A 72089-nucleotide genomic window follows, 5' to 3' on the forward strand; every position below is an offset into this window, starting at 1 on the left:
GTCACTATGGCGGTGTGTCCACTCACAGGATGAGTGGCGCTGCCCAATACTGTCACTATGGCGGTGTGTCCACTCACAGGATGAGTGGCGCTGCCCAATACTGTCACTATGGCGGTGTGTCCACTCACAGGATGAGTGGCGCTGCCCAATACTGTCACTATGGCGTTGTGTCCACTCACAGGATGAGTGGCGCTGCCCAATACTGTCACTAGGGCGTTGTGTCCACTCACAGGATGAGTGGCGCTGCCCAATACTGTCACTATGGCACTCACAGGATGAGTGGCATTATAGAAGAATCCTGTGTAGCATTCATATGTACACATTCCGGTCCTTTCACAAGTGTTTTCTTGCTCTACTTGATGGCGTAATTTTATTTTTTGTGTGTCTAGGTGACATGGACGATGGTGTCACGTCTCTGGGTGACAAGGACGATGGTGACACGTCGCTAAGTGACAGGAACGATGGTGACACGTCGCTAAGTGACAAGGACGATGGTGTCACGTCTCTAAGTGACAAGGACGATGGTGACACGTCTCTGGGTGACAAGGACGATGGTGACACGTCGCTAAGTGACAGGAACGATGGTGACACGTCGCTAAGTGACAAGGACGATGGTGACACGTCTGTAAGTGACAAGGACGATGGTGACACGTCGCTAAGTGACAAGGACGATGGTGACACGTCTGTAAGTGACAAGGACGATGGTGACACGTCTGTAAGTGACAGGAACGATGGTGACACGTCGCTAAGTGACAAGGACGATGGTGACACGTCGCTAAGTGACAAGGACGATGGTAACACGTCTCTGGGTGACAAGGACGCTGGTGACACGTCGCTAAGTGACAAGGACGATGGTGACACGTCTCTGGGTGACAAGGACGATGGTGACACGTCTGTAAGTGACAAGGACGCTGGTGACACGTCCCTGGGTGACAAGGACGATGGTGTCACGTCTCTGGGTGACAAGGACGATGGTGTCACGTCTGTAAGTGACAAGGACGATGGTGACACGTCGCTAAGTGACAAGGACGATGGTGTCACGTCTCTGGGTGACAAGGACGCCGGTGTCACGTCTCTGGGTGACAAGGACGCCGGTGTCACGTCTCTGGGTGACAAGGACGCTGGTGACACGTCGCTAAGTGACAAGGACGATGGTGACACGTCGCTAAGTGACAAGGACGATGGTGTCACGTCCCTGGGTGACAAGGACGATGGTGTCACGTCTCTGGGTGACAAGGACGATGGTGTCACGTCCCTGGGAGACAAGGACGCTGCCACCAACATGTCCCCAACACCGGAATGTGCTCAAGAACATATGAACGTAGCACCGACGGAGCAGACGTGTTCGCACCGACGGAGCAGACGTGTTCGCACCGTCGGACCCGCGGCTTTATGAGCCGCTGTTCCCAGGCTAGCGGCGAGCTTTCCACAGGACGGGGGAGGAGGGGACAAGGCAGCCGGCGGTGTTCCTGGCTAATTTACTTACACACGCCATGGCGGGTCCTCATTCCATGTGAATGTAAACAAGGGAACCCATTACCCCTTGAACAGCTGGCCGCGGGTGTCAGAACGCCGGCAAGACTCCTGAAGAATCTATATGACATCCTTTATGTACAATTCAGACTGAAACCAAGCAGTTCAGGCGCTGTTGTTAGGGCGCTCAGGGCCGCCAATCACAGCTCAGTATCGAGGCGACCCCCCCACCCCCCTCCCCAGGTCGAATTACTGACCCCTCCCCCCCCCCCCCAGGGAATCCCCACAAGCAGCTGGTTATCTTGAGGTTATCTTGAGATGATTTCGGGGCTTTCTAGTGTCCCCGCGGCCCGGTCCTCGACCAGGCCTCCACCCCTAGGAAGCAGCCTGTGACAGCTGACTAACTCCCAGGTACCTATTTACTGCTAGGTAACAGCTAGATAGATCTTTGGCACCTTTGTACTGCTAAGCAAGCAAAGGCAATTGACTATGTGCTGTACAGTCGTAATGGCCTGGCGCTTACTCCTGATAATTCACTCCCTCCTCTCAAAGGGTAGAGCGACGGTCTCGCTTCATGCAGGTCGGCGTTCAATCCCCCGACCGTCCACAAGTGGTTGGGGACCATTCCTTCCCTCCAGTCCCATCCCAAATCCTTATCCTGACCCCTTCTAGTCGTTACACACAAAAATCACAATAGCGTGATGCATCAACGAACAAATATGGGCTGCACCCCTGTTGTAGCTCCCTGTTGCTCTACACATCCCTGGTGCAGCCCCTGTTGCTCTACACATCCCTGGTGCAGCCCCTGTTGCTCTACACATCCCTGGTGTAGCCACTGTTGCTCTACACACCCCTGGTGTAGCTCCCTGTTGCTCTACACATCCCTGGTGCAGCCCCTGTTGCTCTACACATCCCTGGTGTAGCCTCTGTTGCTCTACACACCCCCTGGTGTAGCCTCTGTTGCTCTACACACCCCTGGTGTAGCTCTCTTTTGCTCTACACACCCCTGGTGTAGCTCCCTGTTGCTCTACACACCCCTGGTGTAGCCCCTATTGCTCTACACACCCCTGGTGTAGCCCCCTATTGCTCTACACACCCCTGATGTAGCCCCCTATTGCTCTACACACCCCTGGTGTAGCTCCCTGTTGCTCTACACACCCCTGGTGTAGCCTCTGTTGCTCTACACACCCCTGGTGTAGCTCCCTGTTGCTCTACACACCCCTGGTGTAGCCTCTGTTGCTCTACACACCCCTGGTGTAGCTCCCTGTTGCTCTACACACCCCTGGTGTAGCCTCTGTTGCTCTACACACCCCTGGTGTAGCTCCCTGTTGCTCTACCCACCCCTGGTGTAGCCTGAGCCTTCAAACTCTCCCGCCAAAGGGGCGTGTTGATGTGTTTTGTCTCAACAGGAGAGATGGCGCTCTAGAAGTTACCTCCGCGCATCTCTGGCCGCGCACGTCACCCTCTGATGGTTGTGGGGAGGTTGTGGGGAGGTTGTGGGGGTGGGGGGGAGTGGTGTGGGATAGAGGAAGGGGGGGTAATGGGTAGAGGGAGGTGGAAGAGGAGAGGGAATAGGGATGGAAGAGATGAGGAGGACAAGCAGAAACGTATGAGGTGTGAACCCAACGCCCCGTGGAGAGCAGGCAAGCGCGCGCCTGCTCACGCACGCAATCCGGACGAGGCCTGAGGTGGACCTCTCTCTCTCTCCCTCACCCCTCACTTCTCTCCCTCTCACCCCTCGAGACCTCCTTCCTGGGATAACTCCGGGATCCTTTTCCACTTCAGCTGCCCCCTTTCCCAGCAGTGTATGGGCTGGGAGTGCCTGCTGGGACCTCCCCCAGCAATGTGTGGGCTGGGAGTGCCTGCTGGGACCTCCCCCAGCAGTGTATGGGGCTGGGAGTGCCTGCTGGGACCTCCCCCAGCAATGTGTGGGCTGGGAGTGCCTGCTAGGACCTCCCCCAGCAGTGTATGGGGCTGGGAGTGCCTGCTAGGACCTCCCCCAGCAGTGTATGGGCTGGGAGTGCCTGCTGGGACCTCCCCCAGCAGTGTATGGGCTGGGAGTGCCTGCTGGGACCTCCCCCAGCAGTGTATGGGCTGGGAGTGCCTGCTAGGACCTCCCCCAGCAGTGTATGGGGCTGGGAGTGCCTGCTGGGACCTCCCCCAGCAGTGTATGGGCTGGGAGGGCCTGCTGGGACCTCCCCCAGCAATGTGTGGGCTGGGAGTGCCTGCTAGGACCTTCCCCAGCAGTGTATGGGGCTGGGAGTGCCTGCTGGGACCTCCCCCAGCAGTGTATGGGGCTGGGAGTGCCTGCTGGGACCTCCCCCAGCAGTGTATGGGCTGGGAGTGCCTGCTAGGACCTCCCCCAGCAATGTGTGGGCTGGGAGTGCCTGCTAGGACCTCCCCCAGCAGTGTATGGGGCTGGGAGTGCCTGCTGGGACCTCCCCCAGCAATGTGTGGGCTGGGAGTGCCTGCTAGGACCTCCCCCAGCAGTGTATGGGGCTGGGAGTGCCTGCTGGGACCTACCCCAGCAATGTGTGGGCTGGGAGTGCCTGCTAGGACCTCCCCCAGCAGTGTATGGGGCTGGGAGTGCCTGCTAGGACCTCCCCCAGCAGTATATGGGGCTGGGAGTGCCTGCTAGGACCTCCCCCAGCAGTGTATGGGGCTGGGAGTGCCTGCTGGGACCTCCCCCAGCAGTGTATGGGCTGGGAGGGCCTGCTGGGACCTCCCCCAGCAATGTGTGGGCTGGGAGTGCCTGCTAGGACCTTCCCCAGCAGTGTATGGGGCTGGGAGTGCCTGCTGGGACCTCCCCCAGCAGTGTATGGGGCTGGGAGTGCCTGCTGGGACCTCCCCCAGCAGTGTATGGGCTGGGAGTGCCTGCTAGGACCTCCCCCAGCAATGTGTGGGCTGGGAGTGCCTGCTAGGACCTCCCCCAGCAGTGTATGGGGCTGGGAGTGCCTGCTGGGACCTCCCCCAGCAATGTGTGGGCTGGGAGTGCCTGCTAGGACCTCCCCCAGCAGTGTATGGGGCTGGGAGTGCCTGCTAGGACCTCCCCCAGCAGTATATGGGGCTGGGAGTGCCTGCTGGGACCTCTCCCAGCAGTGTATGGGCTGGGAGTGCCTGCTGGGACCTTCCCCAGCAGTGTATATGCTGGGAGTGCCTGCTGGGACCTTCCCCCCCGGCAGGACGAGAGCTGAGAGGGCTTGGCACCCTTGGCACCACTTTTTCAGTTGTCCAAAGCAATCCTAAAAAATGGGTCTGGGGTCAGGTGCTGGGGTCTGAGGACAGGTGTTGTGGGGTCTGGGGTCAGGTACTGGGGTCTGGGGTCAGGTACTGGGGTCTGGGGTCAGGTACTGGGGTCTGGGGTCAGGTGTTGTGGGGTCTGGGGTCAGGTGCTGGGGTCTGGTGTCAGGTGTTGGGGGTGTGGGGAAAAATAAATGAGGCGGGGACTTACAATGAACGGAAGTTGGGATCGAACTCTGTCATGTGTTTTATGACTTGACACAGATTGTCACTCACGATGTGGACCACTGTGGATCACTGTGGACCACTGTGGATCACTGTGGACCACTGTGGATCACTGTGGATCACTGTGGATCACTGTGGATCACTGTGGACCGCTGTGGACCACTGTGGTACTGTGAACCACGACTGTGGCCAATTTGTACACGCCTAGTTGGGCCTGCAGGATCAAACTCGAGCTCTTGGGCCCAGCATTTCTAGCTGTCGGTTGTCTAATGAATGTCCCCCTGACCAATTTCCCAGTCATGTCTAACTTTAACCTCTACAACCTCCTCCTTTAGGTCATAACAATGTCCTATTATTCTGTCGCTAAATGAATACTTTCTAACATCTCTTTGACTCACCTGAGTCTCTGGATAACATCTCTTTGACTCACCTGAGTCTCTGGCTAACATCTCTTTGACTCACCTGAGTCTCTGGCTTCCGCCCCCTGCTCTTGTGTTCATTGTCAGCATTCCATCTTGATGTTGCTAGAAGGCCGGGCTGGGACGCAGTATGGAGCTAGGAGGCCGGGCTGGGACGCAGTATGGAGCTAGGAGGCCGGGCTGGGACGCAGTATGGAGCTAGGAGGCCTGGCTGGGACGCAGTATGGAGCTAGGAGGCCGGGCTGGGACGCAGTATGGAGCTAGGAGGCCTGGCTGGGACGCAGTATGGAGCTAGGAGGCCGGGCTGGGACCCAGGACATGACAGGGGAGGGGGCTAACCACAGCCCCCCCCCCTACACTAGGGGGGCAGGCGGGCGGACATGCCCAACCTTGTCCGAAACTCCTCACGATTTGACCCTAATGACCAACCAAAGCTGGAATTCAAGGTTTCAGACGAATATTTTCGATATTTCCATTTTCAAGACTGGAACAATTGGGCAAACGAGAAGTAATAATTAATCCATATTAAATATTAATTCGATTAATTAAGTAATTACAAACGACAAGATAAAATGAGAAGGAAGTCTAATTGACCTCTTCTGTCCCAAGGGGCAGCTTGTTCCAAGGGGCAGCTTGTTCCAAGGGGCAGCTTGTACCAAGAGGCAGCTTGTCCCAAGAGGCAGCTTGTTCCAAGGGGCAGCTTGTTCCAAGAGGCAGCTTGTCCCAAGAGGCAGCTTGTCCCAAGGGGCAGCTTGTCCCAAGGGGCAGCTTGTCCCAAGAGGCAGCTTGTTCCAAGGGGCAGCTTGTTCCAAGAGGCAGCTTGTTCCAAGAGGCAGCTTGTCCCAAGAGGCAGCTTGTCCCAAGGGGCAGCTTGTTCCAAGGGGCAGCTTGTCCCAAGGGGCAGCTTGTCCCAAGAGGCAGCTTGTCCCAAGGGGCAGCTTGTTCCAAGGGGCAGCTTGTTCCAAGGGGCAGCTTGTACCAAGGGGCAGCTTGTCCCAAGGGGCAGCTTGTCCCAAGGGGCAGCTTGTTCCAAGGGGCAGCTTGTTCCAAGGGGCAGCTTGTACCAAGGGACAGCTTGTCCCAAGGGGCAGCTTGTTCCAAGGGGCAGCTTGTTCCAAGGGGCAGCTTGTTCCAAGGGGCAGCTTGTTCCAAGGGGCAGCTTGTACCAAGGGGCAGCTTGTACCAAGGGGCAGCTTGTCCCAAGGGGCAGCTTGCTCCAAGGGGCAGCTTGTTCCAAGGGGCAGCTTGTACCAAGGGGCAGCTTGTTCCAAGGGGCAGCTTGTTCCAAGGGGCAGCTTGTTCCAAGGGGCAGCTTGTTCCAAGGGGCAGCTTGTTCCAAGGGGCAGCTTGTACCAAGGGGCAGCTTGAAAGAGTCTCTGGAAGCTGGTTCGAGGGAGGTAAATTTTACCTCCAGGGAAGATAAAATGGAGGTGGTGACATTCCACTGTGGGAGAGGAGAGAGTAGAGGCGTGGTGGGGAGGGAGAGAGAGAGAGGGACCTCCACTACGCCTCGGGCGAGCACAGCTTCTGGCTACTCACTTTCCACCTTCTTAGGCCTAATTATTCCCCGCACACACAGGAAAGGACGCTACACATCACGCGCAAGATATCTGTTATCCCCCTGTGCACCACTGGCGTAGTTACTGTGTTATCTTGAGGGGTGTGGACCCCCGCGTTGAGTGACTTCAGTAGAGAGATCCATAGAAGACTGGCGACCCCCTTGCCTGGGACCTCACACCTCCCTGGGCCACCAGGATAGCTCAGGATAGCGACCGTTATCCTGCCTCTCACTCACCAAGCCATGATCACCCTCCTCTGCCACTGTCGTACACTGCTGCATGTGTTATCGTATACGTGTGTCGTTGGGGGTCTTCTGTTACGGTCACCTAATGCGACTGTTCACCTAGCGAGTTGGTTATAATCTGTGAGGGTATCGACACGTAATCTGTGTTAGTGGGAGAGATGGTCAGGGTTATCTTGAGGTTATCTTGAGATGATTTCGGGGCTTTAGTGTCCCCGCGGCCCGGTCCTCGACCAGGCCTCCACCCCCAGGAAGCAGCCCGTGACAGCTGACTAACACCCAGGTACCTATTTTACTGCTAGGTAACAGGGGCATAGGGTGAAAGAAACTCTGCCCATTGTTTCTCGCCGCCGCCTGGGATCGAACCCAGGACCACAGGATCACAAATCCAGCGTGCTGTTCGCTCGGCCGACCGGCTCCCCCAAAGGGTGTATGTGGGACAGATAGACAGGGCATGTGGGAGAGACCTGGGCATCATAGCCGACCCTGTGGGTACTGAATCTAAATGTAAACAATATTCTTAAGAGCAAAAGTTTGCAATAAAGAAGAGATGAACGAGCAGATGTGCTGGCTGCTGAAGGCGCTGAAGGAGACCATATTGAATACTTCATACCCAAGACTCTACTACAAATTAGAGGTATTGTCAGGCAACATCACCGTGACAAGGTAACTGAGGAAAGGAGGATAGAAGCACAAACCAGTGAATCTATACGATGGTACAACATGGTTGCAGCTGGCAATCCCAATCGTTATGAGGAGGACGAGGGAGAGAATCAGTAATAGCGAGAATCCGTCTTGGATACAAATATCCATGGAGATACGGAATGGAAACAACAGTTGAGCAGCGGAGTTGCAGAATCTGTGGTGAGAGTGATGGACACCGCCTTGACCACTATCTACGTGAATGTGAACACCTGAGAGACATTAGAAGTCTGTGTAGAATAATAAACCCCACATTGTTTGAGTTAGGAAAACACTATTTGTCAAATATTGATACTGTTCTTAAAAGATTTCCCCATTTTGCACCCGCAAGATAACATAAGCTTTTAAGGGTTGATAGATGTTAATCTTCTTGTTTGAGGAGCTGTTCACTTGAGACAGTTAAGCAAGTCCCAGCTGTGTCTGGGTACAAGTGACAGAAAGAACAACCCAGCGGGTTTTCTTCCTATTGGGGAGTGTTGTACATGCTGCTATGGCGGTGTGTCCACTCACAAGATGAGTGGCGCTCGGGGCAAAATTTAAAAAAATTATGCAATAAAAAAAAGCCAAACGCCTTCAGTTCTTCCCCCCCCCCTCCACGTACGATAATTTCGGAGATCATACTACTTTTGTTTCACAGTCGACTTGAGAATGGTCCAGGACGGACCGAAACGTCGTCGTCCCTTCACCTTCTAGTGTGTGGTCTGGTCAACCAATTTGCCCACAGAAATAACACGTTACTATGGCAACTCTTGCACAAAAAAGGTATATATAATAATTCAAGAGAAGTTACATGTGGTGTCATAGAAGGAAGAGCCAGTGGGCAGCCTTGATATTTACAGCTGTTCACACACATGTCCAATACTCACACCTGTACAGGTGCTGAAGCTGCTCTTCCTCGTCTATCTTCCCTTCATATGCTGGTAAAGGTTGTACTCACCTAGTTGTGCTGGCGGGGGTTAAGTTCTGGCTCTTTGGTCCCGCCTCTCAACTGTCAATCAACTGGTGTACATGTTCCTGAGCATACTGTGCTCTATCATATCTACATTTGAAACTTTGTATGGAGGTGCTTCCGGGGCTTAGTGTCCCCGTGGCCCGGTCGTCGACCAGGCCTCCTGGTTGTTGATCAGTCCAGCAACCAGGAGGCCTGGTCGACGACCGGGCCGCGGGGACACTAAGCCCCGGAAGCACCTCAAGGTAACCTCAAGGAGTCAGCCTCCACCACATCACTGCCTAATGCATTCCACCTGTTAACTACTCTGACACTGAAAAAGTTGTTTCTAACGTCCCTGTGGCTCATGTGGGTACTCAGTCTCCACCTGTGTCCCCTTGTTCGTGTCCCACCCGTTGTATATTCATGGTCGTGTATAACACACATACAGGTGAAAAGGGGGAACAAAGGGGAACAAAGGGGAAACCCTTTAAATACCCTGACAAAGGGGGAAACATGGACCCAAATAGTCACAAATAGCAACTTTATAGCAAAGAATACAGATAAATCACACAACAGGGGGTATAATAGTTTGATGGAACAGCTCTCAGTATGGCGATCACAGTATGGTAGATAAGAGTCTCTCTTAACACCACTAACTACTCTCTCTCTCTTCCCTCTTCCACACTGTCCCTCGTTCAGTCATTAACAACACGAATGAGGCAGAGAGCCGAAACTAAGCCAACATTCGCCTACTAATTCTTACCATAAGCAGGCCTGGTCGAGGACCGGGCCGCGGGGACTCTAAGCCCCGGAAGCACCTCAAGGTAACCCTCAAAGTATGCATGTAGCTTGAGCCGGTGTGTCATAATGAAAGTCGTACGACAACTGGACAAACATACATGTTTGTCCAGCAGTAAATAGGTACCTGGGAGTTAGTCAGCTGTCACGGGCTACTTCCTGGGGTGTGTGTGTGTGTGTGTGTGGTGTGGAAAAAAAAAGAAAAAAGTAGTTAGTAAACAGTTGATTGACAGTTGAGAGGCGGGCCGAAAGAGCAAAGCTCAACCCCCGCAACCACAACTAGGTGAATACATAATCTATCATGGGAGATGGTTATAAGTTCGAGTACTAGAACAACTTAAATTCCAACATAGCACCTCATTTTGACGACATTATTAAGTGTTGCAATTAAAGTGCCTCCCGTGTGAAGGCTGTTCCTATGTAGTGTGGGTGGCAGCTAAGTGCAATGCTATGGGAGCAGGTGCAGTTGATGCCTCCAACTTGAATAGTTGCAATAGTGAGTACAAGAAATAACAAAAAAGTTAAGAGAGATTTATTTTCATTATTATTTTCTACCACAGACGTGGCCAGGCATTTACAATGCTAACCAGCATATATACATTTTCTTCTGTCCTCCATGGACAGGGTTAGACATGTGTTAAACATATAGTTCAAGGGTTTATTGAACAATCAACCACAGAAGGTTATTGTAGTGCTTTTAAAATGCTAAGCTAACCTACATACGTAAATACATAGATACACAGATTTACGTATGCCCTACATAAAGTGTTTGATGTGTCTTTTACATCGTGTCATTAATGTGCATTTACAAAGGTGAAATGTAATTCTGATCAGCTTCCATATATACTTTACACCCATACATACTCACATACATACATACATATATACACACACATGCAGTCACATACATACATATATACACACACATGCAGTCACATACATTTGTTAAGAAAGATGAAAGAACCAAGTGCCACCAGTTCTCAGGCTCCAAGAATCACTCCTCACTCCAGTAGAGGCATCAGAAGTGTTAAGGTAAGTAGTGGTAGGCAAGTACTTCACCAAGCTAATTACCTGAAACACTTTAGCATCTAAATTAGAACTGGAGGAAGTTGGGAAGAAGTTGGCATTATCCTCCAGGGGCTCTGCAACATGCTCAACACTGACAACATCAACTGGGACCTTAACACCGGCCACCAACGATGGGCTCAACCGGGCTCAATATTACCACAGAATTAATGATGTGAATATAAATGATGAACGTGAAATAAACCTGAATTATACAAGAGACGAAGATCACTAGTAAAATCTAATTTTTCAGGAAGTGCTCCCAGCAGGAAAGAGAGAGAGAGAGAGAGAGAGAGAGAGAGAGAGAGAGTTTGTTATCAAAAAGCGGGTTGTCTCCAGATAGGAATCAGATACTAGAATAAACCTTGCATTACAAAAAGCTATACACAAAGTCTGCTGGGCCCAAGTTAGAGATGAGAAAGTCCATACCACACACTGGAGAAGACATGGCACTGCGACAGGCAGCAATAACGCAAAAGGTCGAGGATAAGGTCAGACCAAGTCATAGACTAGACAATAGGGCTGGATAAGGTCAGCCTCGGACTAGGACCCGAGTGAGGTTCAGACAGAGGGGAGACCTACCGCCTGCAGGAACTTGTCCACGAAAAATAAGAGTTGGTCCACTTAGTCTCCTCCCCTCAGAGCCCCTGTCCCCTTCCGTCGTGGCTACGGGAGGAGTGAGAGGGGAAAGAGAGGGAAGAGTGAGAGGGAGAGAGAGAGAGTCACAGAGTGAAGAGGGTGAGAGGGAGGGGACATAGAGGAAGTAGATACTCTTACTCTCACTCAACCCCAGATATCACTCACCTATACCTGGCGCCTGGAAACACCTGTGAGGACTCTCCCCAGCACACACCTGCTGGCCTCCAGGGCACACACACACACCTGCTGGCCTCCAGGGCACACACACACACACACCTGCTGGCCTCCAGGGCACACACACACACACACCTGCTGGCCTCCAGGGCACACACACACACACCTGCTGGCCTCCAGGGCACACACACACACCTGCTGGCCTCCAGGGCACACACACACACACACACACACACACCTGTAACTGTGGTATTTATGATCTTAGGATTTGTCAGCTGAAATTTATCAAACATTACTCTCTGTTAGTACTTCTTTGACTTTGTTTGTTAATTTGAAATATTTGACTGTTTGCAAAACTGGCTGTTTACAAAACTGGTTGTTGGCTGTTTACAAAACTGGCTATTTAAACAAAACTGGCTGTTTACAAAACTGGCTATTTAAACAAAACTGGCTGTTTACAAAACTGGCTGTTTACAAAACTGGCTGTTTACAAAACTGGCTGTTTACAAAACTGGCTGTTTACAAAACTGGCTGGTTGTTTACAAAACTGGCTGGTTGCAAAACTGGCTGTTTACAAAACTGGCTGTTTGCAAAACTGGCTGTTTACAAAACTGGCTGTTTACAAAACTGGCTATTTAAACAAAACTGCCTGGCTGTTTACAAAACTGGCTCTCTCTGTCTCTCTCTCTGTCTGTCTCTCTCTCTCTCTCTCTCTCTGTCTCTCTCTGTCTCTCTCTCTCTCTCTCTCTCTCTCTCTCTCTCTCTCTCTCTCTCTCTCTCTCTCTCTCTCTCTGTCTCTGTCTCTGTCTCCCTGTCTCTCTCTCTGTCTCTCTCTGTCTCTGTCTCTCTGTCTCTCTCTCTCTGTCTGTCTGTCTGTCTATCTCTGTCTGTCTGTCTATGTCTGTCTCTCTGTCTCTTTCTCTCTGTCTCTCTCTCTCACTCTCTCTCTCTCTGTCTCTCTCTCTCTCTCTCTCTCTGTCTCTCTCTCTCTCTCTCTCTCTCTCTCTCTCTCTCTCTCTCTCTCTCTCTCTCTCTCTGTCTCTCTCTCTCTCTCTCTCTCTCTCTCTCTCTCTGTCTCTCTCTCTCTCTCTGTCTCTCTCTCTCTCTCTCTCTCTCTCTCTCTCTCTCTCTCTCTCTCTCTGTCTCTCTCTCTCTCTCTGTCTCTCTCTCTCTCTCTCTCTCTCTCTCTCTCTCTCTCTCTCTCTCTCTCTGTCTCTCTCTCTCTCTCTCTCTCTCTCTCTCTCTCTCTCTCTCTCTCTCTCTCTCTCTCTCTCTCTCTCTCTCTCTGTCTCTCTCTCTCTCTCTCTCTCCAACTAAGACAAGGGGCTCACTAATCAGAGACTCGAGAAGTCTTCACTACACATATTATATCATCGAGAGAATGTTCTCCCAAGACATCTCTCTCCTGCGTCAATGAATCTCAGCCCCGACAAGGAGCAGTTGCAAATGTTGCTTGTATCAACTGCCGGGTTTACTTACCAGGAAACGCGCACTTAAGGGGGTTACGCTTCGTCTTTAAGTAGGAGTAAAGTACAGAGTGCTAAGTAATCCTTGCCATTGAGAACACTTGAGTTTCCTCAACCATTTTGTTGGCCAAATACCTGAGGGTCGTTGGTGTTGAAGCGCGAGGCTGGGGGATGTGCTCCCAGTTGCGTTGCGACGGTCTAGTGTAGACTCTGTTGCATCAAGTGGCGGATTTACTCGTTCTTTTTTGTCTGCTGAGTTCAGCCGAGGTAAACACGCGGGTGGTTCCAATAATGTTTGTCGAGCGGAGGCTCGACACGTCTTTAAGGAGACTGTCTTGTTGCTTGTTCAAGTGTAAGAGGAGGGGTTGTTAGTGTGATGTGTCTGCCTCTACATTGTTTGCCTCTACACCCCCCTGCCTCTACACCCCCCTGCCTCTACACTGTCTCTACACTGCCTGCCTCTACACCTCTACACTGCCTGCCTCTACACCTCTACACTGTCTGCCTCTACACTGTCTGCCTCTACACTGTCTGCCTCTACACTGTCTCCCTCTATACTGTCTGCCTCTACACTGTCTGCCTCTATACTGTCTGCCGCTACACTGTCTGCCTCTACACTGTCTGCCTCTATACTGTCTGCCTCTACACTGCCTGCCTCTACACTGTCTCTACACTGCCTGCCTCTACACTGTCTCTACACTGCCTGCCTCTACACTGTCTCTACACTGCCTGCCTCTACACTGTCTGCCTCTATACTGTCTGCCTCTATACTGTCTGCCTCTACACTGTCTGCCTCTACACCCCCTGCTTCTACATTGAGGGAGGAGTGAGGGGGTGAGGGAGGGGTGAGGGAGGAGTGAGGGGTGAGGGAAGGGTGAGGGGGTGAGGGAGGAGTGAGGTGTGAGGGGGTGACGGGGGTGAGGGAGGAGTGAGGTGTGAGGGGGTGACGGGGGTGAGGGAGGAGTGAGGTGTGAGGAAGGAGTGAGGTGTGAGGGAGGAGTGAGGGGGTGAGGGAGGAGTGAGGGGTGAGGGAGGTGTGAGGGGGGGTGAGGGAGGAGTGAGGTGTGAGGGGGTGACGGGGTGAGGAAGGAGTGAGGTATAAGGGAGTTCTGTGAGGGTGAGGGAGTCATGAGGGTACAAGAACCCCAGTTTCCGGTGCATGAGGGCGAGATGGGGGAAGGGGAGGGGGAGGGGGGAGTATTCTTGGAACCATATCCTCACCCCCCACTATCCCCCCCATCCATCCATCCCCCTCACTCCCCCTCGTCCTCTGCCGCGTTCTGAAATAAGAGGGAATATGTGTGGTGGTGGATGGTGGTGGATGGTGGTGGATGGTGGTGGCTGGTGGTGGCTGGTGGTGGCTGGTGGGGGATGGTGGTGGCTGGTGGTGGCTGGTGGTGGCTGGTGGTGGCTGGTGGTGGATGGTGGGGGATGGTGGGGGATGGTGGGGGATGGTGGTGGATGGTGGTGGCTGGTGGTGGATGGTGGTGGCTGGTGGTGGCTGGTGGTGGATGGTGGTGGCTGGTGGTGGCTGGTGGTGGCTGGTGGTGGCTGGTGGTGGATGGTGGGAGATGGTGGGGGATGGTGGGGGATGGTGGTGGCTGGTGGTGGCTGCTGGTGGCTGGTGGTGGCTGGTGGTGGCTGGTGGTGGATGGTGGGGGATGGTGGGGGATGGTGGGGGATGGTGGTGGCTGGTGGTGGCTGCTGGTGGCTGGTGGTGGCTGGTGGTGGATGGTGGGGGATGGTGGGGGATGGTGGTGGATGGTGGTGGATGGTGGTGGCTGGTGGTGGATGGTGGTGGCTGGTGGTGGATGGTGGTGGATGGTGGTGGCTGGTGGTGGCTGGTGGTGGCTGGTGGTGGTGGCTGGTGGTGGCTGGTGGTGGCTGGTGGTGGATGGTGGTGGCTGGTGGTGGATGGTGGTGGCTGGTGGTGGCTGGTGGTAGATGGTGGTGGCTGGTGGTGGATGGTGGTGGATGGTGGTGGCTGGTGGTGGCTGGTGGTGGCTGGTGGTGGATGGTGGTGGCTGGTGGTGGATGGTGGTGGCTGGTGGTGGCTGGTGGTGGCTGGTGGTGGATGGTGGTGGCTGGTGGTGGATGGTGGTGGCTGGTGGTGGTGGATGGTGGTGGATGGTGGTGGCTGCTGGTGGCTGCTGGTGGTGGCTGCTGGTGGTGGCTGGTGGTGGCTGGTGGTGGATGGTGGTGGCTGGTGGTGGATGGTGGTGGCTGGTGGTGGCTGGTGGTGGCTGCTGGTGGTGGCTGGTGGTGGATGGTGGTGGCTGGTGGTGGATGGTGGTGGCTGGTGGTGGATGGTGGTGGCTGGTGGTGGCTGGTGGTGGCTGGTGGTGGATGGTGGTGACTGGTGGTGGCTGCTGGTGGTGGCTGGTGGTGGATGGTGGTGGCTGGTGGTGGCTGGTGGTAGATGGTGGTGGCTGGTGGTGGATGGTGGTGGCTGGTGGTGGATGGTGGTGGCTGGTGGTGGCTGGTGGTGGATGGTGGTGGCTGGTGGTGGCTGGTGGTGGATGGTGGTGGCTGGTGGTGGATGGTGGTGGATGGTGGTGGATGGTGGTGGATGGTGGTGGATGGTGGTGGATGGTGGTGGCTGGTGGTGGCTGGTGGTGGATGGTGGTGGATGGTGGTGGATGGTTAGAGGCCAGCTGGTACACACACGTACAACCCAGCGGGTTTTCTTCCTATTGGGGAGTGTTGAACATGCTGCTATGGCGGTGTGTCCACTCACAGGATGAGTGGCGCTGCCCAATACTGTCACTATGGCGGTGTGTTCACTCACAGGATGAGTGGCGCTGCCCAATACTGTCACTATGGCGGTGTGTCCACTCACAGGATGAGTGACGCTGCCCAATACTGTCACTATGGCGGTGTGTCCACTCACAAGATGAGTGGCGCTGCCCAATACTGTCACTATGGCGGTGTGTCCACTCACAGGATGAGTGGCGCTGCCCAATACTGTCACTATGGCGGTGTGTCCACTCACAGGATGAGTGACGCTGCCCAATACTGTCACTATGGCGGTGTGTTCACTCACAGGATGAGTGACGCTGCCCAATACTGTCACTATGGCGGTGTGTCCACTCACAGGATGAGTGGCGCTGCCCAATACTGTCACTATGGCGGTGTGTTCACTCACAGGATGAGTGACGCTGCCCAATACTGTCACTATGGCGGTGTGTCCACTCACAGGATGAGTGGCGCTGCCCAATACTGTCACTATGGCGGTGTGTCCACTCACAGGATGAGTGACGCTGCCCAATACTGTCACTATGGCAGTGTGTCCACTCACAGGATGAGTGACGCTGCCCAATACTGTCACTATGGCAGTGTGTTCACTCACAGGATGAGTGGCGCTGCCCAATACTGTCACTATGGCGGTGTGTCCACTCACAGGATGAGTGACGCTGCCCAATAAACTCGCCCCTCGGGGCAAAATTAAAAAAAAAAATAAGTTACATGTGTGGCCAACTGGTAGACACACCTGACAGGTGGCAGGTGTGTCACACCTCCCACTATTTTGTAAACTAACCTTGTTACATAATTGCTCACCAAACCTGGCAACCTTACGGGTTCACCATAGCCCGTGCTACATGGACATTTCCGGCGTTCAATCCCCCGACCGTCCACAAGTGGTTGGGCACCATTCCTTTCCCTCCGTCCCATCCCAAATCCTTATCCTGACCCCTTCCCAGTGCTATATAGCCGTAATGGCTTGGCGCTTTCACCCCCTGATTCTATTCTGCCCTTAGGAGATATTAACATTGGATTATTGTTTGTAAAAGTAGATTCTGTTATTTGTTTAAGTCACAGTGTTGGAGGTAAATTATATGGGATTATAATTGATGGGTAAACACTGTGCTAATTATAGATGATCGTGGACTCTAGGCCAGGTATAATTACCTATCACAGCAACGAAGAGGCATCACTGTTGCTATGACAACCTCTCCCTTAACCACCATTCTTAAGGTGAACTTCACTAGCATCAATCCCATTCCTTCATCTCAATCACCCAGATGATGATTTTTACTCCCCACAACCATCTCCCCCACCATTCCTCACCCCCCACAACCATCTCCCCCACCATTCCTCACCCCCACAACCATCTCCCCCACCATTCCTCACCCCCTACAACCATCTCCCCCACCATTCCTCACCCCCACAACCATCTCCCCACCATTCCTCACCCCCACAACCATCTTCCCCACCATTCCTCACCCCCCACAACCATCTTCCCCACCATTCCTCACCCCCCACAACCATCTCCCCCACCATTCCTCACCCCCCACAACCATCTCCCCCACCATTCCCAATAACAACATTTGGGTACAAGGATGTTGTCGATGTTTCAAATTGTTCCAAGCAGCACGGGCTATGGTGATCCCCCAGACGTACTCACCTGGCACAGGAGAGATGCGTGGGGGACAGGAAGATAGTGGTAGTGGTGATTTATAATCCCTAAACAACAGAAGGTCTGGTGAATAATATGATAAATGAAGTGAGACTTGATTGAAAATAATAGAAAAAAAGAGCCATAGCATTAAAAGGAGTAATACTTTGGGATTCAATCCCAGAGAAATAGTATGGATAAGTAAGAGCCCCACTGAAGGTCATGAGACATGGAGGACAAAACTAGTAGATACAGCAGATAAACACTTCTTGAAACAACATATTATAGAATCAACAAGAGTAATAGATGATCCAATAGAACTAGATGTGGTGTTTACCTAAAATAAATCAGATGTACTCACCAGGAGCCGGTCGGCCGAGCGGACAGCACGCGGGACTTGTGATCCTGTGGTCCTTGGTTCGATCCCAGGCGCCGGCGAGAAACAATGGGCAGAGTTTCTTTCACCCTATGCCCCTGTTACCTAGCAGTAAATTAGGTACCTGGGTGTTAGTCAGCTGTCACGGGCTGCTTCCTGTGGGTGGAGACCTGGTCGAGGACCGGGCCGCGGGGACACTAAAAGCCCCGAAATCATCTCAAGATAACCTCAAGATAACCTATAACCTAATTGTGCTTGCGGGGTTGAGCTCTGGCTCTTTGGTCCCGCCTCTCGACTGTAGATGTGGAGAAGATAGAGTGCTACAGAGCTATAAATCCCCACACAAGACGGAGGTGCAGGCAAAAGGTATCCACCACCTCCTTCAACACAAGAACAAAAAGTATCAAGCATAACACAGGACAGGAACAAAAAAACATGAACAAAGTTCAAAGAGCTAAGATCAGAGGAAAATAGAGATGACCTAAAGAGAGCCAGAAATGATTACGTTAGAGCCAGAAGAGAAGCTGATAGAGACAATTTAAAAACGACATAGTAGCAAAAGCTAAGGACCAACCCGAGCTCTTTTATAGCCACATAAAGATAAAATCAACAGATACTATGTGATAAGGCCAAATAGGTCTTCTTCAATGGCCCATTGAATTACACTATGTGTAATTGATTATGTGTATGTGTACACTAATTACACATATGTGTAATTGATTATGTGTATGTGTACACTAATTACACAATTACACTATGTGTAATTGATTATGTGTATGTGTACACTAATTACACAATTACACTATGTGTAATCGGCGACAGATTTCAAGGTGTACTTACCTGGTATGTGGAGTCAAATCTAAGTAATGATAGTTGCCGATTTGTCGTGTGACTGAACCAGTGACGTGCGATGAACCTGATGGGTCAAGATCTGATGGGTTGAAGCTTCCTTGTTCCTGACCACCCCGTGAGTGAGGGCGCGGAGGGTCACTCACTGTGAGGGGTCACTCACTGTGAGGGTCACTCACTGTGAGGGGTCACTCACTGTGAGGGGTCACTCACTGTGAGGGGTCACTCACTGTGAGGGGTCACTCACTGTGAGGGTCACTCACTGTGAGGGGTCACTCACTGTGAGGGGTCACTCACTGTGAGGGTCACTCACTGTGAGGGTCACTCACTGTGAGGGTCACTCACTGTGAGGGGTCACTCACTGTGAGGGGTCACTCACTGTGAGGGTCACTCACTAGTGGTCTTGTTGTGTCGAAGGTCAAACGCCCCACGCGAGCCTAGTTAACAGGCGGAATGCATTAGGCAGTGATGTGGTGGAGGCTGACTCCATACACAGTTTTTAAGTGTAGATATGATAGAGCCCAGTAGGCTCAGGAACCTGTACACCAGTTGATTGACAGTTGAGAGGCGGGACCAAAGAGCCAAAGCTCAACCCCCGCAAGCACAAATAGGTGAGTACAAATAGATGAGTGCACACACACACACACACACACACACACACACACACACACACCATACAGAATGACAGGTTTCACGTGTGGCAAGTGTGGAGGGGTGAAGCACTGACCTCAGCAGGTGTGGAGGGAGGATAGCGGGAGTGCAACAGTGACCTCAGCAGGTGTGGAGGATAGCGTGAGTGCACCAATGACCTCAGCAGGTGCTCGGGGCGTCTTGGGGAAACCATTGTTTTGCCTCGGGGTTATGAGAAGAGTCTTGTGGTGAGGAACCAGACCGGAATGTGGGGTGGAGGCCGCCCTTCTTCCCCTGGGGGGGAGGGGGGAGGGGGGAGGTAGGGGCGAGGGGTAGGGGGGAGGTAGGGGCTTGGGGTAGGGGGGGAGGAGCGACGGAGGAAATGAAGGGAGTTGTAGGGAGATGTTTTGGTTATGATAGCAGGCGGACTGTCCGCCTTGTTGACACGCTGTGTGAGTTATGATAGATCGAGGCTCTTGGGCCACCAGCTGTGGGAGTGGGGCGTCTCATCTTGGGCCACCAGCTGCGGGAGTGGGGCGTCTCATCTTGGGCCACCAGCTGCGGGAGCGGGGCGTCTCATCTTGGGCCACCAGCTGTGGGAGCAGGGCGTCTCATCTTGGACCACCAGCTGTGGGAGCGGGGCGTCTCATCTTGGGCCACCAGCTGTGGGAGTGGGGCGTCTCATCTTGGGCCACCAGCTGTGGGAGCAGGGCGTCTCATCTTGGACCACCAGCTGTGGGAGCGGGGCGTCTCATCTTGGGCCACCAGCTGTGGGAGTAGGGAGTCTCATCTTGGGCCACCAGCTGTGGGAGTGGGGCGTCTCATCTTGGGCCACCAGCTGTGGGAGTGGGGCGTCTCATCTTGGGCCACCAGCTGTGGGAGCAGGGCGTCTCATCTTGGGCCACCAGCTGTGGGAGCAGGGCGTCTCATCTTGGGCCACCAGCTGTGGGAGCAGGGCGTCTCATCTTGGGCCACCAGCTGTGGGAGCGGGGCGTCTCATCTTGGGCCACCAGCTGTGGGAGCAGGGCGTCTCATCTTGGACCACCAGCTGTGGGAGCGGGGCGTCTCATCTTGGGCCACCAGCTGTGGGAGTAGGGAGTCTCATCTTGGGCCACCAGCTGTGGGAGTGGGGCGTCTCATCTTGGGCCACCAGCTGTGGGAGTGGGGCGTCTCATCTTGGGCCACCAGCTGTGGGAGCAGGGCGTCTCATCTTGGGCCACCAGCTGTGGGAGCAGGGCGTCTCATCTTGGACCACCAGCTGTGGGAGCGGGGCGTCTCATCTTGGGCCACCAGCTGTGGGAGTGGGGCGTCTCATCTTGGGCCACCAGCTGTGGGAGCAGGGCGTCTCATCTTGGACCACCAGCTGTGGGAGCGGGGCGTCTCATCTTGGGCCACCAGCTGTGGGAGTAGGGAGTCTCATCTTGGGCCACCAGCTGTGGGAGTGGGGCGTCTCATCTTGGGCCACCAGCTGTGGGAGTGGGGCGTCTCATCTTGGGCCACCAGCTGTGGGAGCAGGGCGTCTCATCTTGGGCCACCAGCTGTGGGAGCAGGGCGTCTCATCTTGGGCCACCAGCTGTGGGAGCAGGGCGTCTCATCTTGGGCCACCAGCTGTGGGAGCGGGGCGTCTCATCTTGGGCCACCAGCTGCGGGAGTGGGAACAAACAGGTATGATAGCACACCAACCGGTGTGATAGCACACATATAAATATGCTCTCACTTGCCTCGCTATCCTCCGGAGCATAATAATTGTCTAGCAGTATTGATCAGTTCACACCTGAGCACATCCCAACACACCTCTCCAATCTCAACAACTAAAGGATGTTCTAATCCATCTAATCCACATCAAATCACACATCTAATCCACTGGCATTTTCAATCGCCTTTGAAACCACCGTGTTAGATAAATTGTAAATTTTTATACGTATATTCGGTTGATTGGGGGTATATCGATATATCTTCCAGTTCCAGGATATATTTCTTTGATCTTTCAATGTTTCCTGGAAGCTATGCAAGCAAAATTACAGGGATTATAGCGAATTATAAGGAATCATATATCAATGGCAATCAAACAAGGCGATTAGTAACCTCTTCAGAAATTACACTGTACTGATTAGATTAGACGGTACATGATTATAAATAAAATCATACAATCATTTATAATTCTATAATATTAATTATATTTAAAGAAGGCCCGGTCTCTGACCAAGCCTCCTGGATGATAGTCTGATCATTCAGGAGGCCAGGAGACAATCGACTTGAGAATGGTCCTGGACGGACCGAAACGTCGTCGTCCCTTCACCTTCTAGTGTGTGGTCTGGACAACATAGTCTGATTAACCACCATAAAAGCAAGTTATATGTAATATTTCGTACGGAAAATAACCTAAAGTGTTGGAAACAACTTGATTACATACGCCACAGCGAACCGAGCGATTTCCAAGTAGCACGGGCTATGGCGAGCCCGTAAGTACTTGTAAATAACCTTTTGGTTCGTTACAATGACATATCAGAACGAGGGCAGAAGGCGCTGGTGGGAGGGCAAACGCCTCCTCCTGTCATCTTCACTATCAGTCGAGGTAAATGTCAAGATATGCTAACGGGTTGAGAGGATGCTGAGCTTAGACCAGGGGGCAGCGCCCTCCGACAATGCTTGCCTTGTCACATTGTCATATTGAGGAAGAAAATGCGTTTCTCTCACCCCAGTCTGTGTAGCACGCAATGTCCAAGCACCATTCTTTTGTTTTGTGTATCTGGCAGTTGGTCTCGGCTTCTCTTGCTTGTAAGTGACAGTCAAATGAGAGTTCCAAGTCTTCTGGCTTGTATGTGACTGTCAAATGAGTGTTTCATGTCCTCTTGCTTGTATGTGACGGTCAAATGAGTGTTCCATGTACTCTTGCTTGTAAGTGACGGTCAAATGAGTGTTACATATCCTCTTGCTTGTATGTGACAGTCAAATGAGTGTTCCATGTCCTCTTGCTTGTAAGTGACGGTCAAATGAGTGTTTCATGTCCTCTTGCTTGTATGTGACAGTCAAATGAGTGTTACATATCCTCTTGCTTGTATGTGACAGTCAAATGAGTGTTCCATGTCCTCTTGCTTGTAAGTGACGGTCAAATGAGTGTTCCATGTCCTCTTGCTTGTAAGAGACGGTCAAATGAGTGTTTCATGTCCTCTTGCTTGTATGTGACGGTCAAATGAGTGTTTCATGTCCTCTTCGACGGTCAAATGAGTGTCAAATATCCTCTTGCATGTAAGTGACAGTTAAATGAGTGTCAAATGTCCTGTTAGTTACAAGTGGCAATTTTATGAGAGATTGCAAATCATGCAACTTAAATATAGCATTCATATGATTGTTACAGCTCCTCTAGCTTCCTGGAACACTATATAACTCTTGCGTTTTGTCCCACCGGTGTTGTGTATAAGTCTGTATGATACAGAGGATCATACACCGGTGTAGATATACACTCAACTCGTGTATTTACGTATGTACGAACCAGTTAACACAGCTCAAGACATATTCAGTTAGATAATACAACGTAATACAATGCAATACACGGGGGAATACATGTTAATACACGTGAAGAATGAAGTGTTGTCGTGGTCTTCCAGGTCTGTACAGCAGGGCCTCGTGGGAGTACCTGGAGTTTGGCTGAGACTCTGTGTTTCTTGAGTCCTGGTAAGGAAGGAAATGGAGGAAATGTCACTGGAGTTGTGAGACATAACTGAGACGTTGCTGGTGTGGAGGGGGCACACCTGAGGTAGACTTGGTCTTGGCAGGTGTGTCAAGAGAAACAGTCTACACATGTAGACCAAGAGAAACAGTCTACACATGTAGACCAGGACAGGAGAAACAGCCTACATGTGTAGACCAAGACAGGAGAAACAGTCTATACATGTAGACCAAGAGAAAAGAAACAGTCTACACATGTAAACCAAGACAGGAGAAACAGTCTACACATGTAAACCAGACAAGAGAAACAGTTCACACATGTAGACCAGGACAGGAGAAACAGTTCACACATGTAGACCAGGACAGGAGAAACAGCCTACATGTGTAGACCAAGACAGGAGATATAGTCTACACATGTAAACCAAGACAGGAGAAACAGTCTACACGTGTAAACCAAGACAGGAGAAACAGTCTACACGTGTAAACCAGGACAAAAAACAGTCTACATATGTAAACCAAGACAAGAGAAACAGTCTACACATGTAAACCAAGACAGGAGAAACAGTCTACATATGTAAACCAAGACAGGAGAAACAGTCTACACATGTAAACCAAGACAGGAGAAACAGTCTACACATATAAACCAGAATGTTCCAGACCACACATTAATATCGACAAATATCAGATACAAAGAATACTGACGTTACCCTAGTGGCCTGGCCGACGACCGGGCCGCATGGATGCTAAGCCCCGAAAACACCTCGAAGTCGAATCTTACCTTGCTCTAGGGCTCACCCCTAGCTGGTGTTCCACCCGGCTGTTGTGGTCAGCGTTGCTGTGTAAATCTACCCACGAAAACATTTCAGGTGTGTGGATTGAGAGTCCTAATGTTCAAGTAGGTTATTGTGGCTTGCTGTTTGCAGTGCGGGGGGTGTGGTGGTCTTGAAGGGGCTGAAGATATCAAGAGGATAGGCTGAACAGAACGTAATTGGGTGTAAGTAGGGCCTGTCCTGAATTGTCTTGAGTTTACATTGTCTTGAGTTTACATTGTCTTGAGTTTACATTGTCTTGAGTTTATATTGTCTTGAGTTTATATTGTCTTGAGTTTACATTGTCCTGAGTTTACATTGTCTTGAGTTTATATTGTCTTGAGTTTATATTGTCTTGAGTTTATATTGTCTTGAGTTTATATTGTCTTGAGTTTATATTGTCTTGAGTTTACATTGTCTTGAGTTTACATTGTCTTGAGTTTACATTGTCTTGAGTTTACATTGTCTTGAGTTTATATTGTCTTGTTTATATTGTCTTGAGTTTACATTGTCTTGAGTTTACATTGTCTTGAGTTTATATTGTCTTGAGTTTACATTGTCCTGAGTTTACATTGTCTTGAGTTTATATTGTCTTGAGTTTATATTGTCTTGAGTTTACATTGTCTTGAGTTTACATTGTCTTGAGTTTATATTGTCTTGAGTTTACATTGTCCTGAGTTTACATTGTCTTGAGTTTATATTGTCTTGAGTTTATATTGTCTTGAGTTTACATTGTCTTGAGTTTACATTGTCTTGAGTTTATATTGTCTTGAGTTTATATTGTCTTGAGTTTATATTGTCTTGAGTTTATATTGTCTTGAGTTTACATTGTCTTGAGTTTACATTGTCTTGAGTTTACATTGTCTTGAGTTTACATTGTCTTGAGTTTACATTGTCTTGAGTTTATATTGTCTTGAGTTTACATTGTCTTGAGTTTATATTGTCTTGAATTTACATATTGCTTGGCTTTGTCCCAAGGCAGCGTGAGTGGCCGCCCAGGTGAGTGGGGTAGTGCCAAGAGCTCTCAAAGGTGGCACAGGTGGCACAGGTGTGGGGACATTTAGTGCCAGGTAAGCATTAGAGTGACGCAGGCAGACCCAGGGACACCAGACTCGTGGAATAATGCCAGATATTAATTAAGACACTTAATACCCTCCGTCCACGACGACTCCACAGGGTCTGAGGGCGGTCCGTGACTAGTTAATCACCCAGCACAGAACCCCCCCAAGGTTCAGAAGTGAATGGCGAGTCTTCACGAGGCGTTTTGATTGGCTGCATATAAATTACGACGGTGTTTATGTACGCCAGAGGCCGCCAGAGGCCGCCAGAGGCCGCCAGAGGCCGCCAGAGGCCGCCAGAGGCCGCCAGAGGCCGCCAGAGGCCCCCAGAGACCGCCAGAGACCGCCAGAGACCGGCAGAGACAGCCAGAGGCCGGCAGAGACCGCCAGAGACGACCAGAGACGACCAGAGACCACTAGAGACCGCCAGAGACCGCCAGAGACCACCAGAGACCACTAGAGACCGCCAGAGACGACCAGAGACCACTAGAGACCGCCAGAGACCACTAGAGACCGCCAGAGACGACCAGAGACCACTAGAGACCGCCAGAGACCGCCAGAGACCACCAGAGACCACCAGAGACCGCCAGAGACAGCCAAAGGCCGCCAGAGGCTGCCAGAGGCCGCCAGAGGCCGCCAGATACAGCCAAAGGCCACCAGAGACCGCCAGAGGCCGCCAGAGGCCGCCAGAGACCGCCAGAGGCCGCCAGAGGCCGCCAGAGGCCGCCAGAGGCCGCCAGAGACCGCCAGAGGCCGCCAGAGGCCGCCAGAGGCCGCCAGAGGCCGCCAGAGGCTGCCAGAGGCCGCCAGAGACCGCCAGAGACCGCCAGAGGCCGCCAGAGGCCGCCAGAGGCCGCCAGAGACCGCCAGAGGCCGCCAGAGACCGCCAGAGGCCGCCAGAGGCCGCCAGAGGCCGCCAGAGGCCGCCAGAGGCCGCCAGAGACCGCCAGAGACCGCCAGATACAGCCAAAGGCCACCAGAGGTCGCCAAACGCTACCAATAGATTCGCCGCGAAAGAAGGAGACGACCAGAAGACGTCAGAAGACGCCACAACTATTATAAGACGTCAGAAGACGCCAAAACCCTCAAGACGCAAACACAGGATATCAGAAGACGTCAGATAGACGTCAAAAAAGAGGTTCATATACCTGATATCAAAATCTCCCAACCCTGGCAAGTACAAACATAACTACAGGATTATTTTTTTTTGTTTGCGCTGCTATCTTTTGTGCTGCTTGCACAGTAAAGTATTTAGTGCAATGTTATCTGACGTTTCTTGGCACTGCGCTTATCTCTTCAACGCGATATGGAGTCAGTCAAGGCAGCAGCAGGTCGTTCAAGGTTGGGAAGGGGGGGGGGGGTAAGCTGTTCCTCTCTCCCTCTGTAAGGAGAGGAAGAGCTTGAGTTATAGAGTTGGCTCCTTTGTAACTCAAGAATCCTAGCTACAATAGCAGCAGCATCATCTTCAACAGCAGTAATATTAGCAACAGGAACAGCAGCAGCAGCAGCAGCAGAAGATGCAGCAGCAGCAGCAGCACCAGATACAGCAGCAGCAGCAACAGCAGCAGCACCAGATGCAGCAGCAGCAGCAGCACCACCAGATGCAGCAGCAGCAGTAGCAGCACCACCAGATGCAGCAGCAGCAGCAGCAGCAGCACCAGATACAGCAGCAGCAGCAGCAGCAACACCACCAGATACAGCAGCAGCACCAGATACAGCAGCAGCACCAGATACAGCAGCAGCAGCAGCAGATGCAGCAGCAGCAGCAGCACCAGATACAGCAGCAGCAGCAGCAGCACCAGATGCAGCAGCAGCACCACCACCAGATGCAGCAGCAGCAGTAGCAGCACCACCAGATGCAGCAGCAGCAGCAGCAGCACCAGATACAGCAGCAGCAGCAGCAGCAACACCACCAGATACAGCAGCAGCAGTAGCAGCACCACCACCAGATGCAGCAGCAGCAGCAGCAGCACCAGATACAGCAGCAGCAGCACCACCACCAGATACAGCAGCAGCAGTAGCAGCACCACCACCAGATGCAGCAGCAGCAGCAGCAGCACCAGATACAGCAGCAGCAGCAGCAACACCAGATACAGCAGCAGCAGCAGCAGCACCACCAGATGCAGCAGCAGCAGCAGCACCAGATACAGCAGCAGCAGCAGCAGCAACACCAGATACAGCAGCAGCAACACCAGACACATCAGCAGCAGCACCAGATGCAGCAGCAGCAGCAGCAGCAGCAGCACCAGATACAGCAGCAGCAGCACCACCAGATACAGCAGCAGCAGCAGCAGCAACACCAGATACAGCAGCAGCAGCACCAGATACAGCAGCAGCAGCAGCAGCAACACCAGATACAGCAGCAGCAGCACCAGATACAGCAGCAGCAACACCAGACACAGCAGCACCAGATGCAGCAGCAAGGCGGCAGCGGCCTGGCAGTCATCACGCCAGAAGGTCAACGACTTCGTCATTTCCTGTCGAGATACAGAGTGATCAGGTGTGTGAGGCGAGAGAGAGAGAGAGAGAGAGAGAGAGAGAGAGAGAGAGAGAGAGAGACAGAGAGAGAGAGAGAGAGACAGAGAGAGAGAGGAGGGAGAGAGACAGAGAGAGAGAGGAGGGAGAGAGACAGAGAAGAGAGACAGGGAAGGGGACAAAAGGAGCAAGTAGAGATGGTGAAACATATACTGAAATAGGTTCAGTCCTAGTTAGTAGGTAGTTAAAAGTTCTAAGCCCTCCAATTCTGGCGTCAAGCGAGTCGTCTATAAACCCACAAGAACTGGGAGTGACAATATCGGGAAAATCCTTAATACGCTTACGGGCGCCAGACCTCTTCTGTCCTCAGCGTTACCGCCCGGGGCGCCAAGGCCACGCTGGTCACGGCGGTCATGAGGCTGTTCGACCCCTGACGAGTCACCACGCTCCTGACCCCTGCGATTCTTGACACAAATAGCTATCGTTCCGTTACTTTATCTACCCCAGTGAGGCTGTTCTCTAGCATCTTGAGCAGTGACACCTTGGATCACGCTGTCGTAAGTCAAGCCTGGCCTCGGGCCGGGCTTGGGGAGTAGAAGAACTCCCAGAACCCCATCAAGCAGGTATATGTGGGCCTGCGGGCCGCTCCAAGCAACAGCCTGGTGGATCAAGCTGTCATAAGTCAAGCCTGGCCTCGGGCCGGGCTTGGGGAGTAGAAGAACTCCCAGAACCCCATCAAGCAGGTATATGTGGGCCTGCGGGCCGCTCCAAGCAACAGCCTGGTGGACCAAACTCTCACAAGTCAAGCCTGGCCTCGGGCCAGGCTTGGGGGAGTAGAAGAACTCCCAGGACACCCATCAAGCAGATGTCAAGCAGTCGACTTTCAAAAGCAGTCAAGAGCTACAGGCGGCAAGAAAGTATTTGTCCTTATGAATGGATGCGCTGGTAAGCTGACAGGCCTGGCTGTCATCTTTGCCAAGCTTTGTAGCCGGATTTACAGATGGTGTAGGGTAATGTCTCCCATCCGGCCTCCGAGGGGGACCCGGAGCCGGGTTCACACTAGACGAGGGGAGTGTATCAACACACTCCTGGGCTGACAGTGATGAGGTCGATGGTAGACTACACAAATGCATTATAGCATCTGGTGTCACATTGGCATGCGTAGACCTTATCTTGAGGTTATCTTGAGATGATTTCGGGGCTTTAGTGTCCCCGAGGCCCGGTCCTCGACCAGGCCTCCACCCCCAGGAAGCAGCCCGTGACAGCTGTCTAACACCCAGGTACCTATTTTACTGCTAGGTAACAGGGGCATAGGGTGAAAGAAACTTTGCCCATTGTTTCTCGCCGGCGCCTGGGATCGAACCCTGGACCACAGGATCATAAGTCCAGCGTGCTGTCCGCTCGGCCGATCGGCTCCCTGGCAGCTACAGGACCTTAAGGTAAAGTGACGTACCCTTAGTCAAGTGCTGACTGCAGCTCATAAAAAGAGGCACGTCAATAAAGACGGATCTATTCTGATAAACGTCGTAGATTTAAGATGGATTCCGGTACATCAGGAAAGCCCCCGGAGCCCTAAGAGTGTGTGTGTTCATCCTTAAACAGTCCGCGAGACTGGTCCACTCTCTGGTAGTCTGGCTTAGGAGGAAACAGGCAGGTTCAGTTAGCAGGTAGAGGGCGTTCGCAGCTGAGTGTGTGTGCCGCACGATACACCTGACACCTTTACCGGCCTGGGTCGATGTTGCTGCAGTCAGCGGCTCCATCAGAGTAGCGGCCGGCCATCCTGTCCTGCAGGTCAGCGATGACTGCTGCAAATCCGAACTCATTTGCCTCAGAAAACTTTATGGGAACAGGAGGCCCTGTCCCCATACACTGGAGGGCCCTGTTTCCGTACGCTGTAGGGCTCTGTTCCCATACACTAGAGGGCCCTGTCCCCATACACTAGAGGGCCCTGTCCCCATACACTAGAGGGCCCTGTCCCCATACACTAGAGGGCCCTGTCCCCATACACTAGATGGCCCTGTCCCCATACACTAGAGGGCCCTGTTCCCATACAACTGAAGGGGCCCTATGCTCCAAGACATAAGGAGACATATTGTGTTCTTACCGACATCTTTACTTGTGTGAGGTGTGAGTTAAGGTGATCATGAGGAAGTTCTATGTCCTGTATGAGTATATATGTACCACGTGGCAGGGATATGAGGGCCAGGAGCAGAGATATGAGGACAAGTCTCTGTGAATGTAAGATGTAGGAACTAATCGTTTATTTCACCTTAAGTTTTATAAAGAATAGTAAACCATTAGACTACGATGAATGGTCTATCCATTCGCTGGGGGCTAGGGATACCCCCCCCCCTCCTCCCTGGCCCCCAGCGGCAGGGGGGGGGGGAGAAAGAGCCGAAGCTCAACCCCCGCAAGCACAACTAGATGAGTACAAAGAAGTTTAGCATTGAAAAGGTGCAAACTAGATGTAAGAGATATGTTAATCAAGGGAGGTGGAAGAGAGAGAGGTGAGGGAGAGTGGATACTGAGGGAGAGTGAGGGACACTGAAGGAGAGTGAGAGAGAGTGAGGGACACTGAGGGAGAGTGAGGGAGGACTTATCTGCACAGGAAAGATATCAAGTGACGGCTATCCATGTCGCCCCTCTTCAAACTCTGATCCTCTCCTCCCTCCACACCCTATGTATTCCCAATATACACCCCATACACTCTTCCATGGCGGTGTGTTCACTCACAGGATGAGTGGCGCTGCCCAATACTCGATACAAGCCTAACATGTGTATATATATATATATATATATATATATATATATATATATATATATATATATATATATATATATATATATATATATATATATATATATATATATATATGCAACAATGATCACAAAAACACTGATCCAAGTATGCAGAATAACCACATATGAAAAATAGAAATAGAAAATGCTAAACATTTTCTAATGTTTAGCATTTTCAATAGAAAATGCTAAACTAGCATTTTCTATTTTTCATATGTGGTTATTCTGCATATATATATATATATATATATATATATATATATATATATATATATATATATATATATATATATATATATATATATATATATATATATATATAATATACTGGCTGCTTGTCCCCCGACACAGAAATCACAATAGCGTGATGCATCAATGAACAAATCCACAAGGCCCATGACGAGGATTCGAACCTACGTGTATTTGGTTTGTGTCTCGGAGAGGCTACAGGATCCAAGTAAGTTCAGTTAAACTTCTGGTTTCAACTTTTTTTGACCATGTCGTAGCTCAGTCGATTAAGGCAGCGTCTGGGGTGCTCTCGGACGTAGGTTCGAATCCTCGTCACGGCCCTTGTGGATTTGTTTAGGAATGAGGAATGTCTCACCGCCAGATCTTGAGACACAGGTCATCTGGCCTCTATAAAGTAATGAGGAGCGTTGATTAAACAGTACTGTTGTCTAAACGGAACTTTGCGTGTATTCAACATTGTGTTTTAAATAGCCTTGATATTTTTCTTATTGAATACAATGATAATGATTGATATTATTTTTGTTTAGGGGGAACTAAATCAGTTGTATATGTACAATATTTTATGAATGTCATTTTTATTTGATTGTATTTGATTCAGAATTAGTAGTTAATGGGGGTTTAAAAAGATATCGTTGTTATATTAGTTTATTTGGGGTATTTATAGCCCAATACAAAAGCAAAATACAATTGGCTGTTTTGGGATGCTTTTTGCATGGCATTTCAACTAGATGTCATTTTAAAAGTACCGAATCACCTTCTGTGGTTGAGTGTTCAATAAACCCTTGAACTATATGTTTAACACATCTCTCACCCTGTCCATGGAGGACAGAAGAAAATGTATGTATGCTGGTTAGCATTTTAAATGTCTGGCCACGTCTGTGGTAGAAAAATATTAATAATAAAAAAAAAAAAACTTGGTGTCGCCCATTTGCAACATCAGATACTTGGTATCTGTCAAGGTATCTGTGAATACTGTGTATTTACCTAGTTGTGCTTGCGGGGGTTGAGCTCTGGCTCTGTCGGCCCGCCTCTCAACTGTCAATCAACTGTTACTAGCTACTATTTTTTTCTCCCACACCACACACCCCAGGAAGCAGCCCGTGACAGCTGACTAATTCCCAGATACCTATTTACTGCTAGGTAACAGGGACATTAAGGTTAAAGAAACGCTGCCCATTGTTTCTCGCCGGCGCCCGGGATCGAATCCGGGACCACAGGATCACGCGTCCAGTGTGCTGTCCGCTCAGCCACCGGCCCCTGGGATTCCACTGTACTCACCTATTTGTGCTTGCGGGGGTTGAGTTTTGGCTCTTTGGTCCCGTCTCTCAACTGTCAGTCAACTGGTGTACAGATTCCTGAGCCTACTGGGCTCTATCATATCTACACTTGAAACTGTGTATGGTGGTATCTATGCATACTGTCGCGTGGATTGAGAGCGAGATCTTATTTTCCGTGAGCCTCTCCCTTAGCGAAGCACTGTTAGGTAACCACCCTACCCGAGGAACTTAGATATAGCGAACATTTCCCACGCCACTTACTCCCACAAGTCATTTTTAACAATTTTGTGGTTCGCCTTTACCAAGCCTGTAATAATTGCGTCTGTTTACAAGTGTGTTAAAGTCTTTTGAGGAGATGAGTGGTCGGGCGTTCGCGCCTCGCTACACCTGTCATCCACACCTGCGACCACAGAGGACAGGCATGGAGGGGATAGGAAGGACAGGGATAGGAAGGAGAGGGATAGAAAGGGGGCCTCTTAGGGCAGCAAGCTTCTACCACAGTCCAGACGCTGGGTCGACCCCCAGTTAACAAAGGTATTCAAAAGACCTTTTCTCAAATATTAATCTATATAAAAGAGAATGTTCGTCTATCCATCTGTCTGAGACTGGAGAACAGACGCCTGTGGCTAGTCACACCAAACTTTGCTGGGTGACTGGTGGAGGTTTGGGGATAATCATAGGCAGGACAGGTTTCAAACCCATGTACACTCCCTTGGGTTTAATGGCGATTATATCTCGATCATTTTCATACTCCATCCTCATCCAGATAGCCTGAGGATAGGTCGGGGACGGCTGCAGCTTGAACGAGCATGAGGATTGGTTGCTCTCCAATCACTTGGGATCTTAACAGCTCATCATCACAAGTTTAGTCTAATTAAGAAGTACTAGAGAGGAAGACCTATTGAAGGAGTACTAGAGAGGAAGACCTATTGAAGGAGTACTAGAGAGGGAGACCTATTGAAGGAGTACTAGAGAGGGAGACGCTATTGGAGAAGTACTAGAGAGGAAGACCTATTGAAGGAGTACTAGAGAGGGAGACGTCTTGAAGGAGTACTAGAGAGGGAGAAACATAGTGACAGGGAGAACAAGAGGGAAGCTGAGAAAATACCAAGAAACAGAAGAGGCCAATAATAGAGAGATCTATTGAATGCCACTTGTAACCTTCTCTAGATATTCCTAATGCTACGACAATGGGTGATGTATGAGTGTATATGACAGTAAACAGTTTACCTTGGAACCTTCAAGCTCGCCAGGGGGGGCGTTGAAACCTGGAACCGTCTCGTAGAATGACCCACTGTGGTTCCAGCGCTTAGTGAGAACCACTAAACTGAACAAATGTAGTGAAATGATGTACTCCTTAACTGACCAGTTTGGGAGATGAATTCGTGCTGGTGTTGACTGAGCCACACCCTGACTCCACCTCGTAACGAGCCAAGACTGCTCTTGAGAATGTGTAGGCTTCCTGAGAATATGTAGGCCTCCTGAGAATATGTAAGCCTCCTGAGAATATGTAGGCCTCCTGAGAAGGTGTAGAACTCTGTGGTCTGCCGGCAGCAAACCTCTCACAGCCTGTTTTTGATTCTCATCTTGCAAGCGGTAGCGCAAAAAAGGATTACAGAGGGCACAAAAGGTCTTTATCAGACCTCAACGGAGATTATTACATTAACAATATGAAGCTTCTTCTGGCACCTAGTGTGTGTAGCCAGCGCCGGTGTCAAGCTTGCCTCTCTAACCCAAACAATGGCTCAGGGGTCTCCAGCTATAGACCCGAGCGAGGCCTCGCTAGACCCGAAATAAGCAGCCATCTAGCGGTGACCTTGGAGAGTATGACTCTTAGAAGGATGTTCCTCAAGTAATGGGATGTCTACGCCTCATGGGAGCGAAGAGTTCTTCAATTAAGGTGTCTATATACACTGAAGAACATCTCAAAGACTCTCACATACCTGGTGTCAGCCTCATAAATCCCTTATACTCCTTATACTGTTACAAGAAGTTCGCTAACAAATAACTCCTAATATCAAGAACGTAAATATTGTCATGTTCTTCTGTAGTTTGCTTTGTAAGGAAAACTTGATACAGTGCTTGGAGGTGTGTGTGATCAAGCAGACTCTGGCGCCTACGTCGAAGAGAGAGCAGCTGAATGTTATCCCAGAGCCACTTCAAGGAAGGACGGTTCAAGGATAGGCTCAAGGCCTATCCTTGGCCTCAAAAAGAGGCCAAGGATAGGCTTCTTCTCTCTGTATAATTGTAATTTCCCACGAGTCTCAGAGTACATTTGGAGGCTTGATGTTACCTGTTGTTACTGTCTGCACTCATTCATACTCTCTCCTCTCTCTCACCTCTCTCCCCCTCTCCCTCTCCATATCTCCCCTCTCCTCTCTCCCCCCCCCCACACTCCCCTCGCTGGTCACCAGGTGTAGCGAGGGGACCCACGTGTGTGTGTGTGTGCTCCAGGTAGCCGCTCACCTGCTGGCACTACCACCCGAGGGGCGCGCCACGCCAACACCAAAATACCCACGCCTCGCCCCTAAATATATGGCCTTATGTGGGGCTACCGGCGCTATTTATTGGGGGCGAGGGTGGGCGGCCCCCTGGCTGCTGAGGTGCGTAGGGGGGCGCTGTTCTTTGTTGTGTAGGGGCGCGTGTGTGTGTCCCTGGGGTAGTGTTAGGGTCGTCCCTATCACTGTGTACTGTTAGGGTCGTCCCTATCACTGTGTACTGTTAGGGTCGTCCCTATCACTGTGTACTGTTAGGGTCGCCCCTATCACTGTGTAGTGTTAGGGTCGCCCCTATCACTGTGTACTGTTAGGGTCGTCCCTATCACTGTGTACTGTTAGGGTCGTCCCTATCACTGTGTAGTGTTAGGGTCGCCCCTATCACTGTGTACTGTTAGGGTCGTCCCTATCACTGTGTACTGTTAGGGTCGTCCCTATCACTGTGTAGTGTTAGGGTCGTCCCTATCACTGTGTACTGTTAGGGTCGTCCCTATCACTGTGTACTGTTAGGGTACTGCTCATCACTGTCTACTGGTAGGGTACTGCCCATCACTGAGCTCTGCTCCTGCGGCACAGCTTTCATCTCTTGTCGTTACACTCTTGTGGCCTATTTATTTGCTTCCAAACTCCAGCTGAACACACTACGGGCTCGCCATAGCCCGTGCTATTTGGAACTTTTGTTCCCAGTAGCTGAATCTAAAACAACAACAACATCAAACTGAAACTCTGCCAGTTATTCTTGCTTGGATCTTGTGTGTTTTGACGCCTCTTGTTCAAGAGACTCTCAACTGTTCTCTGGCAACATAACAGAATATAGTTCACCCAGACATACTTGTCAATCATCTGTTATTTCATCAATATTAACGGAGCGTTTGTTTGGGGCGCTGGTCTATAGTTCAGGTCCTTCCGCCCCGACCACAGCTTGTATACTGCTGTCAAGTTTGCCAGAAATAACATCACATGAGACCATGAGGCATGGCAGGATGTGCAGAATACCCCCGTTGAAGAGCAGAGGTGCAACAGGTACTCTGAGAGAGAACTCTATCAACATCAGAGGCCCGAGACTGTTCAACACGCTTCCACTACACACAAGGGACATAACTGGCCGACCCCTCACAGTGTTCAAGAGAGAACATGATAAAACACCTCCATAGAATATGTGATCAACCAGGCTGTGATACATACGTCAGGCTGCGAGCAGCCGCGTCCAACAACCTGGTTAATCAGCCTAGCAACCAGGAGACCTAGTCGGGGACCGGGCCGTGGGGACGTTGATCCTCGGAACCATCGCAAGGTAACCGCAATGATCGCCTGTAGTATCCCATATTTTTAGAATTTTCTTTAAGAGAATCCTTGTGGGTTTCCTATGTAATCCAACAGTGTTTCAACAAGACCGCTTCTGTAACTGGCGAACAAGGGCAGCCCAGGTGAGACGAGAACTACAGGTAGCAGAGGACTGTAGAGTATTAGACTGGTTAAAGTGGTAAATGAGTATGAGTACCACAGTGGCTGACTGTTGAGAACTAGGGACAAGGGTCAGAACTGTATCACCCAGTTCTACAGTGACTGGGTGATACAGGCCCACACGACCACTACACCACCACATGTAAAAGCAGGGTACTTGGTGCTTAGACTTGGGAGTCTAAATATATCGACAGAGTGTGTGTGTGTAATGAAGACCACTCAGCCTCCGTAATATAAGGCGGCAAAATTATCCATCAAGTGCTTCCGGGTTTTGTTTCTACAGGGCACCATGTCCCATACTTGTGGTGGGCACTATGCCCCATACTTCTACTCACCAAGTTACCCTTCATTTATTGCCAGAACTTCGTAGAATATACATCTGTCGAGGTCCTCACACACACATCCTCATCTCAATATAAGTCTTCCCTTATCCATAGTGTATGTCCGTGTGTGTGTGTGTGTGTGTGTGTGTGTGTGTGTGTGTGTGTGTGTGTGTGTGTGTGTGTGTGTGTGTGTATGTCCGTGTGTGTGTGTCCTCCCTGACCATCCGGCACTCAGTGTTCATGACAGCTTTAACCTCCGTGTCATGCACTCTCAGAGTTGCTTGTCCCCCCTTCTCTTAATCCTCGAACAATTGGCACTTCCCTTTGTCTCTCGACGCCTGTCCTGCCTCCATGGGCAGGCTGCTGCAGGTCTCACTTAACACAACCCCTACACCAGCCTGTACTCCGGTAGGCTGACAGTTGAGAGGCGGGACCAAAGAGCCGAAGCTCAACCCCCCCGCACTATCAACAGCTTCTCCGCTCTTCGGGGAGACGTTCGAGGTTGTGAGGTGGCTCATAAACCCAGATGATAAAGTTCCCAAAAACTGTAAACTAGATTTTTTTTAAGTTAGAATCTGGTTAACTTGAGTTAGGTTGGGGCCTCAAAAGCAACTATTTTGGGTTACAATTTCGAGCAGAATAAATTTTTTGTTTGGGTTAACTATGGAATTAATTTTGGAGTTGGATTTTCAATGTTTTGTTTAGTAACTCACAGGATGAGTGGCGCTGCCCAATACTGTCACTATGGCGGTGTGTCCACTCACAGGATGAGTGGCGCTGCCCAATACTGTCACTATGGCGGTGTGTCCATTCACAGGATGAGTGGCGCTACCCAATACTGTCACTATGGCGGTGTGTCCACTCACAGGATGAGTGGCGCTGCCCAATACTGTCACTATGGCGGTGTGTCCATTCACAGGATGAGTGGCGCTGCCCAATACTGTCACTATGGCGGTGTGTCCATTCACAGGATGAGTGGCGCTGCCCAATACTGTCACTATGGCGGTGTGTCCACTCACAGGATGAGTGGCGCTGCCCAATACTGTCACTATGGCGGTGTGTCCATTCACAGGATGAGTGGCGCTGCCCAATTCTGTCACTATGGCGGTGTGTCCACTCACAGGATGAGTGGCGCTGCCCAATACTGTCACTATGGCGGTGTGTCCACTCACAGGATGAGTGGCGCTACCCAATACTGTCACTATGGCGGTGTGTCCACTCACAGGATGAGTGACGCTGCCCAATACTGTCACTATGGTGGTGTGTCCACTCACAGGATGAGTGACGCTGCCCAATACTGTCACTATGGCGGTGTGTCCACTCACAGGATGAGTGGCGCTACCCAATACTCTCACTATGGCGGTGTGTCCACTCACAGGATGAGTGACGCTGCCCAATACTGTCACTATGGTGGTGTGTCCACTCACAGGATGAGTGGTGCTGACCAATACTGTCACTATGGCGGTGTATCTTTTGTGTAGAGCTATGTATATTTGGAACAGTTAGGTTATGTATACTAGGTCCACTACCGCCCACGAGATATGGGTATTGGGGTCCAGTATACTACCCTCGGGATGGGTATTGGGTTCACTACCCCCTTCGGGATGGGGTATTGGGTCCACTACCGCCCTCGGGATGGGTATGCGGGTCCAATATCCCCTACGGGATGGGTATTGGGTCCACTACCGCCCTACAGGATGGGTACTGGATCCAGAACCCCCTACAGGATGGGTATTGGGCCCAATACCGCCCACGGGATGAGTATTGGGTCCACTACAGACCACAGAATAGATATGAAGTGCATCCAAAGTTAGACAATTTAAAACCATCCTCTCAAGCCCGTTTCAAAGACCACGGATGACGGAAAGCCCTTCTACAAATGAGGCTGTTGATCTAGGGAGATTACTAGGGGCCCTGGTGACTAGGGGGCCTGGTGACTAGGGGCCCTGGTGACTAGGGGCCCTGGTGACTAGGGGCCGTAGTGACATCGCCAGGGTCAAGGGGGAGCGACCAGGTCACCTCAGCTTTCGATCTATTCTCACTCGCCCTCGGGTCCTTGTTGACAAGGGCTAGAACCAATTATTGAGGACTATCCTTACCGCTTGCCCTGTGCACTCGGTATCCCTGCCGCTACCAGCTGGGTGGTACCCCTGCCAGGTCTACCCTGCCACTACCAGCTGGGTGGTACCCCTGCCAGGTCTACCCTGCCTCTACCAGCTGGGTGGTACCCCTGCCAGGTCTACCCTGCCACTACCAGCTGTGTGGTACCCCTGCCAGGTCTACCCTGCCTCTACCAGCTGGGTGGTACCCCTGCCAGGTCTACCCTGCCACTACCAGCTGGGTGGTACCCCTGCCAGGTCTACCCTGCCACTACCAGCTGGGTGGTACCCCTGCCAGGTCTACCCTGCCACTACCAGCTGTGTGGTACCCCTGCCACTACCAGCTTGGTGGTACCCCTGCCAGGTCATACCCTGCCACTCCACCAACACAACAAGAGCCCCCGCCAACAAGAGACCCCCGCCAACAAGAGCCCCCTGCCAACAAGAGACCCTGCCAACAAGAGCCCCCGCCAACAAGAGACCCCCGCCAACAAGAGCCCCCTGCCAACAAGAACCCCTGCCAACAAGAGTCCCTGCCAACAAGAGACCCCCGCCAACAAGAGCCCCCGCCAACAAGAGCCCCCGCCAACAAGAGCCCCCGCCAACAAGAGACCCCCGCCAACAAGAGTCCCCGCCAACAAGAGACCCCCGCCAACAAGAGTCCCCGCCAACAAGAGACCCCCGCCAACAAGAGCCCCCGCCAACAAGAGCCCCCGCCAACAAGAGACCCCGCCAACAAGACCCCCCCGCCAACAAGACCCCCCCGCCAACAAGAGTCCCCGCCAACAAGAGTCCCCGCCAACAAGAGTCCCCGCCAACAAGAGCCCCCTCCAACAAGAGCCCCCCGCCAACAAGAGCCCCCTCCAACAAGAGCCCCCCGCCAACAAGAGTCCCCGCCAACAAGAGTCCCCGCCAACAAGAGTCCCCGCCAACAAGAGCCCCCTCCAACAAGAGCCCCCCGCCAACAAGAGTCCCCCGCCAACAAGAGTCCCCCGCCAACAAGAGTCCCCCGCCAACAAGAGTCCCCCGCCAACAAGAGCCCCCCGCCAACAAGAGCCCCCCGCCAACAAGAGTCCCCCGCCAACAAGAGTCCCCCGCCAACAAGAGTCCCCCGCCAACAAGAGCCTTCTGGTATGAACTAGCTGATCGATAGATTACATCATGACGTCACCGATGACGTCACAGGGGCAGGCTTTCTGTGGGGGGGGGGGGGGGGGAGGGGGAGAGTCGCAATTAGCACTCTCCTAATTGTAATTAAATAGTTGTCCTTGCTGGGGTTGAGCTTCAGCTCTTTGCTTCCGCCTCTCATCCTTCAAATAAAGATAATAGATAACCTGAGTGGCAGAGACAGTGGACGAGAATGACAGCATTCATGGCTTTATCCTAGCCAAAACGGTTCCACAGCTACTTCAGGAGGATGACTGTGAATAAGTAGTCAGACTGAACGAGAGAGAGGAAGGACACACACAGAGAATGATAAAGAGATGTGTGAGGAACTTAACAAAGTCAAGGAAGTATTTAAGTTGGAACCTAAGGGAGCCAGCCGGTCGGCCGAGCGGACAGCACGCTGGACTTGTGATCCTGTGGTCCTGGGTTCGATCCTAGGCGCCGGCGAGAAACAATGGGCAGAGTTTCTTTCACCCTATGCCCGCCTGTTACCTAGCAGTAAAATAGGTACCTGGGTGTTAGTCAGCTGTCACGGGCTGCTTCCTGGGGGTGGAGGCCTGGTCGAGGACCGGGCCGCGGGGACACTAAAGCCCCGAAATCATCTCAAGATAACCTCAAGATAGCCACTTGTCCCCAAAATCGAATTGGAAGTTCCATAGAAAAGCCTCACTGAAATGACAGAGAAAACTGAAGAAAACAAATGAAAGGATATTGAAAGAAAGACCAACGAACAACAGAAAGAATAAAGAACTAAAGAAACATCTATATGAACTGTGTCTAGAATTAGAAAATAAAGCAACTGAAGCAACGTGTAGTGTTTTGCTATACTATTTAATTATTCTCTATATATTGGAGAACTACCTGACTGGTGGAAAAGGGTTACCATGAGACTGGTGCATAACAGACTAGTGGATCATGTAGAACAGTTCAACTCCAAACAGTAACGATGATTCCGAGTAACTGTGAAGCATGGTAACCATGAGAGAGTAGTTGTGATACACAGTAAGCATGGTAGAGTAACCTAACCTAACCTAACCGAGGAAACTGAACGCGACTCAGGTTATCTTGAGATGATTTCGGGGCTTAAGTGTCCCCGCGGCCCGGTCCTCGACCAGGCCTCCACCCCCCGGGAAGCAGCCCGTAACAGCTGACTAACTCCCAGGTACCTATTTACTGCTGAAAGAAAATGGAAGTTCAAATCCTTCATATTAAACACCATTTATGTACTGGCAATCAAACCCAGTAATTAAAAGCGGCGATGAGAGGGATTGGAAGGCTTATCCTGTGGCAAAGGAAGGATTAGATGCCATTAGCCCCGGGATCTACAGCTGAGGGAAGGATTAGAATCACTGGTTTTAGTGTTAGAATCGTTTGTAGATTGGTATTTGAGTTTCAGTAATGTTCACTCTGTGTATTAACGAATGAGAAAGACAAAGATTATATATATATATATATATATATATATATATATATATATATATATATATATATATATATATATATATATATATATATGTATATACATATCGAGTCACTTCTGGGGTGTGAGTTTTCATTCGCATATAGTCCTGGGGACCATTCAGGCTTGTTCGCATATATATATATATATATATATATATATATATATATATATATATATATATATATATGCGGAAAATCCACAGAGAAATATGAAATGAGGTGAACGTTTCGGCTCTGTTAAAGCCTTTGTCAACACCAGACTGACTAAGGAGAAGGGAGAAGGGGGAGGATATATAGGCCGACACCTGACCAACCCATCCCTAGGGTTGGTCAGGACACCTGACCAACCCATCCCTAGGGTTGGTCAGGACACCTGACCAACCCTAGGGATGGGTTGGTCAGGTGTCGGCCTATATATCCTCCCCCTTCTCCCTTCTCCTTAGTCAGTCTGGTGTTGACAAAGGCTTTAACAGAGCCGAAACGTTCACTTCATTTCATATTTCTCTGTGGATTTTCCGCATAAAATGATCAGTGTTTTGTGATCGTCAATTGCATATATATATATATATATATATATATATATATATATATATATATATATATATATATATATATATATATATATATATATACATATACATATATATATATACATATATATATATATATATATATAAAATATAACATAATACAGGATCTCGTAGATTTTTTTTTTTAATTTTGCCCCCGAGGGGGGAGTTTATTGGGCAGCGTCACTCATCCTGTGAGTGGACACACCACCATAGTGTCAGTATTGGGCAGCGTCACTCATCCTGTGAGTGGACACACCGCCATAGTGACAGTATTGGGCAGCGCCACTCATCCTGTGAGTGGACACACCGCCATAGTGACAGTATTGGGCAGCGTCACTCATCCTGTGAGTGGACACACCGCCATAGTGACAGTATTGGGCAGCGTCACTCATCCTGTGAGTGGACACACCGCCATAGTGACAGTATTGGGCAGCGTCACTCATCCTGTGAGTGGACACACCGCCATAGTGACAGTATTGGGCAGCGTCACTCATCCTGTGAGTGGACACACCACCATAGTGACAGTATTGGGCAGCACCACTCATCCTGTGAGTGGACACACCACCATAGTGACAGTATTGGGCAGCACCACTCATCCTGTGAGTGGACACACCGCCATAGTGACAGTATTGGGCAGCGTCACTCATCCTGTGAGTGGACACACCGCCATAGTGACAGTATTGGGCAGCGTCACTCATCCTGTGAGTGGACATACCACCATAGTGACAGTATTGGGCAGCACCACTCATCCTGTGAGTGGACACACCGCCATAGTGACAGTATTGGGCAGCGCCACTCATCCTGTGAGTGGACACACCACCATAGTGACAGTATTGGGCAGCACCACTCATCCTGTGAGTGGACACACCGCCATAGTGACAGTATTGGACAGCGCCACTCATCCTGTGAGTGGACACACCACCATAGTGACAGTATTGGGCAGCGCCACTCATCCTGTGAGTGGACACACCACCATAGTGACAGTATTGGGCAGCACCACTCATCCTGTGAGTGGACACACCGCCATAGTGACAGTGTAACACTGTAAGGTGTTTGGTTTAGTTTAATACATACATAGAGTACATGAGTCACAGACAGGGATTAAAGAAGGCGCCAGTTGTCTGCCTGAGATCTCACACCTCAAAGCGTTAATGACCTCAAGTGACCTGAGGTCAGATCATGAGAATTTCACCTTGCTTCCGCTAAGCTTATAATTGTAGTCTGGTAGCCTTCAAACATGCCGACGTTTAAGGAGTGGCTTGGTAGTGCCGGAGGCTATCTACTTGTGGGCGGAGTTAGTACTAGGGTCCCCAATATATACTCGGAGAGCATTAAGCATTAACAAGACAGAAGAGAACAGCAGACGAGCCAGCAGAGCAGAGAAGACGTCCCTAGCAGGGAGGCTGTCGGCCGGCAGGGGCGAGACAGTCTCTGTCAAGCTACGGACCCCCCCCCCCTCTCTATTCAACTTAGACTCAGTCCTCGGTGAGTGAACATTAAGGTGACTTGGTCGTGTTTACATATGTTGTGTGATGATCAGGGGCAGTCAAGTTGTAGGGTTCTCGAATTCTTGGATGATGACTCACTTTGAATATTAATCTTTAACATTTTAATGGGATTGCTTAAGTTATGATACTTATCATGAAAAATATAATTGTTGAATTTATGATTTAAATGGACTTTATTTTGTTCCCTAGAGATTTTGAGTTGAGGTGAGAAAGCCTCTGGGATTATTGGTTCCCTGATATTAATGAGTACATGGTTGGAGTTGATACATGATAAAGATGGGACAGATTAATAATGACCTCTTGATAACATCTTGATAACATGAGAATTTTGTGATACAGACAAGTTCCATTCCTTGTCTTGTATGTGATGATCTAGAATGGATGGTGGCAGCATTTCGTCTTCTACTATCTACTCTTCTACTTCTACTATCTACTCTTCTACGTCTACCTATCTATGCCTCTCCCTCCACCCCTCTCTAAACTCTCACTTTCAACTAATGACCCTCCTCGCTCCTCCCACCTCCCTACCTCTCACCCCAAACCCTCACTACTCATCCTGTGAGTGGACACACCGCAATAGTGACAGTATTGGGCAGCGTCACTCATCTTGTGAGTGGACACACCGCCATAGTGACAGTATTGGGCAGCGTCACTCATCCTGTGAGTGGACACACCGCCATAGTGACAGTATTGGGCAGCGTCACTCATCCTGTGAGTGGACACACCGCAATAGTGACAGTATTGGGCAGCGTCACTCATCCTGTGAGTGGACACACCGCCATAGTGACAGTATTGGGCAGCGTCACTCAGCCTGCGAGTGGTCACACCGCCATAGTGACAGTATTGGGCAGCGCCACTCATCCTGTGAGTGGACACACCGCCATAGCAGCATGTACAACACTCCCCAATAGGAAGAAAACCCGCTGGGTTGTTCATCCTGTCACTTGCACCCAGACACAGCTGGGACTTGTTGAACTGTCTCAAGTGAACAGCTCCTCAAACAGGAAGATTAATATTTGTCAACCCTTAAAAGCTTACGTTATCTTGCGGGTGCAAAATGGGGGAATCTTTTTAAGAACAGTATCAATATTTGACAAATAGGGTTTTCCTAACTCAAACAATGTGGGGTTTATTATTCTACACATAATTCTGATGTCTCTCAGATGTTCACATTCTCTCAGGTAGTTGTCAAGGCGGTGTCCGTCACTCTCATCACAGATTCTGCAACTCCGCTGCTCAACTGTTGTTTCCATTCCGTATCTCCATGGATATTTGTAGTCTCGCTATTACTGATTCTCTCCCTCGTCCTCCTCCTCTTCGTCCATAATGATTGGGATTGCCAGCTGCAACCATGTTGTACCATCGTACAGATTCACTGGTTTGTGCTTCTATCCTCCTTTCCTCAGTTACCTTGTCACGGTGATGTTGCCTGACAATACCTCTAATTTGTAGTAGAGTCTTGGGGATGAAGTATTCAATATGGTCTCCTTCAGCGCCTTCAGCAGCCAGCACATCTGCTCGTTCATTCCCACATATTCCAACATGGGGGGGGGGGGGGAGCCACAGAAACTTGACGACTCTTCCGGCATTCATAACTTGCACATTCTGATGCTCAGGTAAATGTTTAGCTGTTGCACTTGCAAGGGGTTCCTGCCACCTGTGTTCCCCAGGGGGTGAAGGGCTCCTGCCACCTGTGTCCCCCAGGGGGTGAAGGGCCCCAGAGAGCCCCAGGGGAGGCAGGAGGTCACGCAGGTTAGACTGAAATTCTGTCCGGAGTCCGTATAGTCGTCTAGGCAGAGGTATAACGTTGCAAGCCCAGCTAAAAATACCTAGAGTTTCGCCATAGCAACACGCCTGGTGGCGGTGTGAGTTGGGCTCCACACACACCCCCCTGGGTCGTGCTTCAGACCCTGGGCTCGCCTCTCTCTCTCTCTGGGGAAAATCTATAACATGTTTCCTTATTTCACTTAAGGTCCCCAAGGCTTCGGGAAAGATATTGATCTTGAAAAAGTGTGTGTGTGTGTGAACTTGAGCCAAATTCGCGCTTGGAGCATCACCTCCCCCTTCATATCTGCATAATTCTGGCTTCAGTACGAACTTGAGTGACGACCAGGTCTTCCCCGCCTCGAACTGAAGTGCGACTCTGACGCCGCAGACCTGCGCATCCCGTCCCTGCCTTCCCCCAGACGAAAGGAAAAGAATGAGGGCAAAAATGAGTGGGAAAAAATGGTAAGAGAGAGAGAGGTTCCCTTCTGCCAGGAGTGGTGGTGGTGGCTGGGACGTGGGCGGAGGCAGTATGAACTACGCATCTGGGTGGGGGATTGGGCGGGCCACGGGTGGGGGTGACAGGGTGGGCCACGGGTGGGGGTGACAGGGTGGGCCACGGGTGGTGGGGGGACAGGGTGATGGGGGGGGGGAAGGAGAGAGGGGGGACATTGTTGTTGATGAGGTGGGTCTCTGGGTGTTGGTCCAGCCACCTCACACTACACCTTGCTCACGGGCAAGGTGAGGCCCTCAGGTGCATACAGTCACTATACAACACCACCTACACCTCAGGGGTCACTATACAACACCACCTACACCCACAGGGCTCTGGGGCTCGAACTCGAACCAGTAATCTGGTACATGACGACGTTCGCAGACGATGTATAGCTAATGAGGAATATAATAAGCCAAGTGCAGTCCTGCTTATGTGCAAAGGGCCTGGCGGCTGAGTGGACAGTGGTCGGGATTAATACATCATTTTAGAGTTGAGTGATCAAATAAACTATGAACATTTATACTGACCAAATCCGTAGGAGCAGTGATAAGGGTTCGAACTTATGTTGTGGATGTTCCCACCCACACGCTTCTACCGACTAGACCACGACATGCTAATAAGAATTCCAACCTGGATTTCTACTGAACACAAAAGGATATCCTGAGGCATCAACTGAAGCCGGAACGAGATTTCGACACAATCCTCCCATGCACAGCCTAGCCAAAAAAGCTGGGCTCTACCAGGGCTGTGCCAGGGCTCTACCAGGGCTGTGCCAGGGCTGTGCCAGGGCTCTGCCAGGGCTGTGCCAGGGCTGTGCCAGGGCTCTGCCAGCTAGGAGGATATTGAGCCCGGCTGGAGCTCAGATTACGGATCCCAGGCTGCGTGTATAAGCTCAGGACTTGATGGCCAGGAAGGGCGAGGAGGAGTATCAGGAGGAAGGGAAGGCGTACAGAGATCAGAAGAGCCAAGCTGTGAAGGAATAGGGGCCAAAGGGAACACGGAAGGGGGTGACGGAGGAAGAGGGGTCTATACTGGTGGCATCTTAGCATCTTAAATAGGAAAATCTCAACAGGAATCAGCCTCTGACGAGCCTTCTTGATTGTTTAATTGTTTACCTGTTTTCTTGCTCGTTTAATTGTTTACCCGTTTACTTGTTCGCTTAAATATTCCGTTGTATACTTGAACAACTTTAGCACCATTGTAAAGCTCAGTCGGGTGGCGATGTTCAACAAATTTGAACAAGAACACTATACATGCTGTATACACAAGAACACTATACATGCTGTATACACAAGAACACTATACATGCTGTATGCACAAGAACACTATACATGCTGTATACACAAGAACACTATACATGCTGTATACACAAGAACACTATACATGCTGTATACACAAGAACACTATACATGCTGTATGCACAAGAACACTATACATGCTGTATACACAAGAACACTATACATGCTGTATACACAAGAACACTATACATGCTGTATACACAAGAACACTATACATGCTGTATGCACAAGAACACTATACATGCTGTATACACAAGAACACTATACATGCTGTATGCACAAGAACACTATACATGCTGTATACACAAGAACACTATACATGCTGTATACACAAGAACACTATACATGCTGTATACACAAGAACACTATACATGCTGTATGCACAAGAACACTATACATGCTGTATACACAAGAACACTATACATGCTGTATACACAAGAACACTATACATGTTGTATACACAAGAACACTATACATGCTGTATACACAAGAACACTATACATGCTGTATACACAAGAACACTATACATGCTGTATACACAAGAACACTATACATGCTGTATACACAAGAACACTATACATGCTGTATACACAAGAACACTATACATGCTGTATGCACAAGAACACTATACATGTTGTATACACAAGAACACTATACATGCTGTATACACAAGAACACTATACATGCTGTATACACAAGAACACTATACATGCTGTATACACAAGAACACTATACATGCTGTATACACAAGAACACTATACATGCTGTATGCACAAGAACACTATACATGCTGTATACACAAGAACACTATACATGCTGTATACACAAGAACACTATACATGCTGTATACACAAGAACACTATACATGCTTTATACACAAGAACACTATACATGCTGTATATACACTCTAGTATTCTGACTGAAGAACTTCATCAGGGGGGGGGGAGGGAAGAGGGGGGTACAGTGATTAATAATTTAAATTAAATATAGATAGTTTATATTGTAAATATGTCACTAGATGATACAATCATCATTTAACATAACAAAATGATGAGTATTCCACTAAATCATCATTTAACATAACAAAATGATGAGTATCCCACTAAATCATCATTTAACATAACAAAGATGATGAGTATCCCACTAAATCATCATTTAACATAACAAAGATGATGAGTATCACACTAAATCATCATTTAACATAACAAAGATGATGAGTATCCCACTAGATCATCATTTAACATAACAAAGATGATGAGTATCCCATTAAATCATCATTTAACATAACAAAGATGATGAGTATCCCACTAAATCATCATTTAACATAACAAAGATGATGAGTATGACACTAAATCATCATTTAACATAACAAAGATGATGAGTATCCCACTAAATCATCATTTAACATAACAAAGATGATGAGTATCCCACTAAATCATCATTAACATAACAAAGATGATGAGTATCCCACTAAATCATCATTTAACATAACAAGATGATGAGTATCCCACTAAATCATCATTTAACATAACAAAGATGATGAGTATCACACTAAATCATCATTTAGCATAACAAAGATGATGAGTATCCCACTAAATCATCATTTAGCATAACAAAGATGATGAGTATCACACTAAATCATCATTTAACATAACAAAGATGATGAGTATCACACTAAATCATCATTAACATAACAAAGATGATGAGTATCCCACTAAATCATCATTAACATAACAAAGATGATGAGTATCCCACTAAATCATCATTTAACATAACAAGATGATGAGTATCCCACTAAATCATCATTTAACATAACAAAGATGATGAGTATCACACTAAATCATCATTTAGCATAACAAAGATGATGAGTATCCCACTAAATCATCATTTAGCATAACAAAGATGATGAGTATCACACTAAATCATCATTTAACATAACAAAGATGATGAGTATCACACTAAATCATCATTTAACATAACAAGATGATGAGTATCCCACTAAATCATCATTTAACATAACAAAGATGATGAGTATCACACTAAATCATCATTTAGCATAACAAAGATGATGAGTATCACACTAAATCATCATTTAACATAACAAAGATGATGAGTATCACACTAAATCATCATTTAACATAACAAAGATGATGAGTATCACACTAAATCATCATTTAACATAACAAAGATGATGAGTATCACACTAAATCATCATTTAACATAACAAAGATGATGAGTATCCCACTAAATCATCATTTAACATAACAAAGATGATGAGTATCACACTAAATCATCATTAACATAACAAGATGATGAGTATCCCACTAAATCATCATTTAACATAACAAAGATGATGAGTATCCCACTAAATCATCATTTAACATAACAAAGATGATGAGTATCACACTAAATCATCATTTAACATAACAAAGATGATGAGTATCCCACTAAATCATCATTTAACATAACAAAGATGATGAGTATCCCACTAAATCATCATTTAACATAACAAAGATGATGAGTATCCCACTAAATCATCATTTAACATAACAAAGATGATGAGTATCCCACTAAATCATCATTTAACATAACAAAGATGATGAGTATCCCACTAAATCATCATTTAACATAACAAAGATGATGAGTATCCCACTAAATCATCATTTAACATAACAAAGATGATGAGTATCACACTAAATCATCGTCTCTATGACGTGCTGCTCGACTCACGACTCAATAAATTTACTAGAGAAAAAAGTTACTGAAACCAAGTATAATTTAATACATAATATTATATATAACATATATACATTAATATCTATTTCACACGAGAAGATTACGAGGCATTTTAACCTAGGTTAACTACCAACCCCAATTACTCTTGTCTTGAGGTTAGGTTGAGGTGTTTTCGGGGCTCAGTTTCCCCGCGGCCCGGTCGTCGACCAGGACTCCCTCTTAACCACACCCTGGACCATTCCGGTCCGTAGCTGAGGACTTCGTCGAATCCCGCGGTCGTTCTTAAGTGCCCGGATGTCCTCCTGGCAGTGGCTCATCCGTGGCCCTCTGGCTGGACTGTTTCTAGACCCCTGGTTCGACTCCTCTGAGGCCCCTCCCACACTGTTCGGAGTGACCACAGTTATCACCCAAGGGACAGTGCCAAACATGTCACCTCCTTACCCTCCACTCCTTGCTCTGACGAAGGACATATGTTCTCGCAATACCTGTGATCAGGTGCACTAGAGACCTACAGGTACTTTTTACAGGTTTTTACCTGATCAACCAGGCTGTGATTCATACGTCAGGCTGCGAGCAGCCGCGTCCAGTAGCCTGGTTGATCAGTCCAGCAACCAGGAGGCCTGGTCGAGGACCGGGCCGCGGGGACGTTGAGCCCTGAAATCATCGCAAGGTAGGTACCTTGGAGTCCCTATTTAGGCCCACATGGAGCTTATTCACTTATATATAGATGTGTCACATAATTAATTCAAATGGGTTGTTTTCAGGTCACAAACGTGAATGAACTTACTTATCACACCAACAACTGATTTGCGTACATCAGTTATGAACTGATTTACTGGAACAATGGACTTGGTTTTGGTACAGGAATCTTAAAAATATTCTTCACGAGTACACATTACTGTCTTACCTTTGTGTAACGGAGTGACACAGGTAGGCCTACCTTGCTCGTTGCTGCCCTGGAGTCACCTGGGAGCAACGAGCCACCTGGGGAGGAACTGGAACCACTTGGAACCACCTGGAGCCACCTGGAGCCACTTGGAGCCACCTGGAACCACTTGGAACCACTTTCAACCACCTGGAACAACCTGGAACCACCTAAAGCCACTCTGTAACCGCCTTGAACGAACAAATCAACATTTTCGAACGAGTTACACATAATGTTGTCTGCCCCCGTGGACAGCATGAGGGAATGTGATGAATGTGTACGTGTGTGGTTGATCAGTCCAGCAACCAGGAGGCCTGATCGACGACCGGGCCGCGGGGACGCTAAGCCCCGGAAGCACCTCAAGGTAACCTCAAGGTAGGTAAGGTGGTGTTTCTTGCCCCCGCTACGAGGACCAGGAGAGTAACGTGTAATGGGGGAAGATGATGGAATTGAGCTCTATTTAACAATTTTCACCCTTCACGCCTCCAGTTTCGGCCCCCGGTGTCAGACGGGGGAAAAAATGGTCTTGGAATTCGTCAGAAGTTTCAGAATCAGAGTTGTCAGAAACCTGGCAGAATCAGGAGTCAGATTTGAACCATTCTTGGTGTTCTGTTATTATTATTAACATCTTTATTGACAAAATTAATTACAATTTTGCCTAATCTGAGGATTTTGATAGTCTTATTAAAGTCTTCTGTAAGGCAAATTATCCAGCAATGCGGCACGAGTTGGGACTTTAGAAAGGTAGAATTAATAAAATGATCAAGAATGGTCGAGAGATAGAGGACGAGGATAAGCACAGCAAAGGATAATTACCCTGTAGGGATGACTGGTCAGGTGGGGGATAGGTAGCATGAGGGATAGAGAGTGCAACTAGCAAGTTGCGACTAGAGTCACTAGCCAGAGGTGCAAAAGGCTATCGCGCCTGGCAGAACAAAGGTCGATTTTAGAGCGATATACCACTGAGAGTCTTAGAGAGGCTGCAGCTGCGGCGGCGGCGTTAGTGGGCCCAGGTGGGCGGTGGGCCCAGGGTGGGCGGTCTGGTGGGGTCGGGTGGGTGGGTGGGTGGGTGGGCGGGAGGCTGATGGTAGACGAGGACTCTTGGTGGGCGGTCTGTGGGTGGCCACCTGATAAAAACTAATTAACAATTAGTTGTACTTGAGAAAATTGTCAGCAAATCCGTTCCAGTATTGCAGACTGGACCCCATTCCTCCCCTCCTCCTCCCCCCCTCTTTTCCCATTCCCTTCTGCCTCCCCCCCCCTTCACTACCCCTATTCCCCCCTCCCCCCCGCCCCTCCACACACACACACCTGTGGCCCAGGTAAGCGAGCATCACTGCACGAGATAAAGTCCTTGTGTAGATAATTACTACCAGCATCCCTCAGGTAAATCTCCCACAGGCGAGGTTTAAATCTACTCTGAGGTAGATTTACCCTCAAATAAATCTACCCTGACTGGCTCTCATCGCTCTTAGGGACACACATGGATTAGATCGTATATAATAACAATGAACTGGTTTGGGAATAGGTTTCCGGCTTGTGTTATTCCATAAGGTTTAACCAGTTTCAAGAAGAGCTTGGAGAAGCACGTGAGTCAGAGGGGGGAGTTAATTTGGAGATCCGAGGTGACTCGAACCCGGGCATCAGGGGGGTTTATGTATAACCGGGTTGTTGTAACTTGTTGCACGTCGTGGTACAGTAGGGTAAGGTGCACGGCTAGGGAACACCTTGGTCGCTGGTTCGAGTTATCTTAGTGCTGATAGATATCAATTGGTGTGATTTCCTTGTGTGTTCCACTGGTTTACCGTCCAGTCCAACTAGTTTAGGGTAGAGCGTGGGTCTCGCTTCATGCGGGTCAGGGTTCAATCCCCGACCGTCAAAGTGGTTGGGATTACGATAACCAAGTGAGTACCTCACATCCTCATACTCACCTTTACTCACTGGAGAAGAGGCACTAATGACTCACCTGTATCTGTCTGTGTGGTGTTTACTCACGTCCTGTTTCACTTGAGAGAGAGAGACGTGAGTTTCCTAATGACTCATGGAAACTCCCGAGTGGCTCTCAGCCACACTTAAGTGCCTCATAGCCACACCTGTCATAAGTGTTCCATATCAACAGGGGGACCGGAACACCACCCTCAGGGCCCCCAGAGGGACGGAACACCACCCTCAGGGCCCCCCGAGGCACGGAACAGACACCCTCAGGACCCCCAGAGGCACGGAACACCACCCTCAGGGCCCCCAGAGGCACGGAACAGACACCCTCAGGGCTCCCAGAGGGACGGAACACCACCCTCAGGGCCCCCAGAGGCACGGAACACCACCCTCAGGGCCCCCAGAGGGACGGAACACCACCCTCAGGGCCCCCAGAGGCACGGAACACAACCCTCAGGGCCCCCAGAGGCACGGAACACCACGCTCAGGGCCCCCAGAGGGACGGAACAGACACCCTCAGGGCCCCCAGAGGCACGGAACACCACGCTCCGTGCCAGTAAGGTCACCAGGGGTAGTGACGACACCTCTCCCTACTAGCATCAACAAGTTCCTAGCAGAGCGGAAGTGAGGAAATGCTTGCTGGGTGTAAGGTCTCCTCCCCAATCGTGTCTACAATGGAGCCTCGCTCAGGGTGACTACAACCGCTCCAAGCCTGCGTCTCTATCAACACATATCACAGAAACAAAATCCCTGATTGAAATTGAAATAATTGGGGTGTAAATGCATACACAAAGGGATGAGGTCACTCAGGGTATTCTCACTAGCAGGTGTGTGTGTGTGTAGGGGCTTACAGGTGTGTGTGTGTGTAGGGGCTTACAGGTGTGTGTGTGTAGGGGCTTACAGGTGTGTGTGTAGGGGCTTACAGGTGTGTGTGTAGGGGCTTACAGGTGTGTGTGTAGGGGCTTACAGGTATGTCGTCCCCAGCACCTGGAGGATTAACTGCGTCTTGTATACTTTTTAGTCTATAAGTAAGGCTTAACCATTAGTTTTCACCAGTCATATTGTACTGTCAAATACAGACTTATGTGATTCTATCTGTCAGACTACTTCACACCTGTTAAACCCACACTTACCACACCTGAGAGGATAACAGGTGTGCCGAAGATAACCTCAGGTTTCTCGGAGAATTCCTGGATCTTGATTTTTGTTTAAGTATTTCCGGATAAATCTTGAAACTCGTCACATTAAGTTCTAAATAATGGAGCAATTCCTTCAACATGGGAGGATATGGCGAGACATGGGAGGGGGGGGGGAGGGGGTTGAAAACACATGGGAGGGGAAGGGGGGGGGGTTGAATGAATGAATTATGGGAAAGCGCCAAGCCATTACGACTATATAGCACTGGGAAGGGGTCAGGATTTGGGATGCGACAGGGGAAAGGAATGGTGCCCAACCACTTGTGGACGGTCGGGGTTTGAACCGTTCTACCGTCCAGCCCAAGTGGCTGTTAAGGGGGGGGGGGGTGACGTGAGAGATGTGTGAGGAAGATATGGGATGGGTGGGAGAGAGGAGAGACTTATTTGAGAATTGCGGAATGGATCTCGATAATGAGATGAGAGACGGAAGGAAAAACAGGATGGAAGGGAATGCTCTGATGGAAGAGCACGTGAGCAAGCAAGAGGGATGGGGGGGGGGGAATGGTGAGGAGGTGGAAGGGAGGGAGAGAGGAAGTGCACAGAGAACTCCCATTCCCAGAATGCCCTCACGAGAGTAATGGGAACTCACAGACACCAACACACTCTCTAAGAGCCCAATCGCTTAATGTTGGACACAACCACTTGGGCTGGACGGTAGAGCGACGGTCTCGCTTCATGTAGGAGGTCGGTGTTCAATCCCCGACCGTCCACAAAGTGGTTGGACACCATTCCTTCCCTCTCCGTCCCATCCCAAATCCTTATCCTGACCCCTTTCCCAGTGCTATATAGTCGCTTTCCCGATAATTCCCTTCCCCTTAATGTTGGACTGGGCGAGAGAGAGAGAGAGAGAGAGAGAGAGAGAGAGAGAGAGAGACAGAGACAGAGACAGAGACAGACAGAGACAGAGACAGAGACAGAGACAGAGACAGAGAGAGAGAGAGAGAGAGAGAGAGAGAGACATTAAACTCGGGTTATATTTCAATAATAAACGTAAGATACGACTCGTTAGTTAAAGCTCTCAGGCCGGCACAATCGTTTAAGTCCCCCGGATCTAAACTCCCTTATCTTCTTGATCCTTAACCAGCAGACACAAGGGACTCCTTAACCAGTGAACATAATCACGATAGTGACCTTAACCGGTGAACACAATCATAAGATGCTCCTTAACCGGTGAACACAATCAAAAGATGCTCCTTAACCGGTGAACACAATCAAAAAGTGCTCCTTAACCGGTGAATACAATCATAAGATGCTCCTTAACCGGTGAATACAATCATAAGATGCTCATTAACCGGTGAACACAATCATAAGATGCTCCTTAACCGGTGAATACAATCAAAAAGTTCTCCTTAACCGGTGAATACAATCATAAGATGCTCCTTAACCGGTGAATACAATCAAAAAGTTCTCCTTAACCGGTGAATACAATCAAAAAGTTCTCCTTAACCGGTGAATACAATCATAAGATGCTCCTTAACCGGTGAATACAATCAAAAAGTTCTCCTTAACCGGTGAATACAATCAAAAAGTTCTCCTTAACCGGTGAATACAATCATAAGATGCTCCTTAACCGGTGAATACAATAAAAAAGTTCTCCTTAACCGGTGAATACAATCAAAAAGTTCTCCTTAACCGGTGAATACAATCATAAGATGCTCCTTAACCGGTGAATACAATCAAAAAGTTCTCCTTAACCGGTGAATACAATCATAAGATGCTCCTTAACCGGTGAATACAATCATAAGATGCTCCTTAACCGGTGAATACAATAAAAAAAGCTCCTTAACCGGTGAACACAATAAAAAAAGTGCTCCTTAACCGGTGAATACAATCAAAAAGTGCTCCTTAACTGGTGAATACAATCATAAGATGCTCCTTAACTGGTGAATACAATCATAAGATGCTCCTTAACCGGTGAATACAATCATAAGATGCTCCTTAACTGGTGAATACAATCATAAGATGCTCCTTAACCGGTGAACACAATCAAAAAGTGCTCCTTAACCGGTGAACACAATCACAAGATGCTCCTTAACCGGTGAATACAATCAAAAAGTGCTCCTTAACCGGTGAACACAATCACAAGATGCTCCTTAACCGGTGAATACAATCATTCACGAATATTAAGATAAACATTAGGTTCTTGCACTCCCGTCTAAATATTCAAAGGCGAGATTATTACGTCTTAGACAAGCTGGATCCGGATTCACGAAGCAGTTACGCAAGCACTTACGAACGTGTACATCTTTCCTCAATCTTTGACGGCTTTGTTTACATTTATTAAACAGTTTATAAGCATGAAAACTTGCCAATCAACTGTTGTTATTGTTATAAACAGCCTCCTGGTGCTTCGGAGCTCATTAACTGTTTAATAATTGTAAACAAAGCCGCCAAAGATTGAGAAAAGATGGACAGATTCGTAAGTACTTGCGAAACTGCTTCGTGAATCTGGTCTCTGGGGTATAGTGATTTGTTTTCAATATCTGGAATAGTGAAGGATAGCAAAGCTTCCTTATAGTGAAGGATAGTGACGCCTTGGCACTATTATTAATCTCCCTATCAGTCAAGCCACGTTATTGTGACACATCGTCTGCATATGGAGACTACTTATTAATTATATACCTTATAATTATATACCTTAATTATATACCTTCAATGTACCTTCTTGTATTTATATACAAGAAGGTACATTGGGAGTTAAGAGAGTACATAGTATTGATGATGATTTTACATTCTTGTAAAGCCACTAGCACGCATAGCGTTTCGTGGCTGGAATCACCAGCAAGGATAGCATCACCAGCAAGGATAGCATCACCAGCAAGGATAGCATCACCAACAAAGGATATCATCACCCGCTATCACATCAGTGTGGCAGCCTCCCCACTACGACCATATGCATCAACGCTCCGTCCAGGCCCCATCCGTCCCAGTTGGCGCCCTCCAGAACCACCGAGTTGCCATCGATCTCCCAACCCCGGGTCGATTCCCTCCCCACAGTCCTTGTACCTTCCCCCTCGGGGTTCACAATCGATACGCCCGTGGGAGGACCCCCAGGAGGCTTTATTTAGAGCCTCGTGGATCACCTAGAGCCTCGCGGATCGCCTAGAGCCTCGCTCTCCTTCGCTATAGGCTTGGGGGGACCTTGGCGCGAAATCCGGTAGCTTCTCCCTGAAGCCTGGCTGCTTCCTCTTGGGAAATGGCTGCTCTTTTTAGAGTCCGGACACTCTAATTCTCTATCAAACACATGCAACCTGGCCCTGTAAACATTACAATTTTAATCTATAAATCCCCTATGGTCAACAGAAAAAAAGGCAACGGAAAATTGAGGTGATGTCCTATTTTCTGTTCGTGGGCCGTTGGTTACGTTCGGGCAGTTTAGTTACGTTCTGAACGCCTTAGAGAACGGGCAGCAATGTAACCACTAATGTAGTTTCACGTGCTGTGAACGTTAGGGGGTGTACGTTGTGTGTGTGTGTGTGTGTCGTTGTAGGTTGGCAGGTTCTAAAGCTGGCAGTTGCTCTCTGAGCTCTGCAGCGGGAGAATGGTATTCCTGTGAGATTCGCAGATTATGTGTCGTTTCGTAACCACTCCCGGAGCTTACATCTTTACCCGAGGACTGAGAGGTCCTCACATAATCTACCACGTCCCTGAGATGCGTGTCGCATGTTCAAGATTCAGAGGATCAATGTCCCCGCGGCCCAGTCACTAACCAGACCTCCTGGTAGATGGTCAGGCCTACCAGGCTCTGTCCGACCAGGCTGCTCGACCAGGCTGCCCGACCAGGCTGCTCACAGCCTCGCGGTAGCTCACCTTCTAAACAGAATCTAAAGTGGGTCCAAAATTGGCACTAATATTTCTTGTCAGGAAACCCAATACCCAATATATTTGATTTCGAACAGGTATACAATAATTTCGAACAGGTATTTACCATGTGGCTCATAACATATCCTGTGAGCGGTAGCGCAAAAAGCATTACAGAGGGCACAAAAGATTTTCATCAGACCTCATCTTAGATTATTACATAAACAATTTCATCAATCCTTCACACCTTATAGTTACAATGTCAGCTACTTACAGAGAACGACGACGTTTCGCTCCGTCCTGGACCATTCTCAAGTCGATTGTGAGAATGGCCCAGACCGGACCGACACGTCGTCGTCCCTTCACCTTCTAGTGTGTGGTCTGGTCAACCACTAGCGTCTTCCTCATCAGAAGAGGAGGAACGGAAACAGAAGGCAGTGGAAAGTTAAATTTTTTTTTTTTTAAATTTTACCCCGAGGGGCGAGTTTATTGGGCAGCGCCACTCATCTTGTGAGTGAACATACCGCCATAGCAGAATGTACAACACTCCCCAATAGGAAGAAAACCCGCTTGTGACGAGTGGTTATCTTCTTGAGGTTATCTTGTGATAACCTTATTATGACATATTATTATCACACTTATATGAGTGTGAGAGCAGAGTGTCAGAACACCTCCCAGGAACCTCACCCCCACGTGACGTCCTACTGGGGCGTGATGGTAAAGTCTTTGTTGACATTTAGAAGCTGCGTCACGCGTCTAGTTCCGGGATTTCCGCTCGGAATAAATGCGAAGGTCGGCGTTATTCTCTCACACATTCTTGTTGTGATGCTTTAATGCTCTCGGAGTGGGTGACATTATATATATATATATATATATATATATATATATATATATATATATATATATATATATATATATATATATATATATATATATATTGGTGTATACTGGCAGCAGGTTTTCTTTCAAACATGTTTCATTGAATATGACCGCATATTCTGTATTTTTTATTTTCTGGTTTAGGGCTTCTATCCCTCTAACTATTTTCTTAGCATCAGGGCTTAATTGAAATAGGAGTTCTCCAAAACTCATTTTCGTACTTTTAAGGTGAAGAAAAGAAGTCTTGCATAATAGACAAAACCCAAGATTCAAGAAGATTACAAATTCTTGAGGCAATTCACATAAGAATAGAGCGACCTACCATGAACACCCAAATCACGGAACTATTTACTCTACCCACCATGAGAGTAAGGACAAGACAAGAACATATCGATGCCAACACAGAAGACAATGTCCAACATAACAGGCCAATTACACTGGATTAATCTTTGTGTTTAGATAGGAGATGCCTCGTATGGGCCAATAAGCCTTCTGCAGCCCCTATGTTTATCCCTTATGTATCCCCCCATGTTTTCACCTTAATTGTATTATCACCTGACCTAATGCGGGTATAAAATCAACTAGTATTGTAAGATCTGTTCACTTGAGAATGAACCATGGAGGTTCGAAACGTCGTGCAAATTATATAAATAAGTGTAATACACTCTATAGTAAATCACTTCTTTTCTTCACCTTAAAAGTACGAAAATGAGTTTTGGAGAACTCCTATTTCAATTAAGCCCTGATGCTAAGAAAATAGTTAGAGGGATAGAAGCCCTAAACCAGAAAATAATAAATACAGAATATGCGGTCATATTCAATGAAACATGTTTGAAAGAAAACCTGCTGCCAGTATACACCAATATATATATATATATATATATATATATATATATATATATATATATATATATATATATATATATATATATATATATATATATGCACACAGAAACTGTATTGGAGGGGACCTAAACATTCCCTCTAATGCGTTATGTGGGGTTTTCTCCGAGGCTAAGGGTCCCCCTCTTCCAGCCAGAGGTGGTACTCCCTTCCACACACACACACATATATATATATATATATATATATATATATATATATATATATATATATATATATTAGGAGAGGACAATGTCATTTTTCTTACAGCTGTGATGATACTCGCAGATCTTTTACTGTGGTCTGGCTGCGTTTTCTATGTAGTTTCAGTTTTTGTATTTCCATTTCTTTCAAAGCGCCGTAGCTGGAACTTATCATCATAAAACACCAGGGCCCAGATTCACGAAGCAGTTATGCAAGCACTTACGAACGTGTACATCTTTCCTCAATTTTTGACGGCTTTGGTTACATTTATTAAACAGTTTACAAGCATGAAAACTTGCCAATCAACTGTTGTTATTGTTATAAACAGCCTCCTGGTGCTTCGGAGCTCATTAACTATTTAATAATTGTAAACAAAGCCGCCAAAGATTGAGAAAAGATGGACAGGTTCGTAAGTGCTTGCGAAACCACTTCGTGAATCTCGCCCCAGATTGAAGGTTTGATGTGTCCTCTATGTTGTCTACTCGCATGAAAATCTTAGTGTCATCTACTGAGGACGATACGGTAGTTTACCCAGACACTTGGGTCTATTCTCGTCCTACTGTCTAAGATGGTTCACTAATGGTGGTTATCTTGAGAGGATTTCGGGGCTTAGTGTCCCCGCGGCCCGGTCCTCGACCAGGCCTCCACCCCCAGGAAGCAGCCCGTGACAGCTGACTAACACTCAGGTTAATTATTAACTTTACTGCTAGGTAACACGGGCATCAGGGTGAAAGAAACTCTGCCCATTGTTTCTCTTCGGCGCCTGGGATCGAACCCGGGACCACAGGATCACGCGTCCAGTGTTCTGTCCGCTGAGCCACCGGCTCCTGGTAACTGGTAAGCCAGTTACTGGGCAGTTGAAAACGGTCCTAGTGCCACAGCTTAAGAAATATCAGCATCTATGTGACCTCCACATAGATGTCATGACTTCGATTGCCATGAAGTCAAGTCTGAAAATGAAAATGTTGGACTGGGCGAGAGAGAGAGAGAGAGAGAGAGAGAGAGAGAGAGAGAGAGAGGGAGGGAAGAGGGAAGGAGAGAGAGAGGGGCAGGGAGGAGTTAGAGGCAAGAGCCAGAGTGCCACACCTGTGTAGAGTGCCAGCAGGTGCCGCTCTCTGCTCAGTCTGGCACTGACAGCTCATTCACCTTTTGAGAAGTTACAGTGTGTGTATGGCCAGGCTGTGTGTGTGTGTGTAGCCAGGCTGTGTGTGTGTGTATGGCCAGGCTGTGTGTGTGTGTGTGGCCAGGCTGTGTGTGTGTGTATGGCCAGACTGTGTGTGTGTGTATGGCCAGGCTGTGTGTGTGTGTATGGCCAGGCTGTGTGTGTGTGTATGGCCAGGCTGTGTGTGTGTGTATGGCCAGGCTGTGTGTGTGTGTATGGCCAGGCTGTGTGTGTGTGTATGGCCAGGCTGTGTGTGTGTGTATGGCCAGGCTGTGTGTGTGTGTATGGCCAGGCTGTGTGTGTGTGTGTATGGCCAGGCTGTTTGTGTGTGTACGGCCAGGCTGTGTGTGTGTGTATGGCCAGGCTGTGTGTGTATGTATGGCCAGGCTGTGTGTGTGTATGGCCAGGCTGTGTGTGTGTGTGTATAGCCAGGCTGTGTGTGTGTATGGCCAGGCTGTGTGTGTGTGTATGGCCAGGCTGTGTGTGTGTGTATAGCCAGGCTGTGTGTGTGTGTATGGCCAGGCTGCGTGTCAGTGGAAAGTGGAAACTGGCCACTCTTCCAGTCAGACTCGGTGGCCTTGGTGTCCACACTGCCACCCAAATTGCAGTCCCAGACTTCCTGACTTCCTCCTCGGCATCTGATGACCTGTTCAAAGAAATTCTACCAGACAATTTGTAGTGTGATGGTACAGTGGTACAGCAATTGGCTTAGCATCACGCGGGCAGAAGTTCGAGTCCCAGCAAGGGCATTTGGAACTACGATCGAAGGTGCTGTGGTCAGAATACCATCGCTGTTGATGGAGAGACGGCCCGGGTTCGAGTCCTGAGGGGTCATAGAGCTTAAGTGAGTTATATATATATATATATATATATATATATATATATATATATATATATATATATATATATATATATATTGTGACGATAATCTCCTTCAAGAGAGATTGAGCCTGCTCTTCCCTCCTAAGTTCGTCGCTATACATCCCTATACAACTAATATGGAAGAAATATCCAACAAATACAACACCAAGGTTTGCCAGAGAGCAAACGTATTCAGCACCAGGAACACCTGCTCCCCCCCCCGCCACTCGAACCACCAAACTACCTGTCCGTCGCCTGCTCATTGCTGATTGGCTGGTGGTCAGTCGCACCTGCTCCCTACCCACCACACTACCTGATGTCTGGGGCCACCACGACCTCAGCCCTCAGAATATCCAGTGCTTTCAACAAGTTAACACGTCTCGTTGGTAGACTAAGCTCTGGCTTACGTGTATTAAGAGAGGTGGCAGCTTAAAGCCAATATTCCTGCATCCATATTTTGCATTGTTTATTGTTCACTTGTTATTACTCACTTGTCTTAACGTAACTTTTCATTTTGTCATTTGATTATTCTTATTATTTTGATTGATTGATTTTATGATACAAATTTTATGTCCATTTTATTCATGTTTTGCTTTTCTAACGTAATTAAAATCTCATTGTTAAATTTACTTGTGTTTTGTGTGTCTTCCCATTACCTTACCACAGACGAAGTTCCAGATTTTCTCTTTTTTGTTTCTATATGTGACGAGGCCATACCCCTAGCTTTTGAAACAGCCGAACACCAACGCGTTACCGTCACAATATATATATATATATATATATATATATATATATATATATATATATATATATATATATATATATATATATATAATATAATATGTATGTATGTAATCACATGTGCTTAGCCTCATTTCTTAATGGAATTATCGTGTTGGTAGAGGTAAAAGTCAGTGAGAGGGAGTGATTTTATCCAAGAACGCGCACGACATCACCTTTGAAAAATGGCACTTTTTTAAGTCACGCTCAGTTAAGTGGCACTTAACTGAAGGTCATCATCTTGTAACACATGATACTTGTTTCGGAGACCTTCTACAGGCACTGACGGCAGCTAGTGGGAATAAGATGAAATATATTGAGTGGCGTTCCGCAAGGCGTCACGGGTTCTCCTGCGTTGTTTATAGTCTGTGGCTGTTAAAATATGCTTGTTCGTTCAATCATTATTTTTGTCATCTGCATCTGTTCTTGTCTATTTCTGTTAAATCCTTTCTTTCTCTCTCTTTCTTTTACACACAGGAGGGTACAGGAGCAGACGACTGCTGACTCCTGTTAGCAGGCTGAGAGCTTTCCCTTCCCATAGCTCATGGTAAGCCTTACCCTACTAGTTTTACACACAGGTGGGTACAGGAGCAGACGACTGCTGACTCCTGTTAGCTGGTTGAGAGCTTTCCCTTCCCATAGCTCATGGTAAGCCTTACCCTACTAGTTTTACACACAGGAGGGTACAGGAGCAGACGACTGCTGACTCCTGTTAGCTGGCTGAGAGCTTTCCCTTCCCATAGCTCATGGTAAGCCTTACCCTACTAGTTTTACACACAGGTGGGTATAGGAGCAGACGACTGCTGACTCCTGTTAGCAGGCTGAGAGCTTTCCCTTCCCATAGTTCATGGTCAGCCTTACCCAACTAAAATCCTTGGAACACAACCAAAGGGTTAGATGTTAGTGAAGACTAACATCTCAATGCATCATACCCAAGACTTTTCAGCAAATCAGAGGACTCGGCCGCCAACTATACCCTAACGAGGAAGACATGTGAACTAATTAGAGAATCTAAACACTGGTACAAAGCAATTATAACTGAGAACCTTAGTCATTATGAAGACAAAAATAGATGGTCGTGGGAGAAAAGATGTCATGGTATGGTTTTGTCTTGACAAAACATGCAGAACCTGCGGAATGACCCCCTGAAACATTGTGCTCATCTAAGGAACATCACTAACATGTGAACTAACTCATTGAAGTTGCTGAGAGGCGCAATAGGAGCCGATCTTCCGTAAGGGGGGGATGGCAATGGGGCCGACCCCCCGACCTACCTATGGCAGCTCCCTTCCACTAACGTGTTATCCTAAAAGATTGTTATCCTAGTCCCAAGTGCCTTTTCTACAACCTCGGAGAGATAAACATTCTTTTATATAGACATAGATTTTCAATGGAATTTCCTCCCGTTCCTCTCAGAAAACGCAAGTTAGAGGGTTGGTAGATATGAAGATGTAGTTACTTAGTAGATGAGGTTGTAGATGCTGGTAGGAGATGGTATCTGTTTGACCTTGAGTCAAGGGAGGGTTCATGCAAAATTAAATGTTCCCAGACGTCTTATCCTGCCCATGAGACGAACTAGATCTATCTTGAGATGATTCTATGATTGAGATGATCTGTCTTGAGATGATTCTATGAGGGATGACGACGTTTCGGTCCGTCCTGGACCATTCTCAAGTCGATTGTGATCCAATCGACTTGAGAATGGTCCAGGACGGACCGAAACGTCGTCGTCCCTTTCACCTTCTAGTGTGTGGTCTGGTCAACATACTGTAGCCACGTTATTGTGACTCCTCGCCTGGTGGTAGTGGTGGTCGTTGTCATGATGGTGGTTGTGGTGGTGGTTTTGGTGGTGGTGCCTCCAGGATGGGTGGACTGGTGGGTTAAGTTGGAGGTGCGGCGACAGGAAGTTGAATTTTCCCTCCCTGCCTTCAGGCACATGGAGGAATAACTTATCCAAGTGTTGTGGTGGAGGGCGGCCCTGCGCTGTCACACTCCGCTGTCGGGAGCCTGATATCTCCTGTGTTGGGGCCCTGATATCCCCCTGTGTCGGAGGCCTGATATCTCCTGTGTCGGGAGCCTGATATTCCCTGTGTCGGGAGCCTGATATCTCCCTGTGTTGGGGCCCTGATATCCCCTGTGTCGGGAGCCTGGTATCCCCTGTGTCGGGAGCCTGGTATCCCCCTGTGTCGGGAGCCTGATATCTCCTGTGACGGGAGCCTGATATCTCCTGTGTCGGAGGCCTGATATCTCCTGTGTCGGGGGCCTGATATCCCCTGTGTCGAGAGCCTGATATCCCGTGTGTCGGGGGCCTGATATCCCCCAGTGTCGGGGGCCTGATATCCCCTAAGTCTATGACCTCGACGTCAAGGGAGTGAGAGATAACGTCGTAGCTCAAGGGTATGACGGACGAGCCCCTATCACAAATATATGACAAGAGTGCCTGTTTCCAGGCCAGTAGGTACTCCCCGTACCAAGATTACTGTATTCTCCTTTACCTCAGCTGGCCCTAAGTGTGTAATGAGGATGAACTAGTGATTGGTGGTAGTGAGGTGGTGCATAGCCAAGTTTCTTTCTGTTTCTCTCAAGAGTCTTAGAGAAATCGCGGATGACAAGTTGGGTTTTGAGTTTCTTCTGTGATCTTAAGTTTGTGTTTCATCTGCTGTATGAAACGTGTATATATTTATATCGTCTTAATAGTTCGTCCTTTGCGTTCTTGCAGTGTGTATGTGATTTTGGAATTCATTAGTTCCTCCTTTATATATAAACTCCTCTGAAACCTCGTATTTAAGGTCCTGATGGTGGTGGTAAATCTGGTGGTGGTTGTGGTGGTGGTGGTTAGGGCTGTGGTGGTGATGGTAATAATGTTAGTAGTGGTGGTACTTGCATTACCTGGTAACCAGGTACTGTTCTGACTGTTTCTGCGACGGCGCTGGAACCAATTGCATTGGCGTTTGCCTTTCTATTGGAGACTTTCGGCGCCGTGGAGAGGAGAAGGACCTGCTGCATGGGTAACAGCTTCACCCTCCGTATCAACCTACTTTGCGCCCTGGAGAGGCCACTCCAGACCGAGAACGTAACTATATAGTCTCCTGTGACTGATGAATGCCTACAACAAATACGACTTTATAGAAGTGAGGTCTTTCACCCTATGCAACGGATGGAGGTGGCTTCCAAGACTTCTTTCTCTCCTGCATTCCACTTAACCAGCTGTATAATGAACGAATAAGTATATCATTATATCTTTTCGATTCCTTGGCATTTCGAGCTTCCACGTATGCTTTGTTCTATTGGTTTTGTCTCAATTTGAGGCTCTCCTTATTGTCTATTCTTGTCTGTATCTTGTAAGTATTGATCATGTCTCTGTTTCTTCTCTCTTCTTGGGGGGGGGGGATGGAGGTTTAGTTCCTTAAGCTATCATCATAGTTGCAAATCTTTGCATTTGGCAGGGGGTAGCCGTACAGGCGTTGGTGGTAATTGTGGTGGTAGTTTTGGAGGTTGTGGTAGTTCTGGTGGTGGTAGTGGTGGTATTATTGGTACTGGTGGTGATGGTGGTAGTACTGGTGGTGGTGGTAGTGATGGTGGTACTGGTGGTGGTGGTGGTGGTGGTGGTAGTGATGGTGGTAGTGATAGTGGTACTGGTGGTGGTACTGGTGGTGGTGGTACTGGTGGTGGTGGTGGTAGTGATGGTGGTACTGGTGGTGGTAGTGGTGGTGGTGATGGTGGTAGTGATGGTGGTACTGGTGGTGGTAGTGGTGACGGCAGCTACACTCCTCCCACTCACCTTGGGGGGAGAATCGGGGCCAGAGAGATGACTGACGGATACACAGAGGAGAGAAGTACAGAGGAGGGTAAGAGAGGCCACGGAGGGAAGGTGAGAGAGTGCAGGGAGGGAGGGTAAGAGAGGGCAGGAGAGGCGGCAGGGAGGGAGGGGTAAGAGGGGCCAGGGCAAGAGAGGGAGGGAGAGAGGGAGAGAGGGAGGGAGGGAGAGCATCTGGGGTGCAGTGTGGGGGATGCCCGCCATCATTTATTCATCAATGAGTGTTGAGCGGCGCCACCAGTCAGCTGCGGGGAGAGAGAGAGAGTCTTGCACGGGTAATTTTCACCACTGCTGAGCTGCTGGAGGCCCTCGGAGCCTCACAAACAGTCTGCTGAATCCAGAGGCAACCCCCCCCCCCCAACCTCCCCCACACAACAGGAGGCGGCGGCGGCCAGGGGCGCTGTAGGCGGGAGGAGTACCGTAGGTCTGTGGAGGGCAGCATCCGTCAAGTGGGGGTGGAGAGTTTGTGGTGGCGGGCGGCAACAGGGGCGGTGGTGGTGGTGGTGGTGGCGGCGGTGGTGGCGTGGGGGAGGGGGTGGTTATGGGGTGGGGGGAGAGAGGGGGCAGTAAAGGTTGTTGGTCGGGAGGGAGGGGGAGGAGGGGGGCGCTGTGCCGCAGCTGTTCATGGCGTCACCAGGTGCGACGCGGGCTTATTGTTTGCTGTTGGGTCGACTTGCTCCTCTACTGCCGTCACCTCCCCCCTCTCTCTGTATTTAACACTTACTTAGGCCTCTTTATCCCAGCCATTCATGAGGAGTGGGTGTGCCAGCCTCACCCACTGGCGCCGTGGCCAGTGGCTGAGGCCCCACTGCTGCCCTCCACTGCGACACCACACCAAGCCTGCCTTTGCTGTCCGATTAACCGACGTATTTCCCAAATTGGGATCCGTGAGTGCCCTTCAAAGTGGGATTAAACGAAGGGGGTGCCCGTGTGTATGACTCCTTCCGTCTAGACGTATGATCCCGTATGATCCGCGCTCGGCCAATCACAAAGAAGATGTCAACGAGGAATGCAAACAGCTCCCAGAAGGGTCGTTGTGCAGCATTATTTACCCGCCGCTAGATGGCGTGGCAGCAGTCTAAGACCACCCGAACGACCCCGACGGAACCACCCGACGTTAATTATCGATCTCAGGTTTAGGATGTTAGAGATTAAGCGGGATATTAAATCCGGGTAACAATGTTGTGGCGAGACATCGAGGCGAGGCTCCGTGTGTGTGACGGCCGGAAGGACACAAGCACCGCCCTGCCATCTGTGGGCCGCGGTTGGAGGCTTCCCTGACGACGCCAGTCCAATCCTCATTGAGCTTCAACCCCCTAACGTTCCTTTTTCTTCTTTCTCACTGCTGGTCCTATCCACTTGAGAGTTCTGTGGCATCGGCCCTCGATGGGTTAGTTGTTAATTACTTCTCTGGTTGTTTATCAGGGTTGTTTATGGGTTTTTAGAGTAGTTAAAGGTTAATTCTCAGCTCCATTGTTGCTGTTGCACCTTCACTGACTCTGCTGCCCCCCCCCTCCCTTCACCCCCCCTCCCCCCCCCCCTCCCTTGATCCTTGCCACCCACGAATTCAGACTTTCCCCAAAGCCAACCACCTAAGGGGCCGGGCCGCTCGTCGCTAAACACATGCAAGGTCACCGGTACACCTGTGTGGTGTTGGTCTCCCGCACTCCACCACACCCAGGACCACTGTTCCCCACTCTCTCACTCCACCACACCCTCACCACCACACCCCCACCACACCCCCACACCCTCTCCACCACCCCTACACCTTCATCACACCCCCACACCACCAAGAAAGTAGGACATGATAACACAGGTGGAAGCTGGAAACGGAAATGAGTCGAAGAAATGTAAGGAAATACTGGTACCCTGTACGGCTGGTCAACACGTGGAATGCTCTCAGGGAAGGAGTTGTGGAAGCCACCTCCATCCACAACTTTAAGGCAGCTTGGTCATGGTAGCCTATTCAAGACCCAAGGAAACGCCAGCATCCAATGGCGATGAGTCACAATAACGTGGCTGACGTATGTTGTACACTAGAAAGTGAAGGGACGACGACGATTCGGTCCGTCCTGGACCATTCTCAAGTCGATTGTGAGAATGGTCCAAGACGGACCGAAACGTCGTCGTCCCTTCACCTTCTAGTGTGAAGTCGTCTTGATTCACATTTCTCATCACTTTTTCCTTGTCTAAATGCTAAGATTTTCCTACTGATGACCATACATTTCTCATTTGGGTTATCTTTCCCTGTTGTAATGACTTAGTGACAACCATTGTAAACAACATTACAATCAGTGATCACACAGCTCCTGTAACGAGGTGATTTTGACCCAAAAGAGTTTAACAATCCAATTTACACAAGGTCAAATAGGTAAGAAAAGGTGAGCCACTTTATGTAAGAGCCACAAAAAACAAGAGAATGCCACTTTGTACAAAGAGAGAGAAAAAACCCAGGAACAAACCATTCGATAAAGAGTAAGATAAGAGAGACAGGCCACTTAATAAATGGGTAACAGAAAACAGAACAGTCATTTAATACAAGATGATACACAAATACATCAACAGAAGACTATAAAGAGCCGCGCAATGAACCCCAAAGAAGGTCTATCTGACCTTAGGAAACATACCTGGCAACCTGGAGCAATGTATTCGTGAGGACTCTGAGGGCGGGGAGCGTTGGTGCACCAGACGAACGACCTCTTGCCCACACCTGTAGTGACGCAGGCAGGTGTGGGGGGGGGGAGAGGAGGAGAAGGAGAGGGGGGTATGTCTGGACTTCCTGTTATGCGTGATGTTAGGTTGGTATGTCGCCGGCATGTCCGTGTGTGTAGAGGAATGGATGGGTACTGTACCCCAGCCTCTAGAGGAATGGATGGGTACTGTACCCCATCCTCTAGAGGAATGGATGGGTACCTCCTTGTACCCCAGCCTCTAGAGGAATGGATGGGTACCTCCTTGTACCCCAGCCTCTAGAGGAATGAGTGGGTACCTCCTTGTACCCCAGCCTCTAGAGGAATGGATGGGTACCTCCTTGTACCCCAGCCTCTAGAGGAATGGATGAGTACCTCCTTGTACCCCAGCCTCTAGAGGAATGGATGGGTACCTCCTTGTACCCCAGCCTCTAGAGGAATGAATGGGTACCTCCTTGTACCCCAGCCTCTAGAGGAATGGATGAGTACCTCCTTGTACCCCAGCCTCTAGAGGAATGGATGGGTACCTCCTTGTACCCCAGCCTCTAGAGGAATGAATGGGTACCTCCTTGTACCCCAGCCTCTAGAGGAATGGATGGGTACCTCCTTGTACCCCAGCCTCTAGAGGAATGAATGGGTACCTCCTTGACATGACAGTCACGTTTGAGGCATTTTTCTCTTTTGTAAGACAGCATTTTCCTATCCAAGGGACGAGGACGTTTCGGTCCGTCTTGGACCATTCTCAAGTCGATGTTCTGGTTGTGTCTAGACTTCTCCCACGTTCCCCGTTCCACCTCTTACGTGTCCTCAGGGTGTCCAACGTTCCCTGGATACACACGTATGTGTCCCCAGCATATGCAAGTGTCCACGGAATGGCCTCGTTCCCTGGACATGCTTGCAAGTATTACGCTGAAGATGTGAAGTTATATGGGTATATTCAGCGAGTTCTGCCTTATTACTGATACTTAGGATATGTTGATGTTGAGTAAATTGAAGTGAATAAAGAGAAGTGTTGAGTAAACATGTTGAGTAAGGAGAAGTAAGAGAGAGAGAGAGAGAGAGAGAGAGAGAGAGAGAGAGAGAGAGAGAGAGAGAGAGAGAGAGAGAGAGAGAGAGACAGAGAGAGAGAGAGAGAGTGAGAGCTAGTTCCCATTCCGTACATATAATGTCTCCATAAAAACGCGAGAAAGAATCAACATCGCTTAATACTTTTCATACAACACTATTTAATGTGCAAACAATTGGCCTAGAAAGGTTTACAAATCCTTTTCGACTCCCCAACAAGGTGATTCAACCCTGTAAGGAACGACTCTATAGCGCAGAAACACCACAAGGATCTTCCGGACAGTGGATCACATTATTTGTATATCAAATCGGCAGAGAAATTGCTTGAAGACACAGTCAATGGTTGTGGAAGTTGACGGGGCATGCACACTCCCTACCACAACAAGCTGGTGATCCAAGGGGGAAAGCGTACTGTAGTTTTGAAGGGGTTACCTGGTTAACCAGTCCAGCAACCAGGAGGCCTGGTCGACGACCGGGCCGCGGGGACGCTAAGCCCCGAAAACACCTCAAGGTAACCTCAAGGTATGGTGTCCGCGATAACTAATTCTTTGACACTAACACCTTGGTACTTAACCGTCCGTGTGGCGCAGTGGTAACACATTCGCCCCGTGCTTCACAAGCGAACAGGCCTGGGTACATATACTGCCCGGGGAGGACTGACTAGGCACCAATCCATAACTGTAGCCTCTGTTCACCCAGCGGTGAATGGGTACCTGGTTGCTAAACAATTTGGCGGGTCGTATTCCGGTTGAAAAATAAAATTAGGGACTTGCCTGAAACGCTAAGCGTGTTATAGTGGCGGTACAAGAATGAGGGACGCGGGCGGAACAGGGCCGAGAGTGGGAGAGGGCCGAGAGTGGGACAGGGCCGAGGGTGGGAGAGGGCCGAGAGTGGGACAGGGCCGAGAGTGGGACAGGGCCGAGAGTGGGACAGGGCCGAGGGTGGGACAGGGCCGAGGGTGGGACAGGGACGAGGGTGGGAGAGGGCCGAGGGTGGAAGAGGGACGAGGACGGAGGACCGAGGGATAATGCTGGCAGACCTGTAACCCAACACGCGATCCAGATTAGCGCGGACAGGAGTGAGCGGAGGCAACCACGGTGAGGGGGTGGTGGAGGGTGTTCTCTTCCTGTCTAATAGACGGGTAGTGCGGAGTGTTGGTATACTGTACAGCAGTTTGTATGCTCCTTAATCCAACAGTTACCAGCCATTCTGTCTGCTGTCAGGTGACCAGGGGAGGAGATAGAGAGCAGTTGAGAGACAGGCAGACAGACTCTGGGACAGACAGACACAGACAGAGCGCGCGCAAGAGACGGAAGGTGGGAATTATCAGGAAGAAGCACTGAGCCATTGCGACTATATAGCACTTGGAAGGGGTCAGGATAAGGAAACGGGATGGGACAGAGAGGGAAGGAATGGTGCCCAACTACTTGTCGACGGTCGGGGATTGAACGCCAACCTGCATGAAGCGAGACCGTCGCTCTACCGTCCACCCCAAGTGGTTGGGCGAGAGAGAGAGAGCAATATCTCTACAGATATCTTCCCACTAACATCTCTTCTCCTTCCCTACATGAGACAGATGCTGAGAAACTGATGCTTAGATGAAAGAGATGATGCTTCTACCAAGGATGCTGGTTGGGTCAGGAATAGCTAGTGTTGCTTCTTGAGTTGGATTCGGGGCTTTAGCGTCCCCGCGGCCCTTTCTGTTACACATCCCCCAGGAAGCAGCCCGTGGCAGCTGTCTAACTCCCAGGTACCTATTTACTGCTAGCTGAACAGCGGCTGTTCATGCCCCTCCGAGGTCTCCAGAGCCTCAGCTGTCAGGCTGTAACACTCATGACCTTCCCCCCCCCCTTAGAGTTCACACCCAGGGAAGCCTCCTCCAAGAGGTCAGCCCAGATGACCTCCGGATTATCTTGTATGTTGATTAAAAAAATTCCCGGATTAGTCTTAGTCAGCATAGTTTCAAGTATGTAATATTTCATGATACTCTTGTCAAACATTGCAAGGGAATTAGACCCCAGATTCTTATGTGTAAACATCCATGGATCTCCCCCTTTTGGCCAGGTCAGAGGTCAGTCACACACGTAATTAATAACTCCTCTCTTGAAGAGTGTATGGTGAATGTCAAACAAGCTTATTGAAATATTGTTTAAGTGTTTGTGCACGTGTGGCCGATCTTTTACATTCTTGGGGTAGGTAGCAACAGCAGATTCCCCCCTCCCCCTGTGCTGTGGGGGTTGTATATAGAGGTCCTGTAGGGACTTAGTAAGGACAGAGTGCCGGACACCGGGGCCCAGAGAGGTTGTGGAGAACATCGGGAGGTGACAGAAGGAGAGACAGGTCTTAAGGTAATGTGTGTGGTCTCTGAGGTTTTGTTCCATGTCCAAATTTTTTAAATTTTTGCCAGTGTTAGAGTAGGATTTATAAGTGGTGATTGACATAATTTTGGTCTCAATAAACTCATGTTAAATTTCCCGTCTGTGTCAATTGTTGAATCCTCTTAGCCTTTTGGATATAGTGGCTGACAACCGTTTTCATAATTAATGACAGTCATAGAAAGTACTCTCCAAGTCAAGCAATGTTTCTTGCCTCGTTGCTTGATATAGTCTCAATGGTCAAAGGCAGATGGTGGCAGCGTAGTTAATCCTGTGTTAGCATTTCCTTGTTGGCAGTGTACCTTTTAGTTCCGGTGTAACCATCATATGTCAGCTCATAACAGTGTTACCAAGTGCAACCGATGGGGAAGTGTTACTCCGGATAAGTAGTGTTTATATTATTAGTTTAGTATCCATTATAGTGGTACACATTTAGAGTGGTGTTACAAATTATTTGTAACACCACTGTGACTAGTCCTCCCCAATCAGCTCAGCCAACCCAACGTTCCCATAGGCCCAGTTATATCCACTAGGCTGTGAATCAACTGCGACTTCTGGCGAGTGCATGACGGAGCCCGACGACAGGTTCGAATACCCACCCGTCCATCAGCGTA

General features: G+C 49.1%; 2 protein-coding genes across 2 annotated transcripts; both read left to right on the forward strand.

Annotated features, from left to right (window-relative positions):
* The first annotated feature begins 24959 nt into the window (after nt 1–24959).
* LOC123763292 (octapeptide-repeat protein T2-like) lies at nt 24960–25844 on the forward strand. The gene has a single exon (XM_045750429.2). The coding sequence runs from the start codon at nt 24960–24962 to the stop codon at nt 25842–25844; it is 885 nt and encodes a 294-aa protein (XP_045606385.2).
* A 1287-nt stretch (nt 25845–27131) lies between these two features.
* On the forward strand, nt 27132–39043 carry LOC123763298 (uncharacterized). Its single transcript, XM_045750440.2, has 2 exons — nt 27132–27220; nt 38266–39043. The coding sequence occupies exons 1-2, from the start codon at nt 27132–27134 to the stop codon at nt 39041–39043; spliced, it is 867 nt and encodes a 288-aa protein (XP_045606396.2).
* The last annotated feature ends 33046 nt before the right edge of the window (nt 39044–72089 follow it).

This window comes from Procambarus clarkii, chromosome 49 (genome assembly GCF_040958095.1).
Source record: "Procambarus clarkii isolate CNS0578487 chromosome 49, FALCON_Pclarkii_2.0, whole genome shotgun sequence".
NCBI classification, from domain to species: Eukaryota; Metazoa; Arthropoda; class Malacostraca; order Decapoda; family Cambaridae; genus Procambarus; species Procambarus clarkii.

Bases quoted from the DNA above. Each gene is read 5' to 3' on its own strand.
- LOC123763292 (XM_045750429.2), top strand. From the start codon at position 24,960: ATGTACGCCAGAGGCCGCCAGAGGCCGCCAGAGGCCGCCAGAGGCCGC.
- LOC123763298 (XM_045750440.2), top strand. From the start codon at position 27,132: ATGCAGCAGCAAGGCGGCAGCGGCCTGGCAGTCATCACGCCAGAAGGT. The intron at 27,221-38,265 runs GTGTGTGAGGCG...TACCCCTGCCAG, and splicing joins TCGAGATACAGAGTGATCAG to GTCATACCCTGCCACTCCAC.